Genomic DNA, 72,089 nt, shown 5'->3' with positions numbered 1-72,089 from the left:
CACTTTCCAACATACTCACGAGTCAATTTGTTTTCTAATTAATCCTACCACGCTGTTTCACATAAATAAACATGTTCCTTAATTAAGGCCCTTTTCACATGGTTAAAATAACCTTTTTTCAAAGTATAGTAATGCCGAAGAAAGGATTCATGTATAAACATACATGAATTAATTCATGTATAAACATACATGAATTAATTCTAGGCAAGCCGGCTCTCTGATTCTTTTCCTTTATAGTGCCGATGATCTAGAATTCGGCCTTCCAGCCTCTACATGCTAGGTAAAACCCTTCGGGACCATACTCCTCGTCGTCGGTCACTGTGGCGACCGAGGAATTAAGCGGCCTGTTGCCCTCTTAGGCTGGGTCACTCGATCCTCCTGCCTCTCAGAGGGATGTCCACGCACTAGGGTGGGCTAATTCACCGTACTAGCATGGGCCCTCAGAACTAGGCAGCATCACAATTACTCGCCTCAATTGGCCAACCTCATTCTCCCAATTGTATGATAGATACCATGGGTGGACTCTGGGCCTTACTATTCCGCCATCCGCCTACACAAGCACAAGAACAGGGCAGTGTCAAGGCAGGGAGAAGTTTTACATGTACCTTAATTTAACCAAGATAATCATCCATTACTCAACTAAACCATAGGACTAGAATCCATGTTACCTTCTTAAGAAAACAATCCTTTTCACAAAGATTTTAGCATTTCAACTTGAGATTGCGCGATAAGACATTCATTATTGAGGCATATGCTGTTGTTTAAAAGAATACAAACTTTAACTTAGTCAAACAATCAAATAGATCACTATGAACAGTTCATAGAGAAGCAAGGCCATACTTCTACACCTAAGAATGATATATAATTAAAAAACAAAATATATATATACCTTATAGAAATTTGTCGTTTATGGTTGTCTTTGCTCGTTAATAAGAGTTTCAGAACTTGATATATGAGAAAAGCGAGTCTTCTAATACCTTCTCTTACAATTGAAATCATCCGATCATCCCCAAGATTTATCTCCTCTTACGTGTACTCTGACTTTTCTCTCTTTCGAAGGTCTATGGCAAAATAGCCTTCTCTTGTTGCAAGGCTACGGCATACTATTCTTTCTTTAAAAGAAAAGCTATGGAGTTTTGGTCTCTTCCTCCGAAAGACCATAGCAATCTAACCTTCTCTTCTAAGAGATTAAAAAAGAATAAAGGGATATATACATCTCAAGCTCTACTTGATGCCTTCTGACAGTTTTTCCTGTGTAGAGACCTCTTGAATTAGGGGACCTCTTCTTAATTAACATGGAAGGATTCATGTCCTTCTCGACTCTTTCTATATATAAAAACTTTATTATAGTCTCTAGCTATAATTATGACTTCTGAAATAGAGGATGGTTTTGCATTCTTGACAAAGTTATTCAATGGTAGATTAAGCTTCCAAATGAATCGATGGAGAAGAGTTACCTCATCCATCTCTGGAGCTAATCGCAGAAGTTTAGCAAGATTTTGGTGGCATTCTTCCAAGGTCTTTCTTTTTTGGGTTAGCTCAAAAAATTATTGATTTTATCCTCTCGAAATCCTGGAGGACAAAACCTTTCACGAAGGTGTACTTTCATGGCATCCCATAACTGATTCTGATCTAAGTGGTTAGAATCTTATAATGTTGGGGCTGTACCGACGGGTGATGGCTTTAACTATATAAGAGAGGGTTCCGTAAGAGCAACGGGAAAGATTGCCCAAATACCAATCAGTGACTCCTTTTTGTGTCATGTCGTAAACGCTTTGGCTCAACCTATTGATGGTAAGGGTCAAATCCCAGCTTTTGAGTTCAGATGAATCGAATCTCTCGCTCCAAGGATTATTTCGAGCCGTTCCGTGTACGAACCTTTACAAAAACGGGTCTTATTGCTATCGACTCGATGATCCCCATAGGTCGTGGTCAACGAGAATTGATAATTGGGGATAGACAGACCGGTAAAACAGTACTAGCTACAGATACAATTTTGAATTAGGAAGGTCAAAATGTTATGTGTCTACGTAGCTATCGGTCAAAAAGCTTCCTCCGTGGCTCAGGTAGTAAATACTTTTCAGGATCATGGCGCTATGGAATACACCATTGTTGTATCGGAGACCGCAAATTCTCCAGCCACTCTGACATGGGTTCAAGATCTTGGATGATAGTGCTAGTATAACGCATCTAATGGATGGCATTCACATGTCAACTCAAACCTTAATGGAGTTATAATCTTAATAATTTATAATATACGAATTAATGAGATATATCCAAAAAAATTTCTCTAAACAAAGTTCGGGTCTATCCTTCTAGTCATTCAGTCTTTCACTAGTTTCTTAATTTGATCACCTTATGTTTTTCCTCAAAAGGTTTCCTCCTTGATTTTATTTCTCAAATTTATTGTACAAATATCTTGTGTGTGCATCCCCCCAAGATACAAGCACAATTTCATAGGATGAATGTCTCAACATGTGAGGATATTCAAATCACTTCTATGGCCACTAGATATGATTTATTAGTCCTCATATAATAAACAATCACTGGTTTTAATCCCTTGACAGTTAACCTTTGAAAAACAGATCCTAGGAACTAAGATTGGCTCTGATACCATCTGTAAGGTTCCCCCCTTTCGAAAATAGGGGAAACACTTAACATAGTCTACTAAGTTTTAGCTTGGAGAAAATTTCCTACTCGTCACACCTTGACCATGTAAAGATTCAAGGATACGATTTGTAGGTAAGACCTAGTTCTATCCCACAGCCAGGGGGGAGCGTGGTCTTCTAAAGGAAGCAATTGAAGAGTCAACATAACTTTTTTTACTACAGGAAGATTGACAATAGTGCTTCCAACTAATTTCGTATTTCTTATGATTTTTAGATGAGCATGGGTGAACTTGCTTCTTTCATGAAAAATTGAAAACTATCAAATACTTATCATAGCACCACATCTAAAGGCACTTAGGATTAATACATCTGAGATCTTCATTTTGTGAGAATTACACATTCGGTGCCTTGGGATTGACACATCCAAAGATTATCTCAATTAACACATCTGAGATGATTAGTTTTCTGAAAATTACACATCTAGTATCTTGGGATTAACACATCTAAGAGCATGATCCTCTGGGAATCACACATCCGAAGTTAGACCCATGTTTGTCTCAGATGGGTTCAAGATCTTGGATGATAGTGCTAGTATAACGCATCCAATGGATGCCATTCACACATCAACTCAAACCTTAATGGAGTTATAATCTTAATAATTTATAATATGCGAATTAATGAGATATATCCAAAAAATTTCTCTAAATAAAGTTTTGGTGTATCCTTCCAGTCATTCAGTCTCTCACTAGTTTCTTAATTTGATCACCTTATGTTTTTCCTCTCAAAAGGTTTCCTCCCCAATTTTATTTCTCAAATTTATTGTACAAATATCTTGCGTGTGCACCCCCCGAAGATACAAGCACAATTTCATAGGATGATTGTCTCAACATGTGAGGATATTCAAATCACTTCTATGGCCACTAGATATAATTGATTAGTCCTTATATGATAAACAATCACTTGTTTTAATCCTAAGAACTAAGATTGGCTCTGATACCATTTGTAAGGTTCCCCCCTTTCGAAAATAACGGAAACACTTAAGATAGTCTACTAAGTCTTAGCTTGGAGAAAATTTCCTACTCAGTCCACACCTTGACCATGTAAAGATTCAAGGATACGATTTGTAGGTAAGACCTAGTTCTATCCCACAAGGGGGGAGCGTAGTCTTCTAAAAGTCAAATTACCCATAGGGTAATTGATCATAGTTTGAGCAATTACTAATCTCTTGATTCCTAGAGACCGCTTTTTTCATTATCCATATGCAAGGCACAGCCCCGCTGGCCTAGTCTCCTCGAATAGGGTTGCTCGAGAACTTATTTATCTAGCGTAGGGCTTTTACTTAATCTATTAGAAAGCTACCCGACTAATTGGGTCCACTCGTCCATAGGATGGTGCCGTGTTGAGGCATTCCACCCTCCCACTTTCCAACATACTCACGAGTCAATTTGTTTTCTAATTAATCCTACCACACTGTTTCACATAAATAAACATGTTCCTTAATTAAGGCCCTTTTCACATGGTTAAAATAACCTTTTTTCAAAGTATAGTAATGCCGAAGAAAGGATTAATAAAAAAACATACATGAATTAATTCATGTATAAACATACATGAATTAATTCTAGGCAAGCCGGCTCTCTGATTCTTTTCCTTTATAGTGCCGATGATCTAGAATTCGGCCTTCCAGCCTCTACATGCTAGGTAAAACCCTTCGGGACCATACTCGTCGTCGTCGGTCACTGTGGCGACCGAGGAATTAAGCGGCATGTTGCCCTCTTAGGCTGGGTCACTCGATCCTCCTGCCTCTCAGAGGGATGTCCACGCACTAGGGTGGGCTAATTCACCGTACTAGCATGGGCCCTCAGAACTAGGCAGCATCACAATTACTCGCCTCAATTGGCCAACCTCATTCTCCCAATTGTATGATAGATACCATGGGTGGACTCTGGGCCTTACTATTCCGCCATCTGCCTACACAAGCACAAGAACAGGGCAGTGTCAAGGCAGGGAGAAGTTTTACATGTACCTTAATTTAACCAAGATAATCATCCATTACTCAACTAAACCATAGGACTAGAATCCATGTTACCTTCTTAAGAAAACAATCCTTTTCACAAAGATTTTAGCATTTCAACTTGAGATTGCGCGATAAGACATTCATTATTGAGGCATATGCTGTTGTTTAAAAGAATACAAACTTTAACTTAGTCAAACAATCAAATAGATCACTATGAACAGTTCATAGAGAAGCAAGGCCATACTTCTACACCTAAGAATGATATATAATTAAAAAACAAAATATATATATACCTTATAGAAATTTGTCGTTTATGGTTATCTTTGCTCGTTAATAAGAGTTTCAGAACTTGATATATGAGAAAAGCGAGTCTTCTAATACCTTCTCTTACAATTGAAATCATCCGATCATCCCCAAGATTTATCTCCTCTTACGTGTACTCTGACTTTTCTCTCTTTCGAAGGTCTATGGCAAAATAGCCTTCTCTTGTTGCAAGGCTACGGCATACTATTCTTTCTTTAAAAGAAAAGCTATGGAGTTTTGGTCTCTTCCTCCGAAAGACCATAGCAATCTAACCTTCTCTTCTAAGAGATTAAAAAAGAATAAAGGGATATATACATCTCAAGCTCTACTTGATGCCTTCTGACAGTTTTTCCTGTGTAGAGACCCTGATAGAATCAACAAATTATTTTGGCTATAAATCTCTGATAAAAACTCAGAATATGGTCATATAGTCAGTCAAAAGAACCGGAAGGCATCCGGTCTAGAACCTTGCGTAGGTAGAATAAGCAGAAACATCTGTTTATAGCCGAAAATGCACTATCTTTAGAAATGCATTACTTCTTCACATTTTTAGTATGCATGGACTCTAAATATATAAAAGTATTCTAAATGCGACCTCGTATCATCTAAATTCCAATTTCTATTTTTGAAGATACTTCTCTTAATAGAACTATTCTTGTGTTCTTATTTCTTTTAGGATTTTTGGAGCTAATTCTTTTATTCTAACACTTTCCTACTGTTTCTAACCTTATTGTCTCACTCTTCTCTAAGTACACTCTCTTTCCTTCTTGAAATCTATATTAAAAGAGACACATATATGGCTTGGAAGGAGGGACCTTACAATCTCCCCCACTTAAAAGATTCGAGATGTCCTCATCTCACGAGTTGGGGTAGTATCTAAGTAAATCCTCCTGTCTTGACCTAATTTCTTGACCTAATTTTGCTCTAGCACATGACTCCTTGTAGCCAAGGGTGGGCTTGACGTTCCTCTTTAATTAGGGGACCTCTTCTTGATTAACATGGAAGGATTCATGTCCTTCTCGACTCTTTCTATATATAAAAACTTTATCATAGTCTCTGGCCATAATTATGGCTTCTGAAATAGAGGATGGTTTTGCATTCGTGACGAAGTTATTCAATGGTAGATTAAGCTTCCAAATGAATTGATGGAGAAGAGTTACCTCATCCATCTCTAGAGCTAATCGCAGAAGTTTAGCAAGATTTTGGTGGCATTCTTCCAAGGTCTTTCTTTTTTGGGTTAGCTCAAAAAATTATTGATTTTATCCTCTCGAAATCCTGGAGGACAAAACCTTTCACAAAGGTGTACTTTCATGGCATCCCATAACTGATTCTGATCTAAGTGGTTAGAATCTGATAATGTTGGGGCTGTAACGATGGGTGATGGCTTTAACTATACAAGAGAGAGGTTCCGTAAGAGCAACGGGAAAGATTGCCCAAATACCAGTCAGTGACTCCTTTTTGGGTCATGTCGTAAACGCTTTGGCCCAACTTTCTGATGGTAAGGGTCAAATCCCAGCTTTTGAGTTTAGATGAATCGAATCTCTCGCTCCAGGGATTATTTCAAGACGTTCCGTGTATGAACCTTTACAAACGGGTCTTATTGCTATCGACTTGATGATCCCCATCGGTCGTGGTCAACGAGAATTGATAATTGGGGATAGACAGACCGGTAAAACAGCAGTAGCTACAGATACAATTTTGAATCAGAAAGGTCAAAATGTTATGTGTCTACGTAGCTATCGGTCAAAAAGCTTCCTCCGTGGCTCAGGTAGTAAATACTTTTCAGGATCATGGCGCTATGGAATGCACCATTGTTGTATCAGAGACCGCAAATTCTCCAGCCACTCTGAGATGGGTTTAAGATCTTGGATGATAGTGCTAGTATAATGCATCCAATGGATGGCATTCACACGTCAACTCAAACCTTAATGGAGTTATAATCTTAATAATTTATAATATACGAATTAATGAGATATATCCAAAAAATTTCTCTAAACAAAGTTTGGGTCTATCCTTCTAGTCATTCAGTCTCTCACTAGTTTCTTAATTTGATCACCTTATGTTTTTCCTCTCAAAAGGTTTCCTCTCCAATTTTATTTCTCAAAATTATTGTACAAATATCTTGCGTGTGCACACCCCGAAGATACAAGCACAATTTCATAGGATGATTGTCTCAACATGTGAGGATATTCAAATCACTTTTATGGCCACTAGATATAATTGATTAGTCCTTATATGATAAACAATCACTTGTTTTAATCCCTTGACAGTTAACATTTGAAAAACAGATCCTAGGAACTAAGATTGGCTCTAATACCATTTGTAAGGTTCCCCCCTTTCGAAAATAGGGGAAACACTTAACATAGTCTACTAAGTTTTAGCTTGGAGAAAATTTCCTACTCGTCACACCTTGACCATGTAAAGATTCAAGGATACGATTTGTAGGTAAGACCTAGTTCTATCCCACAAGGGGGAGCGTGGTCTTCTAAAGGAAGCAATTGAAGAGTCAACATAACTCTTTTTACTACAGGAAGATTGACAATAGTGCTTCCAACTAATTCCGTATTTCTTATGATTTTTAGATGAGCAAGGGTGAACTTGCTTCTTTCATGAAAAATTCAAAACTATCAAATACTTATCATAGCACCACATCTGAAGGCACTCAGGATTAATACATCTGAGATCTTTATTTTGTGAGAATTACACATTCGGTGCCTTGGGATTGACACATCCAAAGATTATCTCAATTAACACGTCTGAGATGATTAGTTTTCTGAAAATTACACATCTAGTATCTTGGGATTAACACATCTAAGAGCATGATCCGCTGGGAATCACACATCCAAAGTTAGACCCATGTTTGTCTCAGATGGGTTCAAGATCTTGGATGATAGTGCTAGTATAACGCATCCAATGGATGCCATTCACACATCAACTCAAACCTTAATGGAGTTATAATCTTAATAATTTATAATATGCGAATTAATGAGATATATCCAAAAAATTTCTCTAAACAAAGTTTTGGTCTATCCTTCCAATCATTCAGTCTCTCACTAGTTTCTTAATTTGATCACCTTATGTTTTTCCTCTCAAAAGGTTTCCTCCCCGATTTTATTTCTCAAATTTATCGTTCAAATATCTTGCGTGTGCACCCCCCGAAGATACAAGCACAATTTCATAGGATGATTGTCTCCACCTATGAGGATATTCAAATCACTTCTATGGCCACTAGATATAATTGATTAGTCCTTATATGATAAACAATCACTTGTTTTAATCCTAGGAACTAAGATTGGCTCTGATACCATTTGTAAGGTTTCCCCCTTTCGAAAATAAGGGAAACACTTAAGATAGTCTACTAAGTCTTAGCTTGGAGAAAATTTCCTACTCAGTCCACACCTTGACCATGTAAAGATTCAAGGATACGATTTGTAGGTAAGACCTAGTTTTATCCCACAAGGGGGGAGCGTAGTCTTCTAAAAGTCAAATTACCCATAGGGTAATTGATCATAGTTTGAGCAATTACTAATCTTGATTCCTAGAGACAACGCTTTTTTCATTATCCATATACAAGGCACAGCCGTGCTGGCCTAGTCTCCTCGAATAGGGTTGCTCGAGAACCTATTTATCTAGCGTAGGGCTTTTACTTAATCTATTGGAAAGCTACCCGACTAATTGGGTCCACCCGTCCATAGGATGGTGCTGTGTTGAGGCATTCCACCCTCCCACTTTCCACTCATGAGTCAATTTGTTTTCTAATTAATCCTACCACACTGTTTCACATAAATAAACATGTTCCTTAATTAAGGCCCTTTTCACAAGGTTAAAATAACCTTTTTTCAAAGTATAGTAATGCCAAAGATAGGATTCATAAAAAAAGTTTATATATGAATTAATTCCAGACAAGCCAAACCGGCTCTCTGATTCTTTTCCTTTATAGTGCCGATGATCTAGAATTCGGCCTTCCAGCCTCTACATGCTAGGCAAAACCCTACGGGACCATACTCCTCGTTGTCGGGCCGCTGTGGCGACCGAGGAATTAAGCGGCCTGTTGCCCTCTTAGGTTGGGTCACTCGATCCTCCTGCCTCTCAGAGGGATGTCCATGCACTAGGGTGGGCTAATTCACCGTACTAGCATGGGCTCTCAGAACTAGGCAGCATCACAATTACTCGCCTCAATTGGCCAACCTCATTCTCCCAATTGTATGATGGATACCATGGGTGGACTCTGGGCCTTACTATCGTCTCCACCATCCGGCTACACAAGCACAAGAAGAGGGCAGTGTCAAGGCAGGGAGAAGTTCTACATGTACCTTAATTTAACCAAGATAATCATCCATTACTCAACTAAACCATAGGACTAGAATCCATGTTACCTTCTTAAGAAAACAATCCTTTTCACAAAGATTTTAGCATTTCAACTTGAGATTGCGTGATAAGACATTCATTATTAAGGCATATTTTGTTGTTTAAAAGAATACAAACTTTAACTTACTCAAACAATCAAATAGATCACTATTAACAATTCATAGAGAAGCAAGGCCATACTTCTACACCTAAGAATGATATATAATTAAAATATATATATATATATATATATATATATACCTTATAGAAATTTGTCGTTTATGGTTGTCTTTGCTCATTAATAACAGTTTCAGAACTTGATATATGAGAAAAGCGAGTCTTCTAATACCTTCTCTTACGATTGAAATCATCCGATCATCCCCAAGATTTATCTCCTCTTATGCATACTCTGACTTTTCTCTCTTTCGAAGGTCTATGGCAAAATAGCCTTCTCTTGTTTGCAGGGCTACGGCATACTATTCTTTCTTTAAAAGAAAAGCTATGGAGTTTTGGTCTCTTCCTCCGAAAGACCATAGCAATCTAACCTTCTCTTCTAAGAGATTAGATCCCTGTGTAGAGACCGTGACAGAATCAGCAAATTGTTTCGGCTATAAATCTCTCATAAAAACTTAGAATATGGTCATATAGTCTCTCGTGGACACCTTGACCATGTAAAGATTCAAGGATATAATTTGTAGGAAAGACCTAGTTCTATCCCACAGGGGGGAGCGTGGTCTTCTAAAAGTCAAATTACCCATAGGGTAATTGATCATAGTTTGAGTAACTACTAATCTTGATTCCTAGAGACAACGCTTTTTTCCTCATCCATACGCAAGGCACAGCCCCGCTGGCCTATTCTCTTAGAATAGAGTTGCTCGAGAACCTATTTATCTAGCATAGGGCTTTCACTTAATCTGTTGGAAAGCTACCCGACTAATTGGGTCCACCCGTCTATAGGATGCTGCCGTGTCGGGGCATTCCACCCTCCCACTTTCCACCCTACTACTCTCAGGAGTCAATTTGTTTTCTAATCTTGCACCAATCCTCTTCTATTTACTCATAAAAATACTTGTTGTATTTCGATTATCTTTAACCCTGCTATCCCTATTTCTTGACCTAATCTTGCTCTAGCTCATGATTCCTTGTACCCAAGGGTGGGTTTGATTTTCCTCTTGAATTAGGGGACCTCTTCTTAATTAACATGGAAGGATTCATGTCCTTCTCGACTCTTTCTATATATAAAAACTTTATTATAGTCTCTAGCTATAATTATGACTTCTGAAATAGAGGATGGTTTTGCATTCTTGACAAAGTTATTCAATGGTAGATTAAGCTTCCAAATGAATCGATGGAGAAGAGTTACCTCATCCATCTCTGGAGCTAATCGCAGAAGTTTAGCAAGATTTTGGTGGCATTCTTCCAAGGTCTTTCTTTTTTGGGTTAGCTCAAAAAATTATTGATTTTATCCTCTCGAAATCCTGGAGGACAAAACCTTTCACGAAGGTGTACTTTCATGGCATCCCATAACTGATTCTGATCTAAGTGGTTAGAATCTTATAATGTTGGGGCTGTACCGACGGGTGATGGCTTTAACTATATAAGAGAGAGGTTCCGTAAGAGCAACGGGAAAGATTGCCCAAATACCAATCAGTGACTCCTTTTTGTGTCATGTCGTAAACGCTTTGGCTCAACCTATTGATGGTAAGGGTCAAATCCCAGCTTTTGAGTTCAGATGAATCGAATCTCTCGCTCCAAGGATTATTTCGAGCCGTTCCGTGTACGAACCTTTACAAAAACGGGTCTTATTGCTATCGACTCGATGATCCCCATAGGTCGTGGTCAACGAGAATTGATAATTGGGGATAGACAGACCGGTAAAACAGTACTAGCTACAGATACAATTTTGAATTAGGAAGGTCAAAATGTTATGTGTCTACGTAGCTATCGGTCAAAAAGCTTCCTCCGTGGCTCAGGTAGTAAATACTTTTCAGGATCATGGCGCTATGGAATACACCATTGTTGTATCGGAGACCGCAAATTCTCCAGCCACTCTGACATGGGTTCAAGATCTTGGATGATAGTGCTAGTATAACGCATCTAATGGATGGCATTCACACGTCAACTCAAACCTTAATGGAGTTATAATCTTAATAATTTATAATATACGAATTAATGAGATATATCCAAAAAAATTTCTCTAAACAAAGTTCGGGTCTATCCTTCTAGTCATTCAGTCTCTCACTAGTTTCTTAATTTGATCACCTTATGTTTTTCCTCAAAAGGTTTCCTCCTTGATTTTATTTCTCAAATTTATTGTACAAATATCTTGTGTGTGCATCCCCCCAAGATACAAGCACAATTTCATAGGATGAATGTCTCAACATGTGAGGATATTCAAATCACTTCTATGGCCACTAGATATGATTTATTAGTCCTCATATAATAAACAATCACTGGTTTTAATCCCTTGACAGTTAACCTTTGAAAAACAGATCCTAGGAACTAAGATTGGCTCTGATACCATTTGTAAGGTTCCCCCCTTTCGAAAATAGGGGAAACACTTAACATAGTCTACTAAGTTTTAGCTTGGAGAAAATTTCCTACTCGTCACACCTTGACCATGTAAAGATTCAAGGATACGATTTGTAGGTAAGACCTAGTTCTATCCCACAGCCAGGGGGGAGCGTGGTCTTCTAAAGGAAGCAATTGAAGAGTCAACATAACTTTTTTTACTACAGGAAGATTGACAATAGTGCTTCCAACTAATTCCGTATTTCTTATGATTTTTAGATGAGCATGGGTGAACTTGCTTCTTTCATGAAAAATTGAAAACTATCAAATACTTATCATAGCACCACATCTAAAGGCACTTAGGATTAATACATCTGAGATCTTCATTTTGTGAGAATTACACATTCGGTGCCTTGGGATTGACACATCCAAAGATTATCTCAATTAACACATCTGAGATGATTAGTTTTCTGAAAATTACACATCTAGTATCTTGGGATTAACACATCTAAGAGCATGATCCTCTGGGAATCACACATCCGAAGTTAGACCCATGTTTGTCTCAGATGGGTTCAAGATCTTGGATGATAGTGCTAGTATAACGCATCCAATGGATGCCATTCACACATCAACTCAAACCTTAATGGAGTTATAATCTTAATAATTTATAATATGCGAATTAATGAGATATATCCAAAAAATTTCTCTAAATAAAGTTTTGGTGTATCCTTCCAGTCATTCAGTCTCTCACTAGTTTCTTAATTTGATCACCTTATGTTTTTCCTCTCAAAAGGTTTCCTCCCCAATTTTATTTCTCAAATTTATTGTACAAATATCTTGCGTGTGCACCCCCCGAAGATACAAGCACAATTTCATAGGATGATTGTCTCAACATGTGAGGATATTCAAATCACTTCTATGGCCACTAGATATAATTGATTAGTCCTTATATGATAAACAATCACTTGTTTTAATCCTAAGAACTAAGATTGGCTCTGATACCATTTGTAAGGTTCCCCCCTTTCGAAAATAACGGAAACACTTAAGATAGTCTACTAAGTCTTAGCTTGGAGAAAATTTCCTACTCAGTCCACACCTTGACCATGTAAAGATTCAAGGATACGATTTGTAGGTAAGACCTAGTTCTATCCCACAAGGGGGGAGCGTAGTCTTCTAAAAGTCAAATTACCCATAGGGTAATTGATCATAGTTTGAGCAATTACTAATCTCTTGATTCCTAGAGACCGCTTTTTTCATTATCCATATGCAAGGCACAGCCCCGCTGGCCTAGTCTCCTCGAATAGGGTTGCTCGAGAACTTATTTATCTAGCGTAGGGCTTTTACTTAATCTATTAGAAAGCTACCCGACTAATTGGGTCCACTCGTCCATAGGATGGTGCCGTGTTGAGGCATTCCACCCTCCCACTTTCCAACATACTCACGAGTCAATTTGTTTTCTAATTAATCCTACCACACTGTTTCACATAAATAAACATGTTCCTTAATTAAGGCCCTTTTCACATGGTTAAAATAACCTTTTTTCAAAGTATAGTAATGCCGAAGAAAGGATTAATAAAAAAACATACATGAATTAATTCATGTATAAACATACATGAATTAATTCTAGGCAAGCCGGCTCTCTGATTCTTTTCCTTTATAGTGCCGATGATCTAGAATTCGGCCTTCCAGCCTCTACATGCTAGGTAAAACCCTTCGGGACCATACTCGTCGTCGTCGGTCACTGTGGCGACCGAGGAATTAAGCGGCATGTTGCCCTCTTAGGCTGGGTCACTCGATCCTCCTGCCTCTCAGAGGGATGTCCACGCACTAGGGTGGGCTAATTCACCGTACTAGCATGGGCCCTCAGAACTAGGCAGCATCACAATTACTCGCCTCAATTGGCCAACCTCATTCTCCCAATTGTATGATAGATACCATGGGTGGACTCTGGGCCTTACTATTCCGCCATCTGCCTACACAAGCACAAGAACAGGGCAGTGTCAAGGCAGGGAGAAGTTTTACATGTACCTTAATTTAACCAAGATAATCATCCATTACTCAACTAAACCATAGGACTAGAATCCATGTTACCTTCTTAAGAAAACAATCCTTTTCACAAAGATTTTAGCATTTCAACTTGAGATTGCGCGATAAGACATTCATTATTGAGGCATATGCTGTTGTTTAAAAGAATACAAACTTTAACTTAGTCAAACAATCAAATAGATCACTATGAACAGTTCATAGAGAAGCAAGGCCATACTTCTACACCTAAGAATGATATATAATTAAAAAACAAAATATATATATACCTTATAGAAATTTGTCGTTTATGGTTATCTTTGCTCGTTAATAAGAGTTTCAGAACTTGATATATGAGAAAAGCGAGTCTTCTAATACCTTCTCTTACAATTGAAATCATCCGATCATCCCCAAGATTTATCTCCTCTTACGTGTACTCTGACTTTTCTCTCTTTCGAAGGTCTATGGCAAAATAGCCTTCTCTTGTTGCAAGGCCGTATACGGCATACTATTCTTTCTTTAAAAGAAAAGCTATGGAGTTTTGGTCTCTTCCTCCGAAAGACCATAGCAATCTAACCTTCTCTTCTAAGAGATTAAAAAAGAATAAAGGGATATATACATCTCAAGCTCTACTTGATGCCTTCTGACAGTTTTTCCTGTGTAGAGACCCTGACAGAATCAACAAATTATTTTGGCTATAAATCTCTGATAAAAACTCAGAATATGGTCATATAGTCAGTCAAAAGAACCGGAAGGCATCCGGTCTAGAACCTTGCGTAGGTAGAATAAGCAGAAACATCTGTTTATAGCCGAAAATGCACTATCTTTAGAAATGCATTACTTCTTCACATTTTTAGTATGCATGGACTCTAAATATATAAAAGTATTCTAAATGCGACCTCGTATCATCTAAATTCCAATTTCTATTTTTGAAGATACTTCTCTTAATAGAACTATTCTTGTGTTCTTATTTCTTTTAGGATTTTTGGAGCTAATTCTTTTATTCTAACACTTTCCTACTGTTTCTAACCTTATTGTCTCACTCTTCTCTAAGTACACTCTCTTTCCTTCTTGAAATCTATATTAAAAGAGACACATATATGGCTTGGAAGGAGGGACCTTACAATCTCCCCCACTTAAAAGATTCGAGATGTCCTCATCTCACGAGTTGGGGTAGTATCTAAGTAAATCCTCCTGTCTTGACCTAATTTCTTGACCTAATTTTGCTCTAGCACATGACTCCTTGTAGCCAAGGGTGGGCTTGACGTTCCTCTTTAATTAGGGGACCTCTTCTTGATTAACATGGAAGGATTCATGTCCTTCTCGACTTTTTCTATATATAAAAACTTTATCATAGTCTCTGGCCATAATTATGGCTTCTGAAATAGAGGATGGTTTTGCATTCGTGACGAAGTTATTCAATGGTAGATTAAGCTTCCAAATGAATTGATGGAGAAGAGTTACCTCATCCATCTCTAGAGCTAATCGCAGAAGTTTAGCAAGATTTTGGTGGCATTCTTCCAAGGTCTTTCTTTTTTGGGTTAGCTCAAAAAATTATTGATTTTATCCTCTCGAAATCCTGGAGGACAAAACCTTTCACAAAGGTGTACTTTCATGGCATCCCATAACTGATTCTGATCTAAGTGGTTAGAATCTGATAATGTTGGGGCTGTAACGATGGGTGATGGCTTTAACTATACAAGAGAGAGGTTCCGTAAGAGCAACGGGAAAGATTGCCCAAATACCAGTCAGTGACTCCTTTTTGGGTCATGTCGTAAACGCTTTGGCCCAACTTTCTGATGGTAAGGGTCAAATCCCAGCTTTTGAGTTTAGATGAATCGAATCTCTCGCTCCAGGGATTATTTCAAGACGTTCCGTGTATGAACCTTTACAAACGGGTCTTATTGCTATCGACTTGATGATCCCCATCGGTCGTGGTCAACGAGAATTGATAATTGGGGATAGACAGACCGGTAAAACAGCAGTAGCTACAGATACAATTTTGAATCAGAAAGGTCAAAATGTTATGTGTCTACGTAGCTATCGGTCAAAAAGCTTCCTCCGTGGCTCAGGTAGTAAATACTTTTCAGGATCATGGCGCTATGGAATGCACCATTGTTGTATCAGAGACCGCAAATTCTCCAGCCACTCTGAGATGGGTTTAAGATCTTGGATGATAGTGCTAGTATAATGCATCCACCAATGGATGGCATTCACACGTCAACTCAAACCTTAATGGAGTTATAATCTTAATAATTTATAATATACGAATTAATGAGATATATCCAAAAAATTTCTCTAAACAAAGTTTGGGTCTATCCTTCTAGTCATTCAGTCTCTCACTAGTTTCTTAATTTGATCACCTTATGTTTTTCCTCTCAAAAGGTTTCCTCTCCAATTTTATTTCTCAAAATTATTGTACAAATATCTTGCGTGTGCACACCCCGAAGATACAAGCACAATTTCATAGGATGATTGTCTCAACATGTGAGGATATTCAAATCACTTTTATGGCCACTAGATATAATTGATTAGTCCTTATATGATAAACAATCACTTGTTTTAATCCCTTGACAGTTAACATTTGAAAAACAGATCCTAGGAACTAAGATTGGCTCTAATACCATTTGTAAGGTTCCCCCCTTTCGAAAATAGGGGAAACACTTAACATAGTCTACTAAGTTTTAGCTTGGAGAAAATTTCCTACTCGTCACACCTTGACCATGTAAAGATTCAAGGATACGATTTGTAGGTAAGACCTAGTTCTATCCCACAAGGGGGAGCGTGGTCTTCTAAAGGAAGCAATTGAAGAGTCAACATAACTCTTTTTACTACAGGAAGATTGACAATAGTGCTTCCAACTAATTCCGTATTTCTTATGATTTTTAGATGAGCAAGGGTGAACTTGCTTCTTTCATGAAAAATTCAAAACTATCAAATACTTATCATAGCACCACATCTGAAGGCACTCAGGATTAATACATCTGAGATCTTTATTTTGTGAGAATTACACATTCGGTGCCTTGGGATTGACACATCCAAAGATTATCTCAATTAACACGTCTGAGATGATTAGTTTTCTGAAAATTACACATCTAGTATCTTGGGATTAACACATCTAAGAGCATGATCCGCTGGGAATCACACATCCAAAGTTAGACCCATGTTTGTCTCAGATGGGTTCAAGATCTTGGATGATAGTGCTAGTATAACGCATCCAATGGATGCCATTCACACATCAACTCAAACCTTAATGGAGTTATAATCTTAATAATTTATAATATGCGAATTAATGAGATATATCCAAAAAATTTCTCTAAACAAAGTTTTGGTCTATCCTTCCAATCATTCAGTCTCTCACTAGTTTCTTAATTTGATCACCTTATGTTTTTCCTCTCAAAAGGTTTCCTCCCCGATTTTATTTCTCAAATTTATCGTTCAAATATCTTGCGTGTGCACCCCCCGAAGATACAAGCACAATTTCATAGGATGATTGTCTCCACCTATGAGGATATTCAAATCACTTCTATGGCCACTAGATATAATTGATTAGTCCTTATATGATAAACAATCACTTGTTTTAATCCTAGGAACTAAGATTGGCTCTGATACCATTTGTAAGGTTTCCCCCTTTCGAAAATAAGGGAAACACTTAAGATAGTCTACTAAGTCTTAGCTTGGAGAAAATTTCCTACTCAGTCCACACCTTGACCATGTAAAGATTCAAGGATACGATTTGTAGGTAAGACCTAGTTTTATCCCACAAGGGGGGAGCGTAGTCTTCTAAAAGTCAAATTACCCATAGGGTAATTGATCATAGTTTGAGCAATTACTAATCTTGATTCCTAGAGACAACGCTTTTTTCATTATCCATATACAAGGCACAGCCGTGCTGGCCTAGTCTCCTCGAATAGGGTTGCTCGAGAACCTATTTATCTAGCGTAGGGCTTTTACTTAATCTATTGGAAAGCTACCCGACTAATTGGGTCCACCCGTCCATAGGATGGTGCTGTGTTGAGGCATTCCACCCTCCCACTTTCCACTCATGAGTCAATTTGTTTTCTAATTAATCCTACCACACTGTTTCACATAAATAAACATGTTCCTTAATTAAGGCCCTTTTCACAAGGTTAAAATAACCTTTTTTCAAAGTATAGTAATGCCAAAGATAGGATTCATAAAAAAAGTTTATATATGAATTAATTCCAGACAAGCCAAACCGGCTCTCTGATTCTTTTCCTTTATAGTGCCGATGATCTAGAATTCGGCCTTCCAGCCTCTACATGCTAGGCAAAACCCTACGGGACCATACTCCTCGTTGTCGGGCCGCTGTGGCGACCGAGGAATTAAGCGGCCTGTTGCCCTCTTAGGTTGGGTCACTCGATCCTCCTGCCTCTCAGAGGGATGTCCATGCACTAGGGTGGGCTAATTCACCGTACTAGCATGGGCTCTCAGAACTAGGCAGCATCACAATTACTCGCCTCAATTGGCCAACCTCATTCTCCCAATTGTATGATGGATACCATGGGTGGACTCTGGGCCTTACTATCGTCTCCACCATCCGGCTACACAAGCACAAGAAGAGGGCAGTGTCAAGGCAGGGAGAAGTTCTACATGTACCTTAATTTAACCAAGATAATCATCCATTACTCAACTAAACCATAGGACTAGAATCCATGTTACCTTCTTAAGAAAACAATCCTTTTCACAAAGATTTTAGCATTTCAACTTGAGATTGCGTGATAAGACATTCATTATTAAGGCATATTTTGTTGTTTAAAAGAATACAAACTTTAACTTACTCAAACAATCAAATAGATCACTATTAACAATTCATAGAGAAGCAAGGCCATACTTCTACACCTAAGAATGATATATAATTAAAATATATATATATATATATATATATATATACCTTATAGAAATTTGTCGTTTATGGTTGTCTTTGCTCATTAATAACAGTTTCAGAACTTGATATATGAGAAAAGCGAGTCTTCTAATACCTTCTCTTACGATTGAAATCATCCGATCATCCCCAAGATTTATCTCCTCTTATGCATACTCTGACTTTTCTCTCTTTCGAAGGTCTATGGCAAAATAGCCTTCTCTTGTTTGCAGGGCTACGGCATACTATTCTTTCTTTAAAAGAAAAGCTATGGAGTTTTGGTCTCTTCCTCCGAAAGACCATAGCAATCTAACCTTCTCTTCTAAGAGATTAGATCCCTGTGTAGAGACCGTGACAGAATCAGCAAATTGTTTCGGCTATAAATCTCTCATAAAAACTTAGAATATGGTCATATAGTCTCTCGTGGACACCTTGACCATGTAAAGATTCAAGGATATAATTTGTAGGAAAGACCTAGTTCTATCCCACAGGGGGGAGCGTGGTCTTCTAAAAGTCAAATTACCCATAGGGTAATTGATCATAGTTTGAGTAACTACTAATCTTGATTCCTAGAGACAACGCTTTTTTCCTCATCCATACGCAAGGCACAGCCCCGCTGGCCTATTCTCTTAGAATAGAGTTGCTCGAGAACCTATTTATCTAGCATAGGGCTTTCACTTAATCTGTTGGAAAGCTACCCGACTAATTGGGTCCACCCGTCTATAGGATGCTGCCGTGTCGGGGCATTCCACCCTCCCACTTTCCACCCTACTACTCTCAGGAGTCAATTTGTTTTCTAATCTTGCACCAATCCTCTTCTATTTACTCATAAAAATACTTGTTGTATTTCGATTATCTTTAACCCTGCTATCCCTATTTCTTGACCTAATCTTGCTCTAGCTCATGATTCCTTGTACCCAAGGGTGGGTTTGATTTTCCTCTTGAATTAGGGGACCTCTTCTTAATTAACATGGAAGGATTCATGTCCTTCTCGACTCTTTCTATATATAAAAACTTTATTATAGTCTCTAGCTATAATTATGACTTCTGAAATAGAGGATGGTTTTGCATTCTTGACAAAGTTATTCAATGGTAGATTAAGCTTCCAAATGAATCGATGGAGAAGAGTTACCTCATCCATCTCTGGAGCTAATCGCAGAAGTTTAGCAAGATTTTGGTGGCATTCTTCCAAGGTCTTTCTTTTTTGGGTTAGCTCAAAAAATTATTGATTTTATCCTCTCGAAATCCTGGAGGACAAAACCTTTCACGAAGGTGTACTTTCATGGCATCCCATAACTGATTCTGATCTAAGTGGTTAGAATCTTATAATGTTGGGGCTGTACCGACGGGTGATGGCTTTAACTATATAAGAGAGAGGTTCCGTAAGAGCAACGGGAAAGATTGCCCAAATACCAATCAGTGACTCCTTTTTGTGTCATGTCGTAAACGCTTTGGCTCAACCTATTGATGGTAAGGGTCAAATCCCAGCTTTTGAGTTCAGATGAATCGAATCTCTCGCTCCAAGGATTATTTCGAGCCGTTCCGTGTACGAACCTTTACAAAAACGGGTCTTATTGCTATCGACTCGATGATCCCCATAGGTCGTGGTCAACGAGAATTGATAATTGGGGATAGACAGACCGGTAAAACAGTACTAGCTACAGATACAATTTTGAATTAGGAAGGTCAAAATGTTATGTGTCTACGTAGCTATCGGTCAAAAAGCTTCCTCCGTGGCTCAGGTAGTAAATACTTTTCAGGATCATGGCGCTATGGAATACACCATTGTTGTATCGGAGACCGCAAATTCTCCAGCCACTCTGACATGGGTTCAAGATCTTGGATGATAGTGCTAGTATAACGCATCTAATGGATGGCATTCACACGTCAACTCAAACCTTAATGGAGTTATAATCTTAATAATTTATAATATACGAATTAATGAGATATATCCAAAAAAATTTCTCTAAACAAAGTTCGGGTCTATCCTTCTAGTCATTCAGTCTCTCACTAGTTTCTTAATTTGATCACCTTATGTTTTTCCTCAAAAGGTTTCCTCCTTGATTTTATTTCTCAAATTTATTGTACAAATATCTTGTGTGTGCATCCCCCCAAGATACAAGCACAATTTCATAGGATGAATGTCTCAACATGTGAGGATATTCAAATCACTTCTATGGCCACTAGATATGATTTATTAGTCCTCATATAATAAACAATCACTGGTTTTAATCCCTTGACAGTTAACCTTTGAAAAACAGATCCTAGGAACTAAGATTGGCTCTGATACCATTTGTAAGGTTCCCCCCTTTCGAAAATAGGGGAAACACTTAACATAGTCTACTAAGTTTTAGCTTGGAGAAAATTTCCTACTCGTCACACCTTGACCATGTAAAGATTCAAGGATACGATTTGTAGGTAAGACCTAGTTCTATCCCACAGCCAGGGGGGAGCGTGGTCTTCTAAAGGAAGCAATTGAAGAGTCAACATAACTTTTTTTACTACAGGAAGATTGACAATAGTGCTTCCAACTAATTCCGTATTTCTTATGATTTTTAGATGAGCATGGGTGAACTTGCTTCTTTCATGAAAAATTGAAAACTATCAAATACTTATCATAGCACCACATCTAAAGGCACTTAGGATTAATACATCTGAGATCTTCATTTTGTGAGAATTACACATTCGGTGCCTTGGGATTGACACATCCAAAGATTATCTCAATTAACACATCTGAGATGATTAGTTTTCTGAAAATTACACATCTAGTATCTTGGGATTAACACATCTAAGAGCATGATCCTCTGGGAATCACACATCCGAAGTTAGACCCATGTTTGTCTCAGATGGGTTCAAGATCTTGGATGATAGTGCTAGTATAACGCATCCAATGGATGCCATTCACACATCAACTCAAACCTTAATGGAGTTATAATCTTAATAATTTATAATATGCGAATTAATGAGATATATCCAAAAAATTTCTCTAAATAAAGTTTTGGTGTATCCTTCCAGTCATTCAGTCTCTCACTAGTTTCTTAATTTGATCACCTTATGTTTTTCCTCTCAAAAGGTTTCCTCCCCAATTTTATTTCTCAAATTTATTGTACAAATATCTTGCGTGTGCACCCCCCGAAGATACAAGCACAATTTCATAGGATGATTGTCTCAACATGTGAGGATATTCAAATCACTTCTATGGCCACTAGATATAATTGATTAGTCCTTATATGATAAACAATCACTTGTTTTAATCCTAAGAACTAAGATTGGCTCTGATACCATTTGTAAGGTTCCCCCCTTTCGAAAATAACGGAAACACTTAAGATAGTCTACTAAGTCTTAGCTTGGAGAAAATTTCCTACTCAGTCCACACCTTGACCATGTAAAGATTCAAGGATACGATTTGTAGGTAAGACCTAGTTCTATCCCACAAGGGGGGAGCGTAGTCTTCTAAAAGTCAAATTACCCATAGGGTAATTGATCATAGTTTGAGCAATTACTAATCTTGATTCCTAGAGACACCGCTTTTTTCATTATCCATATGCAAGGCACAGCCCCGCTGGCCTAGTCTCCTCGAATAGGGTTGCTCGAGAACTTATTTATCTAGCGTAGGGCTTTTACTTAATCTATTAGAAAGCTACCCGACTAATTGGGTCCACTCGTCCATAGGATGGTGCCGTGTTGAGGCATTCCACCCTCCCACTTTCCAACATACTCACGAGTCAATTTGTTTTCTAATTAATCCTACCACACTGTTTCACATAAATAAACATGTTCCTTAATTAAGGCCCTTTTCACATGGTTAAAATAACCTTTTTTCAAAGTATAGTAATGCCGAAGAAAGGATTAATAAAAAAACATACATGAATTAATTCATGTATAAACATACATGAATTAATTCTAGGCAAGCCGGCTCTCTGATTCTTTTCCTTTATAGTGCCGATGATCTAGAATTCGGCCTTCCAGCCTCTACATGCTAGGTAAAACCCTTCGGGACCATACTCGTCGTCGTCGGTCACTGTGGCGACCGAGGAATTAAGCGGCATGTTGCCCTCTTAGGCTGGGTCACTCGATCCTCCTGCCTCTCAGAGGGATGTCCACGCACTAGGGTGGGCTAATTCACCGTACTAGCATGGGCCCTCAGAACTAGGCAGCATCACAATTACTCGCCTCAATTGGCCAACCTCATTCTCCCAATTGTATGATAGATACCATGGGTGGACTCTGGGCCTTACTATTCCGCCATCTGCCTACACAAGCACAAGAACAGGGCAGTGTCAAGGCAGGGAGAAGTTTTACATGTACCTTAATTTAACCAAGATAATCATCCATTACTCAACTAAACCATAGGACTAGAATCCATGTTACCTTCTTAAGAAAACAATCCTTTTCACAAAGATTTTAGCATTTCAACTTGAGATTGCGCGATAAGACATTCATTATTGAGGCATATGCTGTTGTTTAAAAGAATACAAACTTTAACTTAGTCAAACAATCAAATAGATCACTATGAACAGTTCATAGAGAAGCAAGGCCATACTTCTACACCTAAGAATGATATATAATTAAAAAACAAAATATATATATACCTTATAGAAATTTGTCGTTTATGGTTATCTTTGCTCGTTAATAAGAGTTTCAGAACTTGATATATGAGAAAAGCGAGTCTTCTAATACCTTCTCTTACAATTGAAATCATCCGATCATCCCCAAGATTTATCTCCTCTTACGTGTACTCTGACTTTTCTCTCTTTCGAAGGTCTATGGCAAAATAGCCTTCTCTTGTTGCAAGGCCGTATACGGCATACTATTCTTTCTTTAAAAGAAAAGCTATGGAGTTTTGGTCTCTTCCTCCGAAAGACCATAGCAATCTAACCTTCTCTTCTAAGAGATTAAAAAAGAATAAAGGGATATATACATCTCAAGCTCTACTTGATGCCTTCTGACAGTTTTTCCTGTGTAGAGACCCTGACAGAATCAACAAATTATTTTGGCTATAAATCTCTGATAAAAACTCAGAATATGGTCATATAGTCAGTCAAAAGAACCGGAAGGCATCCGGTCTAGAACCTTGCGTAGGTAGAATAAGCAGAAACATCTGTTTATAGCCGAAAATGCACTATCTTTAGAAATGCATTACTTCTTCACATTTTTAGTATGCATGGACTCTAAATATATAAAAGTATTCTAAATGCGACCTCGTATCATCTAAATTCCAATTTCTATTTTTGAAGATACTTCTCTTAATAGAACTATTCTTGTGTTCTTATTTCTTTTAGGATTTTTGGAGCTAATTCTTTTATTCTAACACTTTCCTACTGTTTCTAACCTTATTGTCTCACTCTTCTCTAAGTACACTCTCTTTCCTTCTTGAAATCTATATTAAAAGAGACACATATATGGCTTGGAAGGAGGGACCTTACAATCTCCCCCACTTAAAAGATTCGAGATGTCCTCATCTCACGAGTTGGGGTAGTATCTAAGTAAATCCTCCTGTCTTGACCTAATTTCTTGACCTAATTTTGCTCTAGCACATGACTCCTTGTAGCCAAGGGTGGGCTTGACGTTCCTCTTTAATTAGGGGACCTCTTCTTGATTAACATGGAAGGATTCATGTCCTTCTCGACTTTTTCTATATATAAAAACTTTATCATAGTCTCTGGCCATAATTATGGCTTCTGAAATAGAGGATGGTTTTGCATTCGTGACGAAGTTATTCAATGGTAGATTAAGCTTCCAAATGAATTGATGGAGAAGAGTTACCTCATCCATCTCTAGAGCTAATCGCAGAAGTTTAGCAAGATTTTGGTGGCATTCTTCCAAGGTCTTTCTTTTTTGGGTTAGCTCAAAAAATTATTGATTTTATCCTCTCGAAATCCTGGAGGACAAAACCTTTCACAAAGGTGTACTTTCATGGCATCCCATAACTGATTCTGATCTAAGTGGTTAGAATCTGATAATGTTGGGGCTGTAACGATGGGTGATGGCTTTAACTATACAAGAGAGAGGTTCCGTAAGAGCAACGGGAAAGATTGCCCAAATACCAGTCAGTGACTCCTTTTTGGGTCATGTCGTAAACGCTTTGGCCCAACTTTCTGATGGTAAGGGTCAAATCCCAGCTTTTGAGTTTAGATGAATCGAATCTCTCGCTCCAGGGATTATTTCAAGACGTTCCGTGTATGAACCTTTACAAACGGGTCTTATTGCTATCGACTTGATGATCCCCATCGGTCGTGGTCAACGAGAATTGATAATTGGGGATAGACAGACCGGTAAAACAGCAGTAGCTACAGATACAATTTTGAATCAGAAAGGTCAAAATGTTATGTGTCTACGTAGCTATCGGTCAAAAAGCTTCCTCCGTGGCTCAGGTAGTAAATACTTTTCAGGATCATGGCGCTATGGAATGCACCATTGTTGTATCAGAGACCGCAAATTCTCCAGCCACTCTGAGATGGGTTTAAGATCTTGGATGATAGTGCTAGTATAATGCATCCAATGGATGGCATTCACACGTCAACTCAAACCTTAATGGAGTTATAATCTTAATAATTTATAATATACGAATTAATGAGATATATCCAAAAAATTTCTCTAAACAAAGTTTGGGTCTATCCTTCTAGTCATTCAGTCTCTCACTAGTTTCTTAATTTGATCACCTTATGTTTTTCCTCTCAAAAGGTTTCCTCTCCAATTTTATTTCTCAAAATTATTGTACAAATATCTTGCGTGTGCACACCCCGAAGATACAAGCACAATTTCATAGGATGATTGTCTCAACATGTGAGGATATTCAAATCACTTTTATGGCCACTAGATATAATTGATTAGTCCTTATATGATAAACAATCACTTGTTTTAATCCCTTGACAGTTAACATTTGAAAAACAGATCCTAGGAACTAAGATTGGCTCTAATACCATTTGTAAGGTTCCCCCCTTTCGAAAATAGGGGAAACACTTAACATAGTCTACTAAGTTTTAGCTTGGAGAAAATTTCCTACTCGTCACACCTTGACCATGTAAAGATTCAAGGATACGATTTGTAGGTAAGACCTAGTTCTATCCCACAAGGGGGAGCGTGGTCTTCTAAAGGAAGCAATTGAAGAGTCAACATAACTCTTTTTACTACAGGAAGATTGACAATAGTGCTTCCAACTAATTCCGTATTTCTTATGATTTTTAGATGAGCAAGGGTGAACTTGCTTCTTTCATGAAAAATTGAAAACTATCAAATACTTATCATAGCACCACATCTGAAGGCACTCAGGATTAATACATCTGAGATCTTTATTTTGTGAGAATTACACATTCGGTGCCTTGGGATTGACACATCCAAAGATTATCTCAATTAACACGTCTGAGATGATTAGTTTTCTGAAAATTACACATCTAGTATCTTGGGATTAACACATCTAAGAGCATGATCCGCTGGGAATCACACATCCAAAGTTAGACCCATGTTTGTCTCAGATGGGTTCAAGATCTTGGATGATAGTGCTAGTATAACGCATCCAATGGATGCCATTCACACATCAACTCAAACCTTAATGGAGTTATAATCTTAATAATTTATAATATGCGAATTAATGAGATATATCCAAAAAATTTCTCTAAACAAAGTTTTGGTCTATCCTTCCAGTCATTCAGTCTCTCACTAGTTTCTTAATTTGATCACCTTATGTTTTTCCTCTCAAAAGGTTTCCTCCCCGATTTTATTTCTCAAATTTATCGTTCAAATATCTTGCGTGTGCACCCCCCGAAGATACAAGCACAATTTCATAGGATGATTGTCTCCACCTATGAGGATATTCAAATCACTTCTATGGCCACTAGATATAATTGATTAGTCCTTATATGATAAACAATCACTTGTTTTAATCCTAGGAACTAAGATTGGCTCTGATACCATTTGTAAGGTTTCCCCCTTTCGAAAATAAGGGAAACACTTAAGATAGTCTACTAAGTCTTAGCTTGGAGAAAATTTCCTACTCAGTCCACACCTTGACCATGTAAAGATTCAAGGATACGATTTGTAGGTAAGACCTAGTTTTATCCCACAAGGGGGGAGCGTAGTCTTCTAAAAGTCAAATTACCCATAGGGTAATTGATCATAGTTTGAGCAATTACTAATCTTGATTCCTAGAGACAACGCTTTTTTCATTATCCATATACAAGGCACAGCCGTGCTGGCCTAGTCTCCTCGAATAGGGTTGCTCGAGAACCTATTTATCTAGCGTAGGGCTTTTACTTAATCTATTGGAAAGCTACCCGACTAATTGGGTCCACCCGTCCATAGGATGGTGCTGTGTTGAGGCATTCCACCCTCCCACTTTCCACTCATGAGTCAATTTGTTTTCTAATTAATCCTACCACACTGTTTCACATAAATAAACATGTTCCTTAATTAAGGCCCTTTTCACAAGGTTAAAATAACCTTTTTTCAAAGTATAGTAATGCCAAAGAATAGGATTCATAAAAAAAGTTTATATATGAATTAATTCCAGACAAGCCAAACCGGCTCTCTGATTCTTTTCCTTTATAGTGCCGATGATCTAGAATTCGGCCTTCCAGCCTCTACATGCTAGGCAAAACCCTACGGGACCATACTCCTCGTTGTCGGGCCGCTGTGGCGACCGAGGAATTAAGCGGCCTGTTGCCCTCTTAGGTTGGGTCACTCGATCCTCCTGCCTCTCAGAGGGATGTCCATGCACTAGGGTGGGCTAATTCACCGTACTAGCATGGGCTCTCAGAACTAGGCAGCATCACAATTACTCGCCTCAATTGGCCAACCTCATTCTCCCAATTGTATGATGGATACCATGGGTGGACTCTGGGCCTTACTATCGTCTCCACCATCCGGCTACACAAGCACAAGAAGAGGGCAGTGTCAAGGCAGGGAGAAGTTCTACATGTACCTTAATTTAACCAAGATAATCATCCATTACTCAACTAAACCATAGGACTAGAATCCATGTTACCTTCTTAAGAAAACAATCCTTTTCACAAAGATTTTAGCATTTCAACTTGAGATTGCGTGATAAGACATTCATTATTAAGGCATATTTTGTTGTTTAAAAGAATACAAACTTTAACTTACTCAAACAATCAAATAGATCACTATTAACAATTCATAGAGAAGCAAGGCCATACTTCTACACCTAAGAATGATATATAATTAAAATATATATATATATATATATATATATATATATACCTTATAGAAATTTGTCGTTTATGGTTGTCTTTGCTCATTAATAACAGTTTCAGAACTTGATATATGAGAAAAGCGAGTCTTCTAATACCTTCTCTTACGATTGAAATCATCCGATCATCCCCAAGATTTATCTCCTCTTATGCATACTCTGACTTTTCTCTCTTTCGAAGGTCTATGGCAAAATAGCCTTCTCTTGTTTGCAGGGCTACGGCATACTATTCTTTCTTTAAAAGAAAAGCTATGGAGTTTTGGTCTCTTCCTCCGAAAGACCATAGCAATCTAACCTTCTCTTCTAAGAGATTAGATCCCTGCGTAGAGACCGTGACAGAATCAGCAAATTGTTTCGGCTATAAATCTCTCATAAAAACTTAGAATATGGTCATATAGTCTCTCGTGGACACCTTGACCATGTAAAGATTCAAGGATATAATTTGTAGGAAAGACCTAGTTCTATCCCACAGGGGGGAGCGTGGTCTTCTAAAAGTCAAATTACCCATAGGGTAATTGATCATAGTTTGAGTAACTACTAATCTTGATTCCTAGAGACAACGCTTTTTTCCTCATCCATACGCAAGGCACAGCCCCGCTGGCCTATTCTCTTAGAATAGAGTTGCTCGAGAACCTATTTATCTAGCATAGGGCTTTCACTTAATCTGTTGGAAAGCTACCCGACTAATTGGGTCCACCCGTCTATAGGATGCTGCCGTGTCGGGGCATTCCACCCTCCCACTTTCCACCCTACTACTCTCAGGAGTCAATTTGTTTTCTAATCTTGCACCAATCCTCTTCTATTTACTCATAAAAATACTTGTTGTATTTCGATTATCTTTAACCCTGCTATCCCTATTTCTTGACCTAATCTTGCTCTAGCTCATGATTCCTTGTACCCAAGGGTGGGTTTGATTTTCCTCTTGAATTAGGGGACCTCTTCTTAATTAACATGGAAGGATTCATGTCCTTCTCGACTCTTTCTATATATAAAAACTTTATTATAGTCTCTAGCTATAATTATGACTTCTGAAATAGAGGATGGTTTTGCATTCTTGACAAAGTTATTCAATGGTAGATTAAGCTTCCAAATGAATCGATGGAGAAGAGTTACCTCATCCATCTCTGGAGCTAATCGCAGAAGTTTAGCAAGATTTTGGTGGCATTCTTCCAAGGTCTTTCTTTTTTGGGTTAGCTCAAAAAATTATTGATTTTATCCTCTCGAAATCCTGGAGGACAAAACCTTTCACGAAGGTGTACTTTCATGGCATCCCATAACTGATTCTGATCTAAGTGGTTAGAATCTTATAATGTTGGGGCTGTACCGACGGGTGATGGCTTTAACTATATAAGAGAGAGGTTCCGTAAGAGCAACGGGAAAGATTGCCCAAATACCAATCAGTGACTCCTTTTTGTGTCATGTCGTAAACGCTTTGGCTCAACCTATTGATGGTAAGGGTCAAATCCCAGCTTTTGAGTTCAGATGAATCGAATCTCTCGCTCCAAGGATTATTTCGAGCCGTTCCGTGTACGAACCTTTACAAAAACGGGTCTTATTGCTATCGACTCGATGATCCCCATAGGTCGTGGTCAACGAGAATTGATAATTGGGGATAGACAGACCGGTAAAACAGTACTAGCTACAGATACAATTTTGAATTAGGAAGGTCAAAATGTTATGTGTCTACGTAGCTATCGGTCAAAAAGCTTCCTCCGTGGCTCAGGTAGTAAATACTTTTCAGGATCATGGCGCTATGGAATACACCATTGTTGTATCGGAGACCGCAAATTCTCCAGCCACTCTGACATGGGTTCAAGATCTTGGATGATAGTGCTAGTATAACGCATCTAATGGATGGCATTCACACGTCAACTCAAACCTTAATGGAGTTATAATCTTAATAATTTATAATATACGAATTAATGAGATATATCCAAAAAAATTTCTCTAAACAAAGTTCGGGTCTATCCTTCTAGTCATTCAGTCTCTCACTAGTTTCTTAATTTGATCACCTTATGTTTTTCCTCAAAAGGTTTCCTCCTTGATTTTATTTCTCAAATTTATTGTACAAATATCTTGTGTGTGCATCCCCCCAAGATACAAGCACAATTTCATAGGATGAATGTCTCAACATGTGAGGATATTCAAATCACTTCTATGGCCACTAGATATGATTTATTAGTCCTCATATAATAAACAATCACTGGTTTTAATCCCTTGACAGTTAACCTTTGAAAAACAGATCCTAGGAACTAAGATTGGCTCTGATACCATTTGTAAGGTTCCCCCCTTTCGAAAATAGGGGAAACACTTAACATAGTCTACTAAGTTTTAGCTTGGAGAAAATTTCCTACTCGTCACACCTTGACCATGTAAAGATTCAAGGATACGATTTGTAGGTAAGACCTAGTTCTATCCCACAGCCAGGGGGGAGCGTGGTCTTCTAAAGGAAGCAATTGAAGAGTCAACATAACTTTTTTTACTACAGGAAGATTGACAATAGTGCTTCCAACTAATTCCGTATTTCTTATGATTTTTAGATGAGCATGGGTGAACTTGCTTCTTTCATGAAAAATTGAAAACTATCAAATACTTATCATAGCACCACATCTAAAGGCACTTAGGATTAATACATCTGAGATCTTCATTTTGTGAGAATTACACATTCGGTGCCTTGGGATTGACACATCCAAAGATTATCTCAATTAACACATCTGAGATGATTAGTTTTCTGAAAATTACACATCTAGTATCTTGGGATTAACACATCTAAGAGCATGATCCTCTGGGAATCACACATCCGAAGTTAGACCCATGTTTGTCTCAGATGGGTTCAAGATCTTGGATGATAGTGCTAGTATAACGCATCCAATGGATGCCATTCACACATCAACTCAAACCTTAATGGAGTTATAATCTTAATAATTTATAATATGCGAATTAATGAGATATATCCAAAAAATTTCTCTAAATAAAGTTTTGGTGTATCCTTCCAGTCATTCAGTCTCTCACTAGTTTCTTAATTTGATCACCTTATGTTTTTCCTCTCAAAAGGTTTCCTCCCCAATTTTATTTCTCAAATTTATTGTACAAATATCTTGCGTGTGCACCCCCCGAAGATACAAGCACAATTTCATAGGATGATTGTCTCAACATGTGAGGATATTCAAATCACTTCTATGGCCACTAGATATAATTGATTAGTCCTTATATGATAAACAATCACTTGTTTTAATCCTAAGAACTAAGATTGGCTCTGATACCATTTGTAAGGTTCCCCCCTTTCGAAAATAACGGAAACACTTAAGATAGTCTACTAAGTCTTAGCTTGGAGAAAATTTCCTACTCAGTCCACACCTTGACCATGTAAAGATTCAAGGATACGATTTGTAGGTAAGACCTAGTTCTATCCCACAAGGGGGGAGCGTAGTCTTCTAAAAGTCAAATTACCCATAGGGTAATTGATCATAGTTTGAGCAATTACTAATCTTGATTCCTAGAGACACCGCTTTTTTCATTATCCATATGCAAGGCACAGCCCCGCTGGCCTAGTCTCCTCGAATAGGGTTGCTCGAGAACTTATTTATCTAGCGTAGGGCTTTTACTTAATCTATTAGAAAGCTACCCGACTAATTGGGTCCACTCGTCCATAGGATGGTGCCGTGTTGAGGCATTCCACCCTCCCACTTTCCAACATACTCACGAGTCAATTTGTTTTCTAATTAATCCTACCACACTGTTTCACATAAATAAACATGTTCCTTAATTAAGGCCCTTTTCACATGGTTAAAATAACCTTTTTTCAAAGTATAGTAATGCCGAAGAAAGGATTAATAAAAAAACATACATGAATTAATTCATGTATAAACATACATGAATTAATTCTAGGCAAGCCGGCTCTCTGATTCTTTTCCTTTATAGTGCCGATGATCTAGAATTCGGCCTTCCAGCCTCTACATGCTAGGTAAAACCCTTCGGGACCATACTCGTCGTCGTCGGTCACTGTGGCGACCGAGGAATTAAGCGGCATGTTGCCCTCTTAGGCTGGGTCACTCGATCCTCCTGCCTCTCAGAGGGATGTCCACGCACTAGGGTGGGCTAATTCACCGTACTAGCATGGGCCCTCAGAACTAGGCAGCATCACAATTACTCGCCTCAATTGGCCAACCTCATTCTCCCAATTGTATGATAGATACCATGGGTGGACTCTGGGCCTTACTATTCCGCCATCTGCCTACACAAGCACAAGAACAGGGCAGTGTCAAGGCAGGGAGAAGTTTTACATGTACCTTAATTTAACCAAGATAATCATCCATTACTCAACTAAACCATAGGACTAGAATCCATGTTACCTTCTTAAGAAAACAATCCTTTTCACAAAGATTTTAGCATTTCAACTTGAGATTGCGCGATAAGACATTCATTATTGAGGCATATGCTGTTGTTTAAAAGAATACAAACTTTAACTTAGTCAAACAATCAAATAGATCACTATGAACAGTTCATAGAGAAGCAAGGCCATACTTCTACACCTAAGAATGATATATAATTAAAAAACAAAATATATATATACCTTATAGAAATTTGTCGTTTATGGTTATCTTTGCTCGTTAATAAGAGTTTCAGAACTTGATATATGAGAAAAGCGAGTCTTCTAATACCTTCTCTTACAATTGAAATCATCCGATCATCCCCAAGATTTATCTCCTCTTACGTGTACTCTGACTTTTCTCTCTTTCGAAGGTCTATGGCAAAATAGCCTTCTCTTGTTGCAAGGCCGTATACGGCATACTATTCTTTCTTTAAAAGAAAAGCTATGGAGTTTTGGTCTCTTCCTCCGAAAGACCATAGCAATCTAACCTTCTCTTCTAAGAGATTAAAAAAGAATAAAGGGATATATACATCTCAAGCTCTACTTGATGCCTTCTGACAGTTTTTCCTGTGTAGAGACCCTGACAGAATCAACAAATTATTTTGGCTATAAATCTCTGATAAAAACTCAGAATATGGTCATATAGTCAGTCAAAAGAACCGGAAGGCATCCGGTCTAGAACCTTGCGTAGGTAGAATAAGCAGAAACATCTGTTTATAGCCGAAAATGCACTATCTTTAGAAATGCATTACTTCTTCACATTTTTAGTATGCATGGACTCTAAATATATAAAAGTATTCTAAATGCGACCTCGTATCATCTAAATTCCAATTTCTATTTTTGAAGATACTTCTCTTAATAGAACTATTCTTGTGTTCTTATTTCTTTTAGGATTTTTGGAGCTAATTCTTTTATTCTAACACTTTCCTACTGTTTCTAACCTTATTGTCTCACTCTTCTCTAAGTACACTCTCTTTCCTTCTTGAAATCTATATTAAAAGAGACACATATATGGCTTGGAAGGAGGGACCTTACAATCTCCCCCACTTAAAAGATTCGAGATGTCCTCATCTCACGAGTTGGGGTAGTATCTAAGTAAATCCTCCTGTCTTGACCTAATTTCTTGACCTAATTTTGCTCTAGCACATGACTCCTTGTAGCCAAGGGTGGGCTTGACGTTCCTCTTTAATTAGGGGACCTCTTCTTGATTAACATGGAAGGATTCATGTCCTTCTCGACTTTTTCTATATATAAAAACTTTATCATAGTCTCTGGCCATAATTATGGCTTCTGAAATAGAGGATGGTTTTGCATTCGTGACGAAGTTATTCAATGGTAGATTAAGCTTCCAAATGAATTGATGGAGAAGAGTTACCTCATCCATCTCTAGAGCTAATCGCAGAAGTTTAGCAAGATTTTGGTGGCATTCTTCCAAGGTCTTTCTTTTTTGGGTTAGCTCAAAAAATTATTGATTTTATCCTCTCGAAATCCTGGAGGACAAAACCTTTCACAAAGGTGTACTTTCATGGCATCCCATAACTGATTCTGATCTAAGTGGTTAGAATCTGATAATGTTGGGGCTGTAACGATGGGTGATGGCTTTAACTATACAAGAGAGAGGTTCCGTAAGAGCAACGGGAAAGATTGCCCAAATACCAGTCAGTGACTCCTTTTTGGGTCATGTCGTAAACGCTTTGGCCCAACTTTCTGATGGTAAGGGTCAAATCCCAGCTTTTGAGTTTAGATGAATCGAATCTCTCGCTCCAGGGATTATTTCAAGACGTTCCGTGTATGAACCTTTACAAACGGGTCTTATTGCTATCGACTTGATGATCCCCATCGGTCGTGGTCAAACGAGAATTGATAATTGGGGATAGACAGACCGGTAAAACAGCAGTAGCTACAGATACAATTTTGAATCAGAAAGGTCAAAATGTTATGTGTCTACGTAGCTATCGGTCAAAAAGCTTCCTCCGTGGCTCAGGTAGTAAATACTTTTCAGGATCATGGCGCTATGGAATGCACCATTGTTGTATCAGAGACCGCAAATTCTCCAGCCACTCTGAGATGGGTTTAAGATCTTGGATGATAGTGCTAGTATAATGCATCCACCAATGGATGGCATTCACACGTCAACTCAAACCTTAATGGAGTTATAATCTTAATAATTTATAATATACGAATTAATGAGATATATCCAAAAAATTTCTCTAAACAAAGTTTGGGTCTATCCTTCTAGTCATTCAGTCTCTCACTAGTTTCTTAATTTGATCACCTTATGTTTTTCCTCTCAAAAGGTTTCCTCTCCAATTTTATTTCTCAAAATTATTGTACAAATATCTTGCGTGTGCACACCCCGAAGATACAAGCACAATTTCATAGGATGATTGTCTCAACATGTGAGGATATTCAAATCACTTTTATGGCCACTAGATATAATTGATTAGTCCTTATATGATAAACAATCACTTGTTTTAATCCCTTGACAGTTAACATTTGAAAAACAGATCCTAGGAACTAAGATTGGCTCTAATACCATTTGTAAGGTTCCCCCCTTTCGAAAATAGGGGAAACACTTAACATAGTCTACTAAGTTTTAGCTTGGAGAAAATTTCCTACTCGTCACACCTTGACCATGTAAAGATTCAAGGATACGATTTGTAGGTAAGACCTAGTTCTATCCCACAAGGGGGAGCGTGGTCTTCTAAAGGAAGCAATTGAAGAGTCAACATAACTCTTTTTACTACAGGAAGATTGACAATAGTGCTTCCAACTAATTCCGTATTTCTTATGATTTTTAGATGAGCAAGGGTGAACTTGCTTCTTTCATGAAAAATTCAAAACTATCAAATACTTATCATAGCACCACATCTGAAGGCACTCAGGATTAATACATCTGAGATCTTTATTTTGTGAGAATTACACATTCGGTGCCTTGGGATTGACACATCCAAAGATTATCTCAATTAACACGTCTGAGATGATTAGTTTTCTGAAAATTACACATCTAGTATCTTGGGATTAACACATCTAAGAGCATGATCCGCTGGGAATCACACATCCAAAGTTAGACCCATGTTTGTCTCAGATGGGTTCAAGATCTTGGATGATAGTGCTAGTATAACGCATCCAATGGATGCCATTCACACATCAACTCAAACCTTAATGGAGTTATAATCTTAATAATTTATAATATGCGAATTAATGAGATATATCCAAAAAATTTCTCTAAACAAAGTTTTGGTCTATCCTTCCAATCATTCAGTCTCTCACTAGTTTCTTAATTTGATCACCTTATGTTTTTCCTCTCAAAAGGTTTCCTCCCCGATTTTATTTCTCAAATTTATCGTTCAAATATCTTGCGTGTGCACCCCCCGAAGATACAAGCACAATTTCATAGGATGATTGTCTCCACCTATGAGGATATTCAAATCACTTCTATGGCCACTAGATATAATTGATTAGTCCTTATATGATAAACAATCACTTGTTTTAATCCTAGGAACTAAGATTGGCTCTGATACCATTTGTAAGGTTTCCCCCTTTCGAAAATAAGGGAAACACTTAAGATAGTCTACTAAGTCTTAGCTTGGAGAAAATTTCCTACTCAGTCCACACCTTGACCATGTAAAGATTCAAGGATACGATTTGTAGGTAAGACCTAGTTTTATCCCACAAGGGGGGAGCGTAGTCTTCTAAAAGTCAAATTACCCATAGGGTAATTGATCATAGTTTGAGCAATTACTAATCTTGATTCCTAGAGACAACGCTTTTTTCATTATCCATATACAAGGCACAGCCGTGCTGGCCTAGTCTCCTCGAATAGGGTTGCTCGAGAACCTATTTATCTAGCGTAGGGCTTTTACTTAATCTATTGGAAAGCTACCCGACTAATTGGGTCCACCCGTCCATAGGATGGTGCTGTGTTGAGGCATTCCACCCTCCCACTTTCCACTCATGAGTCAATTTGTTTTCTAATTAATCCTACCACACTGTTTCACATAAATAAACATGTTCCTTAATTAAGGCCCTTTTCACAAGGTTAAAATAACCTTTTTTCAAAGTATAGTAATGCCAAAGATAGGATTCATAAAAAAAGTTTATATATGAATTAATTCCAGACAAGCCAAACCGGCTCTCTGATTCTTTTCCTTTATAGTGCCGATGATCTAGAATTCGGCCTTCCAGCCTCTACATGCTAGGCAAAACCCTACGGGACCATACTCCTCGTTGTCGGGCCGCTGTGGCGACCGAGGAATTAAGCGGCCTGTTGCCCTCTTAGGTTGGGTCACTCGATCCTCCTGCCTCTCAGAGGGATGTCCATGCACTAGGGTGGGCTAATTCACCGTACTAGCATGGGCTCTCAGAACTAGGCAGCATCACAATTACTCGCCTCAATTGGCCAACCTCATTCTCCCAATTGTATGATGGATACCATGGGTGGACTCTGGGCCTTACTATCGTCTCCACCATCCGGCTACACAAGCACAAGAAGAGGGCAGTGTCAAGGCAGGGAGAAGTTCTACATGTACCTTAATTTAACCAAGATAATCATCCATTACTCAACTAAACCATAGGACTAGAATCCATGTTACCTTCTTAAGAAAACAATCCTTTTCACAAAGATTTTAGCATTTCAACTTGAGATTGCGTGATAAGACATTCATTATTAAGGCATATTTTGTTGTTTAAAAGAATACAAACTTTAACTTACTCAAACAATCAAATAGATCACTATTAACAATTCATAGAGAAGCAAGGCCATACTTCTACACCTAAGAATGATATATAATTAAAATATATATATATATATATATATATATATATATATATATATATACCTTATAGAAATTTGTCGTTTATGGTTGTCTTTGCTCATTAATAACAGTTTCAGAACTTGATATATGAGAAAAGCGAGTCTTCTAATACCTTCTCTTACGATTGAAATCATCCGATCATCCCCAAGATTTATCTCCTCTTATGCATACTCTGACTTTTCTCTCTTTCGAAGGTCTATGGCAAAATAGCCTTCTCTTGTTTGCAGGGCTACGGCATACTATTCTTTCTTTAAAAGAAAAGCTATGGAGTTTTGGTCTCTTCCTCCGAAAGACCATAGCAATCTAACCTTCTCTTCTAAGAGATTAGATCCCTGTGTAGAGACCGTGACAGAATCAGCAAATTGTTTCGGCTATAAATCTCTCATAAAAACTTAGAATATGGTCATATAGTCTCTCGTGGACACCTTGACCATGTAAAGATTCAAGGATATAATTTGTAGGAAAGACCTAGTTCTATCCCACAGGGGGGAGCGTGGTCTTCTAAAAGTCAAATTACCCATAGGGTAATTGATCATAGTTTGAGTAACTACTAATCTTGATTCCTAGAGACAACGCTTTTTTCCTCATCCATACGCAAGGCACAGCCCCGCTGGCCTATTCTCTTAGAATAGAGTTGCTCGAGAACCTATTTATCTAGCATAGGGCTTTCACTTAATCTGTTGGAAAGCTACCCGACTAATTGGGTCCACCCGTCTATAGGATGCTGCCGTGTCGGGGCATTCCACCCTCCCACTTTCCACCCTACTACTCTCAGGAGTCAATTTGTTTTCTAATCTTGCACCAATCCTCTTCTATTTACTCATAAAAATACTTGTTGTATTTCGATTATCTTTAACCCTGCTATCCCTATTTCTTGACCTAATCTTGCTCTAGCTCATGATTCCTTGTACCCAAGGGTGGGTTTGATTTTCCTCTTGAATTAGGGGACCTCTTCTTAATTAACATGGAAGGATTCATGTCCTTCTCGACTCTTTCTATATATAAAAACTTTATTATAGTCTCTAGCTATAATTATGACTTCTGAAATAGAGGATGGTTTTGCATTCTTGACAAAGTTATTCAATGGTAGATTAAGCTTCCAAATGAATCGATGGAGAAGAGTTACCTCATCCATCTCTGGAGCTAATCGCAGAAGTTTAGCAAGATTTTGGTGGCATTCTTCCAAGGTCTTTCTTTTTTGGGTTAGCTCAAAAAATTATTGATTTTATCCTCTCGAAATCCTGGAGGACAAAACCTTTCACGAAGGTGTACTTTCATGGCATCCCATAACTGATTCTGATCTAAGTGGTTAGAATCTTATAATGTTGGGGCTGTACCGACGGGTGATGGCTTTAACTATATAAGAGAGAGGTTCCGTAAGAGCAACGGGAAAGATTGCCCAAATACCAATCAGTGACTCCTTTTTGTGTCATGTCGTAAACGCTTTGGCTCAACCTATTGATGGTAAGGGTCAAATCCCAGCTTTTGAGTTCAGATGAATCGAATCTCTCGCTCCAAGGATTATTTCGAGCCGTTCCGTGTACGAACCTTTACAAAAACGGGTCTTATTGCTATCGACTCGATGATCCCCATAGGTCGTGGTCAACGAGAATTGATAATTGGGGATAGACAGACCGGTAAAACAGTACTAGCTACAGATACAATTTTGAATTAGGAAGGTCAAAATGTTATGTGTCTACGCAGCTATCGGTCAAAAAGCTTCCTCCGTGGCTCAGGTAGTAAATACTTTTCAGGATCATGGCGCTATGGAATACACCATTGTTGTATCGGAGACCGCAAATTCTCCAGCCACTCTGACATGGGTTCAAGATCTTGGATGATAGTGCTAGTATAACGCATCTAATGGATGGCATTCACACGTCAACTCAAACCTTAATGGAGTTATAATCTTAATAATTTATAATATACGAATTAATGAGATATATCCAAAAAAATTTCTCTAAACAAAGTTTGGGTCTATCCTTCTAGTCATTCAGTCTCTCACTAGTTTCTTAATTTGATCACCTTATGTTTTTCCTCAAAAGGTTTCCTCCTTGATTTTATTTCTCAAATTTATTGTACAAATATCTTGTGTGTGCATCCCCCTAAGATACAAGCACAATTTCATAGGATGAATGTCTCAACATGTGAGGATATTCAAATCACTTCTATGGCCACTAGATATGATTTATTAGTCCTCATATAATAAACAATCACTGGTTTTAATCCCTTGACAGTTAACCTTTGAAAAACAGATCCTAGGAACTAAGATTGGCTCTGATACCATTTGTAAGGTTCCCCCCTTTCGAAAATAGGGGAAACACTTAACATAGTCTACTAAGTTTTAGCTTGGAGAAAATTTCCTACTCGTCACACCTTGACCATGTAAAGATTCAAGGATACGATTTGTAGGTAAGACCTAGTTCTATCCCACAGCCAGGGGGGAGCGTGGTCTTCTAAAGGAAGCAATTGAAGAGTCAACATAACTTTTTTTACTACAGAAAGATTGACAATAGTGCTTCCAACTAATTCCGTATTTCTTATGATTTTTAGATGAGCATGGGTGAACTTGCTTCTTTCATGAAAAATTGAAAACTATCAAATACTTATCATAGCACCACATCTAAAGGCACTTAGGATTAATACATCTGAGATCTTCATTTTGTGAGAATTACACATTCGGTGCCTTGGGATTGACACATCCAAAGATTATCTCAATTAACACATCTGAGATGATTAGTTTTCTGAAAATTACACATCTAGTATCTTGGGATTAACACATCTAAGAGCATGATCCTCTGGGAATCACACATCCGAAGTTAGACCCATGTTTGTCTCAGATGGGTTCAAGATCTTGGATGATAGTGCTAGTATAACGCATCCAATGGATGCCATTCACACATCAACTCAAACCTTAATGGAGTTATAATCTTAATAATTTATAATATGCGAATTAATGAGATATATCCAAAAAATTTCTCTAAATAAAGTTTTGGTGTATCCTTCCAGTCATTCAGTCTCTCACTAGTTTCTTAATTTGATCACCTTATGTTTTTCCTCTCAAAAGGTTTCCTCCCCAATTTTATTTCTCAAATTTATTGTACAAATATCTTGCGTGTGCACCCCCCGAAGATACAAGCACAATTTCATAGGATGATTGTCTCAACATGTGAGGATATTCAAATCACTTCTATGGCCACTAGATATAATTGATTAGTCCTTATATGATAAACAATCACTTGTTTTAATCCTAAGAACTAAGATTGGCTCTGATACCATTTGTAAGGTTCCCCCCTTTCGAAAATAACGGAAACACTTAAGATAGTCTACTAAGTCTTAGCTTGGAGAAAATTTCCTACTCAGTCCACACCTTGACCATGTAAAGATTCAAGGATACGATTTGTAGGTAAGACCTAGTTCTATCCCACAAGGGGGGAGCGTAGTCTTCTAAAAGTCAAATTACCCATAGGGTAATTGATCATAGTTTGAGCAATTACTAATCTTGATTCCTAGAGACAACGCTTTTTTCATTATCCATATGCAAGGCACAGCCCCGCTGGCCTAGTCTCCTCGAATAGGGTTGCTCGAGAACTTATTTATCTAGCGTAGGGCTTTTACTTAATCTATTAGAAAGCTACCCGACTAATTGGGTCCACTCGTCCATAGGATGGTGCCGTGTTGAGGCATTCCACCCTCCCACTTTCCAACATACTCACGAGTCAATTTGTTTTCTAATTAATCCTACCACACTGTTTCACATAAATAAACATGTTCCTTAATTAAGGCCCTTTTCACATGGTTAAAATAACCTTTTTTCAAAGTATAGTAATGCCGAAGAAAGGATTAATAAAAAAACATACATGAATTAATTCATGTATAAACATACATGAATTAATTCTAGGCAAGCCGGCTCTCTGATTCTTTTCCTTTATAGTGCCGATGATCTAGAATTCGGCCTTCCAGCCTCTACATGCTAGGTAAAACCCTTCGGGACCATACTCGTCGTCGTCGGTCACTGTGGCGACCGAGGAATTAAGCGGCATGTTGCCCTCTTAGGCTGGGTCACTCGATCCTCCTGCCTCTCAGAGGGATGTCCACGCACTAGGGTGGGCTAATTCACCGTACTAGCATGGGCCCTCAGAACTAGGCAGCATCACAATTACTCGCCTCAATTGGCCAACCTCATTCTCCCAATTGTATGATAGATACCATGGGTGGACTCTGGGCCTTACTATTCCGCCATCTGCCTACACAAGCACAAGAACAGGGCAGTGTCAAGGCAGGGAGAAGTTTTACATGTACCTTAATTTAACCAAGATAATCATCCATTACTCAACTAAACCATAGGACTAGAATCCATGTTACCTTCTTAAGAAAACAATCCTTTTCACAAAGATTTTAGCATTTCAACTTGAGATTGCGCGATAAGACATTCATTATTGAGGCATATGCTGTTGTTTAAAAGAATACAAACTTTAACTTAGTCAAACAATCAAATAGATCACTATGAACAGTTCATAGAGAAGCAAGGCCATACTTCTACACCTAAGAATGATATATAATTAAAAAACAAAATATATATATACCTTATAGAAATTTGTCGTTTATGGTTATCTTTGCTCGTTAATAAGAGTTTCAGAACTTGATATATGAGAAAAGCGAGTCTTCTAATACCTTCTCTTACAATTGAAATCATCCGATCATCCCCAAGATTTATCTCCTCTTACGTGTACTCTGACTTTTCTCTCTTTCGAAGGTCTATGGCAAAATAGCCTTCTCTTGTTGCAAGGCCGTATACGGCATACTATTCTTTCTTTAAAAGAAAAGCTATGGAGTTTTGGTCTCTTCCTCCGAAAGACCATAGCAATCTAACCTTCTCTTCTAAGAGATTAAAAAAGAATAAAGGGATATATACATCTCAAGCTCTACTTGATGCCTTCTGACAGTTTTTCCTGTGTAGAGACCCTGACAGAATCAACAAATTATTTTGGCTATAAATCTCTGATAAAAACTCAGAATATGGTCATATAGTCAGTCAAAAGAACCGGAAGGCATCCGGTCTAGAACCTTGCGTAGGTAGAATAAGCAGAAACATCTGTTTATAGCCGAAAATGCACTATCTTTAGAAATGCATTACTTCTTCACATTTTTAGTATGCATGGACTCTAAATATATAAAAGTATTCTAAATGCGACCTCGTATCATCTAAATTCCAATTTCTATTTTTGAAGATACTTCTCTTAATAGAACTATTCTTGTGTTCTTATTTCTTTTAGGATTTTTGGAGCTAATTCTTTTATTCTAACACTTTCCTACTGTTTCTAACCTTATTGTCTCACTCTTCTCTAAGTACACTCTCTTTCCTTCTTGAAATCTATATTAAAAGAGACACATATATGGCTTGGAAGGAGGGACCTTACAATCTCCCCCACTTAAAAGATTCGAGATGTCCTCATCTCACGAGTTGGGGTAGTATCTAAGTAAATCCTCCTGTCTTGACCTAATTTCTTGACCTAATTTTGCTCTAGCACATGACTCCTTGTAGCCAAGGGTGGGCTTGACGTTCCTCTTTAATTAGGGGACCTCTTCTTGATTAACATGGAAGGATTCATGTCCTTCTCGACTTTTTCTATATATAAAAACTTTATCATAGTCTCTGGCCATAATTATGGCTTCTGAAATAGAGGATGGTTTTGCATTCGTGACGAAGTTATTCAATGGTAGATTAAGCTTCCAAATGAATTGATGGAGAAGAGTTACCTCATCCATCTCTAGAGCTAATCGCAGAAGTTTAGCAAGATTTTGGTGGCATTCTTCCAAGGTCTTTCTTTTTTGGGTTAGCTCAAAAAATTATTGATTTTATCCTCTCGAAATCCTGGAGGACAAAACCTTTCACAAAGGTGTACTTTCATGGCATCCCATAACTGATTCTGATCTAAGTGGTTAGAATCTGATAATGTTGGGGCTGTAACGATGGGTGATGGCTTTAACTATACAAGAGAGAGGTTCCGTAAGAGCAACGGGAAAGATTGCCCAAATACCAGTCAGTGACTCCTTTTTGGGTCATGTCGTAAACGCTTTGGCCCAACTTTCTGATGGTAAGGGTCAAATCCCAGCTTTTGAGTTTAGATGAATCGAATCTCTCGCTCCAGGGATTATTTCAAGACGTTCCGTGTATGAACCTTTACAAACGGGTCTTATTGCTATCGACTTGATGATCCCCATCGGTCGTGGTCAAACGAGAATTGATAATTGGGGATAGACAGACCGGTAAAACAGCAGTAGCTACAGATACAATTTTGAATCAGAAAGGTCAAAATGTTATGTGTCTACGTAGCTATCGGTCAAAAAGCTTCCTCCGTGGCTCAGGTAGTAAATACTTTTCAGGATCATGGCGCTATGGAATGCACCATTGTTGTATCAGAGACCGCAAATTCTCCAGCCACTCTGAGATGGGTTTAAGATCTTGGATGATAGTGCTAGTATAATGCATCCACCAATGGATGGCATTCACACGTCAACTCAAACCTTAATGGAGTTATAATCTTAATAATTTATAATATACGAATTAATGAGATATATCCAAAAAATTTCTCTAAACAAAGTTTGGGTCTATCCTTCTAGTCATTCAGTCTCTCACTAGTTTCTTAATTTGATCACCTTATGTTTTTCCTCTCAAAAGGTTTCCTCTCCAATTTTATTTCTCAAAATTATTGTACAAATATCTTGCGTGTGCACACCCCGAAGATACAAGCACAATTTCATAGGATGATTGTCTCAACATGTGAGGATATTCAAATCACTTTTATGGCCACTAGATATAATTGATTAGTCCTTATATGATAAACAATCACTTGTTTTAATCCCTTGACAGTTAACATTTGAAAAACAGATCCTAGGAACTAAGATTGGCTCTAATACCATTTGTAAGGTTCCCCCCTTTCGAAAATAGGGGAAACACTTAACATAGTCTACTAAGTTTTAGCTTGGAGAAAATTTCCTACTCGTCACACCTTGACCATGTAAAGATTCAAGGATACGATTTGTAGGTAAGACCTAGTTCTATCCCACAAGGGGGAGCGTGGTCTTCTAAAGGAAGCAATTGAAGAGTCAACATAACTCTTTTTACTACAGGAAGATTGACAATAGTGCTTCCAACTAATTCCGTATTTCTTATGATTTTTAGATGAGCAAGGGTGAACTTGCTTCTTTCATGAAAAATTCAAAACTATCAAATACTTATCATAGCACCACATCTGAAGGCACTCAGGATTAATACATCTGAGATCTTTATTTTGTGAGAATTACACATTCGGTGCCTTGGGATTGACACATCCAAAGATTATCTCAATTAACACGTCTGAGATGATTAGTTTTCTGAAAATTACACATCTAGTATCTTGGGATTAACACATCTAAGAGCATGATCCGCTGGGAATCACACATCCAAAGTTAGACCCATGTTTGTCTCAGATGGGTTCAAGATCTTGGATGATAGTGCTAGTATAACGCATCCAATGGATGCCATTCACACATCAACTCAAACCTTAATGGAGTTATAATCTTAATAATTTATAATATGCGAATTAATGAGATATATCCAAAAAATTTCTCTAAACAAAGTTTTGGTCTATCCTTCCAATCATTCAGTCTCTCACTAGTTTCTTAATTTGATCACCTTATGTTTTTCCTCTCAAAAGGTTTCCTCCCCGATTTTATTTCTCAAATTTATCGTTCAAATATCTTGCGTGTGCACCCCCCGAAGATACAAGCACAATTTCATAGGATGATTGTCTCCACCTATGAGGATATTCAAATCACTTCTATGGCCACTAGATATAATTGATTAGTCCTTATATGATAAACAATCACTTGTTTTAATCCTAGGAACTAAGATTGGCTCTGATACCATTTGTAAGGTTTCCCCCTTTCGAAAATAAGGGAAACACTTAAGATAGTCTACTAAGTCTTAGCTTGGAGAAAATTTCCTACTCAGTCCACACCTTGACCATGTAAAGATTCAAGGATACGATTTGTAGGTAAGACCTAGTTTTATCCCACAAGGGGGGAGCGTAGTCTTCTAAAAGTCAAATTACCCATAGGGTAATTGATCATAGTTTGAGCAATTACTAATCTTGATTCCTAGAGACAACGCTTTTTTCATTATCCATATACAAGGCACAGCCGTGCTGGCCTAGTCTCCTCGAATAGGGTTGCTCGAGAACCTATTTATCTAGCGTAGGGCTTTTACTTAATCTATTGGAAAGCTACCCGACTAATTGGGTCCACCCGTCCATAGGATGGTGCTGTGTTGAGGCATTCCACCCTCCCACTTTCCACTCATGAGTCAATTTGTTTTCTAATTAATCCTACCACACTGTTTCACATAAATAAACATGTTCCTTAATTAAGGCCCTTTTCACAAGGTTAAAATAACCTTTTTTCAAAGTATAGTAATGCCAAAGATAGGATTCATAAAAAAAGTTTATATATGAATTAATTCCAGACAAGCCAAACCGGCTCTCTGATTCTTTTCCTTTATAGTGCCGATGATCTAGAATTCGGCCTTCCAGCCTCTACATGCTAGGCAAAACCCTACGGGACCATACTCCTCGTTGTCGGGCCGCTGTGGCGACCGAGGAATTAAGCGGCCTGTTGCCCTCTTAGGTTGGGTCACTCGATCCTCCTGCCTCTCAGAGGGATGTCCATGCACTAGGGTGGGCTAATTCACCGTACTAGCATGGGCTCTCAGAACTAGGCAGCATCACAATTACTCGCCTCAATTGGCCAACCTCATTCTCCCAATTGTATGATGGATACCATGGGTGGACTCTGGGCCTTACTATCGTCTCCACCATCCGGCTACACAAGCACAAGAAGAGGGCAGTGTCAAGGCAGGGAGAAGTTCTACATGTACCTTAATTTAACCAAGATAATCATCCATTACTCAACTAAACCATAGGACTAGAATCCATGTTACCTTCTTAAGAAAACAATCCTTTTCACAAAGATTTTAGCATTTCAACTTGAGATTGCGTGATAAGACATTCATTATTAAGGCATATTTTGTTGTTTAAAAGAATACAAACTTTAACTTACTCAAACAATCAAATAGATCACTATTAACAATTCATAGAGAAGCAAGGCCATACTTCTACACCTAAGAATGATATATAATTAAAATATATATATATATATATATATATATATATATATATATATATATATATACCTTATAGAAATTTGTCGTTTATGGTTGTCTTTGCTCATTAATAACAGTTTCAGAACTTGATATATGAGAAAAGCGAGTCTTCTAATACCTTCTCTTACGATTGAAATCATCCGATCATCCCCAAGATTTATCTCCTCTTATGCATACTCTGACTTTTCTCTCTTTCGAAGGTCTATGGCAAAATAGCCTTCTCTTGTTTGCAGGGCTACGGCATACTATTCTTTCTTTAAAAGAAAAGCTATGGAGTTTTGGTCTCTTCCTCCGAAAGACCATAGCAATCTAACCTTCTCTTCTAAGAGATTAGATCCCTGTGTAGAGACCGTGACAGAATCAGCAAATTGTTTCGGCTATAAATCTCTCATAAAAACTTAGAATATGGTCATATAGTCTCTCGTGGACACCTTGACCATGTAAAGATTCAAGGATATAATTTGTAGGAAAGACCTAGTTCTATCCCACAGGGGGGAGCGTGGTCTTCTAAAAGTCAAATTACCCATAGGGTAATTGATCATAGTTTGAGTAACTACTAATCTTGATTCCTAGAGACAACGCTTTTTTCCTCATCCATACGCAAGGCACAGCCCCGCTGGCCTATTCTCTTAGAATAGAGTTGCTCGAGAACCTATTTATCTAGCATAGGGCTTTCACTTAATCTGTTGGAAAGCTACCCGACTAATTGGGTCCACCCGTCTATAGGATGCTGCCGTGTCGGGGCATTCCACCCTCCCACTTTCCACCCTACTACTCTCAGGAGTCAATTTGTTTTCTAATCTTGCACCAATCCTCTTCTATTTACTCATAAAAATACTTGTTGTATTTCGATTATCTTTAACCCTGCTATCCCTATTTCTTGACCTAATCTTGCTCTAGCTCATGATTCCTTGTACCCAAGGGTGGGTTTGATTTTCCTCTTGAATTAGGGGACCTCTTCTTAATTAACATGGAAGGATTCATGTCCTTCTCGACTCTTTCTATATATAAAAACTTTATTATAGTCTCTAGCTATAATTATGACTTCTGAAATAGAGGATGGTTTTGCATTCTTGACAAAGTTATTCAATGGTAGATTAAGCTTCCAAATGAATCGATGGAGAAGAGTTACCTCATCCATCTCTGGAGCTAATCGCAGAAGTTTAGCAAGATTTTGGTGGCATTCTTCCAAGGTCTTTCTTTTTTGGGTTAGCTCAAAAAATTATTGATTTTATCCTCTCGAAATCCTGGAGGACAAAACCTTTCACGAAGGTGTACTTTCATGGCATCCCATAACTGATTCTGATCTAAGTGGTTAGAATCTTATAATGTTGGGGCTGTACCGACGGGTGATGGCTTTAACTATATAAGAGAGAGGTTCCGTAAGAGCAACGGGAAAGATTGCCCAAATACCAATCAGTGACTCCTTTTTGTGTCATGTCGTAAACGCTTTGGCTCAACCTATTGATGGTAAGGGTCAAATCCCAGCTTTTGAGTTCAGATGAATCGAATCTCTCGCTCCAAGGATTATTTCGAGCCGTTCCGTGTACGAACCTTTACAAAAACGGGTCTTATTGCTATCGACTCGATGATCCCCATAGGTCGTGGTCAACGAGAATTGATAATTGGGGATAGACAGACCGGTAAAACAGTACTAGCTACAGATACAATTTTGAATTAGGAAGGTCAAAATGTTATGTGTCTACGTAGCTATCGGTCAAAAAGCTTCCTCCGTGGCTCAGGTAGTAAATACTTTTCAGGATCATGGCGCTATGGAATACACCATTGTTGTATCGGAGACCGCAAATTCTCCAGCCACTCTGACATGGGTTCAAGATCTTGGATGATAGTGCTAGTATAACGCATCTAATGGATGGCATTCACACGTCAACTCAAACCTTAATGGAGTTATAATCTTAATAATTTATAATATACGAATTAATGAGATATATCCAAAAAAATTTCTCTAAACAAAGTTTGGGTCTATCCTTCTAGTCATTCAGTCTCTCACTAGTTTCTTAATTTGATCACCTTATGTTTTTCCTCAAAAGGTTTCCTCCTTGATTTTATTTCTCAAATTTATTGTACAAATATCTTGTGTGTGCATCCCCCTAAGATACAAGCACAATTTCATAGGATGAATGTCTCAACATGTGAGGATATTCAAATCACTTCTATGGCCACTAGATATGATTTATTAGTCCTCATATAATAAACAATCACTGGTTTTAATCCCTTGACAGTTAACCTTTGAAAAACAGATCCTAGGAACTAAGATTGGCTCTGATACCATTTGTAAGGTTCCCCCCTTTCGAAAATAGGGGAAACACTTAACATAGTCTACTAAGTTTTAGCTTGGAGAAAATTTCCTACTCGTCACACCTTGACCATGTAAAGATTCAAGGATACGATTTGTAGGTAAGACCTAGTTCTATCCCACAGCCAGGGGGGAGCGTGGTCTTCTAAAGGAAGCAATTGAAGAGTCAACATAACTTTTTTTACTACAGGAAGATTGACAATAGTGCTTCCAACTAATTCCGTATTTCTTATGATTTTTAGATGAGCATGGGTGAACTTGCTTCTTTCATGAAAAATTGAAAACTATCAAATACTTATCATAGCACCACATCTAAAGGCACTTAGGATTAATACATCTGAGATCTTCATTTTGTGAGAATTACACATTCGGTGCCTTGGGATTGACACATCCAAAGATTATCTCAATTAACACATCTGAGATGATTAGTTTTCTGAAAATTACACATCTAGTATCTTGGGATTAACACATCTAAGAGCATGATCCTCTGGGAATCACACATCCGAAGTTAGACCCATGTTTGTCTCAGATGGGTTCAAGATCTTGGATGATAGTGCTAGTATAACGCATCCAATGGATGCCATTCACACATCAACTCAAACCTTAATGGAGTTATAATCTTAATAATTTATAATATGCGAATTAATGAGATATATCCAAAAAATTTCTCTAAATAAAGTTTTGGTGTATCCTTCCAGTCATTCAGTCTCTCACTAGTTTCTTAATTTGATCACCTTATGTTTTTCCTCTCAAAAGGTTTCCTCCCCAATTTTATTTCTCAAATTTATTGTACAAATATCTTGCGTGTGCACCCCCCGAAGATACAAGCACAATTTCATAGGATGATTGTCTCAACATGTGAGGATATTCAAATCACTTCTATGGCCACTAGATATAATTGATTAGTCCTTATATGATAAACAATCACTTGTTTTAATCCTAAGAACTAAGATTGGCTCTGATACCATTTGTAAGGTTCCCCCCTTTCGAAAATAACGGAAACACTTAAGATAGTCTACTAAGTCTTAGCTTGGAGAAAATTTCCTACTCAGTCCACACCTTGACCATGTAAAGATTCAAGGATACGATTTGTAGGTAAGACCTAGTTCTATCCCACAAGGGGGGAGCGTAGTCTTCTAAAAGTCAAATTACCCATAGGGTAATTGATCATAGTTTGAGCAATTACTAATCTTGATTCCTAGAGACAACGCTTTTTTCATTATCCATATGCAAGGCACAGCCCCGCTGGCCTAGTCTCCTCGAATAGGGTTGCTCGAGAACTTATTTATCTAGCGTAGGGCTTTTACTTAATCTATTAGAAAGCTACCCGACTAATTGGGTCCACTCGTCCATAGGATGGTGCCGTGTTGAGGCATTCCACCCTCCCACTTTCCAACATACTCACGAGTCAATTTGTTTTCTAATTAATCCTACCACACTGTTTCACATAAATAAACATGTTCCTTAATTAAGGCCCTTTTCACATGGTTAAAATAACCTTTTTTCAAAGTATAGTAATGCCGAAGAAAGGATTAATAAAAAAACATACATGAATTAATTCATGTATAAACATACATGAATTAATTCTAGGCAAGCCGGCTCTCTGATTCTTTTCCTTTATAGTGCCGATGATCTAGAATTCGGCCTTCCAGCCTCTACATGCTAGGTAAAACCCTTCGGGACCATACTCGTCGTCGTCGGTCACTGTGGCGACCGAGGAATTAAGCGGCATGTTGCCCTCTTAGGCTGGGTCACTCGATCCTCCTGCCTCTCAGAGGGATGTCCACGCACTAGGGTGGGCTAATTCACCGTACTAGCATGGGCCCTCAGAACTAGGCAGCATCACAATTACTCGCCTCAATTGGCCAACCTCATTCTCCCAATTGTATGATAGATACCATGGGTGGACTCTGGGCCTTACTATTCCGCCATCTGCCTACACAAGCACAAGAACAGGGCAGTGTCAAGGCAGGGAGAAGTTTTACATGTACCTTAATTTAACCAAGATAATCATCCATTACTCAACTAAACCATAGGACTAGAATCCATGTTACCTTCTTAAGAAAACAATCCTTTTCACAAAGATTTTAGCATTTCAACTTGAGATTGCGCGATAAGACATTCATTATTGAGGCATATGCTGTTGTTTAAAAGAATACAAACTTTAACTTAGTCAAACAATCAAATAGATCACTATGAACAGTTCATAGAGAAGCAAGGCCATACTTCTACACCTAAGAATGATATATAATTAAAAAACAAAATATATATATACCTTATAGAAATTTGTCGTTTATGGTTATCTTTGCTCGTTAATAAGAGTTTCAGAACTTGATATATGAGAAAAGCGAGTCTTCTAATACCTTCTCTTACAATTGAAATCATCCGATCATCCCCAAGATTTATCTCCTCTTACGTGTACTCTGACTTTTCTCTCTTTCGAAGGTCTATGGCAAAATAGCCTTCTCTTGTTGCAAGGCCGTATACGGCATACTATTCTTTCTTTAAAAGAAAAGCTATGGAGTTTTGGTCTCTTCCTCCGAAAGACCATAGCAATCTAACCTTCTCTTCTAAGAGATTAAAAAAGAATAAAGGGATATATACATCTCAAGCTCTACTTGATGCCTTCTGACAGTTTTTCCTGTGTAGAGACCCTGACAGAATCAACAAATTATTTTGGCTATAAATCTCTGATAAAAACTCAGAATATGGTCATATAGTCAGTCAAAAGAACCGGAAGGCATCCGGTCTAGAACCTTGCGTAGGTAGAATAAGCAGAAACATCTGTTTATAGCCGAAAATGCACTATCTTTAGAAATGCATTACTTCTTCACATTTTTAGTATGCATGGACTCTAAATATATAAAAGTATTCTAAATGCGACCTCGTATCATCTAAATTCCAATTTCTATTTTTGAAGATACTTCTCTTAATAGAACTATTCTTGTGTTCTTATTTCTTTTAGGATTTTTGGAGCTAATTCTTTTATTCTAACACTTTCCTACTGTTTCTAACCTTATTGTCTCACTCTTCTCTAAGTACACTCTCTTTCCTTCTTGAAATCTATATTAAAAGAGACACATATATGGCTTGGAAGGAGGGACCTTACAATCTCCCCCACTTAAAAGATTCGAGATGTCCTCATCTCACGAGTTGGGGTAGTATCTAAGTAAATCCTCCTGTCTTGACCTAATTTCTTGACCTAATTTTGCTCTAGCACATGACTCCTTGTAGCCAAGGGTGGGCTTGACGTTCCTCTTTAATTAGGGGACCTCTTCTTGATTAACATGGAAGGATTCATGTCCTTCTCGACTTTTTCTATATATAAAAACTTTATCATAGTCTCTGGCCATAATTATGGCTTCTGAAATAGAGGATGGTTTTGCATTCGTGACGAAGTTATTCAATGGTAGATTAAGCTTCCAAATGAATTGATGGAGAAGAGTTACCTCATCCATCTCTAGAGCTAATCGCAGAAGTTTAGCAAGATTTTGGTGGCATTCTTCCAAGGTCTTTCTTTTTTGGGTTAGCTCAAAAAATTATTGATTTTATCCTCTCGAAATCCTGGAGGACAAAACCTTTCACAAAGGTGTACTTTCATGGCATCCCATAACTGATTCTGATCTAAGTGGTTAGAATCTGATAATGTTGGGGCTGTAACGATGGGTGATGGCTTTAACTATACAAGAGAGAGGTTCCGTAAGAGCAACGGGAAAGATTGCCCAAATACCAGTCAGTGACTCCTTTTTGGGTCATGTCGTAAACGCTTTGGCCCAACTTTCTGATGGTAAGGGTCAAATCCCAGCTTTTGAGTTTAGATGAATCGAATCTCTCGCTCCAGGGATTATTTCAAGACGTTCCGTGTATGAACCTTTACAAACGGGTCTTATTGCTATCGACTTGATGATCCCCATCGGTCGTGGTCAAACGAGAATTGATAATTGGGGATAGACAGACCGGTAAAACAGCAGTAGCTACAGATACAATTTTGAATCAGAAAGGTCAAAATGTTATGTGTCTACGTAGCTATCGGTCAAAAAGCTTCCTCCGTGGCTCAGGTAGTAAATACTTTTCAGGATCATGGCGCTATGGAATGCACCATTGTTGTATCAGAGACCGCAAATTCTCCAGCCACTCTGAGATGGGTTTAAGATCTTGGATGATAGTGCTAGTATAATGCATCCACCAATGGATGGCATTCACACGTCAACTCAAACCTTAATGGAGTTATAATCTTAATAATTTATAATATACGAATTAATGAGATATATCCAAAAAATTTCTCTAAACAAAGTTTGGGTCTATCCTTCTAGTCATTCAGTCTCTCACTAGTTTCTTAATTTGATCACCTTATGTTTTTCCTCTCAAAAGGTTTCCTCTCCAATTTTATTTCTCAAAATTATTGTACAAATATCTTGCGTGTGCACACCCCGAAGATACAAGCACAATTTCATAGGATGATTGTCTCAACATGTGAGGATATTCAAATCACTTTTATGGCCACTAGATATAATTGATTAGTCCTTATATGATAAACAATCACTTGTTTTAATCCCTTGACAGTTAACATTTGAAAAACAGATCCTAGGAACTAAGATTGGCTCTAATACCATTTGTAAGGTTCCCCCCTTTCGAAAATAGGGGAAACACTTAACATAGTCTACTAAGTTTTAGCTTGGAGAAAATTTCCTACTCGTCACACCTTGACCATGTAAAGATTCAAGGATACGATTTGTAGGTAAGACCTAGTTCTATCCCACAAGGGGGAGCGTGGTCTTCTAAAGGAAGCAATTGAAGAGTCAACATAACTCTTTTTACTACAGGAAGATTGACAATAGTGCTTCCAACTAATTCCGTATTTCTTATGATTTTTAGATGAGCAAGGGTGAACTTGCTTCTTTCATGAAAAATTCAAAACTATCAAATACTTATCATAGCACCACATCTGAAGGCACTCAGGATTAATACATCTGAGATCTTTATTTTGTGAGAATTACACATTCGGTGCCTTGGGATTGACACATCCAAAGATTATCTCAATTAACACGTCTGAGATGATTAGTTTTCTGAAAATTACACATCTAGTATCTTGGGATTAACACATCTAAGAGCATGATCCGCTGGGAATCACACATCCAAAGTTAGACCCATGTTTGTCTCAGATGGGTTCAAGATCTTGGATGATAGTGCTAGTATAACGCATCCAATGGATGCCATTCACACATCAACTCAAACCTTAATGGAGTTATAATCTTAATAATTTATAATATGCGAATTAATGAGATATATCCAAAAAATTTCTCTAAACAAAGTTTTGGTCTATCCTTCCAATCATTCAGTCTCTCACTAGTTTCTTAATTTGATCACCTTATGTTTTTCCTCTCAAAAGGTTTCCTCCCCGATTTTATTTCTCAAATTTATCGTTCAAATATCTTGCGTGTGCACCCCCCGAAGATACAAGCACAATTTCATAGGATGATTGTCTCCACCTATGAGGATATTCAAATCACTTCTATGGCCACTAGATATAATTGATTAGTCCTTATATGATAAACAATCACTTGTTTTAATCCTAGGAACTAAGATTGGCTCTGATACCATTTGTAAGGTTTCCCCCTTTCGAAAATAAGGGAAACACTTAAGATAGTCTACTAAGTCTTAGCTTGGAGAAAATTTCCTACTCAGTCCACACCTTGACCATGTAAAGATTCAAGGATACGATTTGTAGGTAAGACCTAGTTTTATCCCACAAGGGGGGAGCGTAGTCTTCTAAAAGTCAAATTACCCATAGGGTAATTGATCATAGTTTGAGCAATTACTAATCTTGATTCCTAGAGACAACGCTTTTTTCATTATCCATATACAAGGCACAGCCGTGCTGGCCTAGTCTCCTCGAATAGGGTTGCTCGAGAACCTATTTATCTAGCGTAGGGCTTTTACTTAATCTATTGGAAAGCTACCCGACTAATTGGGTCCACCCGTCCATAGGATGGTGCTGTGTTGAGGCATTCCACCCTCCCACTTTCCACTCATGAGTCAATTTGTTTTCTAATTAATCCTACCACACTGTTTCACATAAATAAACATGTTCCTTAATTAAGGCCCTTTTCACAAGGTTAAAATAACCTTTTTTCAAAGTATAGTAATGCCAAAGATAGGATTCATAAAAAAAGTTTATATATGAATTAATTCCAGACAAGCCAAACCGGCTCTCTGATTCTTTTCCTTTATAGTGCCGATGATCTAGAATTCGGCCTTCCAGCCTCTACATGCTAGGCAAAACCCTACGGGACCATACTCCTCGTTGTCGGGCCGCTGTGGCGACCGAGGAATTAAGCGGCCTGTTGCCCTCTTAGGTTGGGTCACTCGATCCTCCTGCCTCTCAGAGGGATGTCCATGCACTAGGGTGGGCTAATTCACCGTACTAGCATGGGCTCTCAGAACTAGGCAGCATCACAATTACTCGCCTCAATTGGCCAACCTCATTCTCCCAATTGTATGATGGATACCATGGGTGGACTCTGGGCCTTACTATCGTCTCCACCATCCGGCTACACAAGCACAAGAAGAGGGCAGTGTCAAGGCAGGGAGAAGTTCTACATGTACCTTAATTTAACCAAGATAATCATCCATTACTCAACTAAACCATAGGACTAGAATCCATGTTACCTTCTTAAGAAAACAATCCTTTTCACAAAGATTTTAGCATTTCAACTTGAGATTGCGTGATAAGACATTCATTATTAAGGCATATTTTGTTGTTTAAAAGAATACAAACTTTAACTTACTCAAACAATCAAATAGATCACTATTAACAATTCATAGAGAAGCAAGGCCATACTTCTACACCTAAGAATGATATATAATTAAAATATATATATATATATATATATATATATATATATATACCTTATAGAAATTTGTCGTTTATGGTTGTCTTTGCTCATTAATAACAGTTTCAGAACTTGATATATGAGAAAAGCGAGTCTTCTAATACCTTCTCTTACGATTGAAATCATCCGATCATCCCCAAGATTTATCTCCTCTTATGCATACTCTGACTTTTCTCTCTTTCGAAGGTCTATGGCAAAATAGCCTTCTCTTGTTTGCAGGGCTACGGCATACTATTCTTTCTTTAAAAGAAAAGCTATGGAGTTTTGGTCTCTTCCTCCGAAAGACCATAGCAATCTAACCTTCTCTTCTAAGAGATTAGATCCCTGTGTAGAGACCGTGACAGAATCAGCAAATTGTTTCGGCTATAAATCTCTCATAAAAACTTAGAATATGGTCATATAGTCTCTCGTGGACACCTTGACCATGTAAAGATTCAAGGATATAATTTGTAGGAAAGACCTAGTTCTATCCCACAGGGGGGAGCGTGGTCTTCTAAAAGTCAAATTACCCATAGGGTAATTGATCATAGTTTGAGTAACTACTAATCTTGATTCCTAGAGACAACGCTTTTTTCCTCATCCATACGCAAGGCACAGCCCCGCTGGCCTATTCTCTTAGAATAGAGTTGCTCGAGAACCTATTTATCTAGCATAGGGCTTTCACTTAATCTGTTGGAAAGCTACCCGACTAATTGGGTCCACCCGTCTATAGGATGCTGCCGTGTCGGGGCATTCCACCCTCCCACTTTCCACCCTACTACTCTCAGGAGTCAATTTGTTTTCTAATCTTGCACCAATCCTCTTCTATTTACTCATAAAAATACTTGTTGTATTTCGATTATCTTTAACCCTGCTATCCCTATTTCTTGACCTAATCTTGCTCTAGCTCATGATTCCTTGTACCCAAGGGTGGGTTTGATTTTCCTCTTGAATTAGGGGACCTCTTCTTAATTAACATGGAAGGATTCATGTCCTTCTCGACTCTTTCTATATATAAAAACTTTATTATAGTCTCTAGCTATAATTATGACTTCTGAAATAGAGGATGGTTTTGCATTCTTGACAAAGTTATTCAATGGTAGATTAAGCTTCCAAATGAATCGATGGAGAAGAGTTACCTCATCCATCTCTGGAGCTAATCGCAGAAGTTTAGCAAGATTTTGGTGGCATTCTTCCAAGGTCTTTCTTTTTTGGGTTAGCTCAAAAAATTATTGATTTTATCCTCTCGAAATCCTGGAGGACAAAACCTTTCACGAAGGTGTACTTTCATGGCATCCCATAACTGATTCTGATCTAAGTGGTTAGAATCTTATAATGTTGGGGCTGTACCGACGGGTGATGGCTTTAACTATATAAGAGAGAGGTTCCGTAAGAGCAACGGGAAAGATTGCCCAAATACCAATCAGTGACTCCTTTTTGTGTCATGTCGTAAACGCTTTGGCTCAACCTATTGATGGTAAGGGTCAAATCCCAGCTTTTGAGTTCAGATGAATCGAATCTCTCGCTCCAAGGATTATTTCGAGCCGTTCCGTGTACGAACCTTTACAAAAACGGGTCTTATTGCTATCGACTCGATGATCCCCATAGGTCGTGGTCAACGAGAATTGATAATTGGGGATAGACAGACCGGTAAAACAGTACTAGCTACAGATACAATTTTGAATTAGGAAGGTCAAAATGTTATGTGTCTACGCAGCTATCGGTCAAAAAGCTTCCTCCGTGGCTCAGGTAGTAAATACTTTTCAGGATCATGGCGCTATGGAATACACCATTGTTGTATCGGAGACCGCAAATTCTCCAGCCACTCTGACATGGGTTCAAGATCTTGGATGATAGTGCTAGTATAACGCATCTAATGGATGGCATTCACACGTCAACTCAAACCTTAATGGAGTTATAATCTTAATAATTTATAATATACGAATTAATGAGATATATCCAAAAAAATTTCTCTAAACAAAGTTTGGGTCTATCCTTCTAGTCATTCAGTCTCTCACTAGTTTCTTAATTTGATCACCTTATGTTTTTCCTCAAAAGGTTTCCTCCTTGATTTTATTTCTCAAATTTATTGTACAAATATCTTGTGTGTGCATCCCCCTAAGATACAAGCACAATTTCATAGGATGAATGTCTCAACATGTGAGGATATTCAAATCACTTCTATGGCCACTAGATATGATTTATTAGTCCTCATATAATAAACAATCACTGGTTTTAATCCCTTGACAGTTAACCTTTGAAAAACAGATCCTAGGAACTAAGATTGGCTCTGATACCATTTGTAAGGTTCCCCCCTTTCGAAAATAGGGGAAACACTTAACATAGTCTACTAAGTTTTAGCTTGGAGAAAATTTCCTACTCGTCACACCTTGACCATGTAAAGATTCAAGGATACGATTTGTAGGTAAGACCTAGTTCTATCCCACAGCCAGGGGGGAGCGTGGTCTTCTAAAGGAAGCAATTGAAGAGTCAACATAACTTTTTTTACTACAGGAAGATTGACAATAGTGCTTCCAACTAATTCCGTATTTCTTATGATTTTTAGATGAGCATGGGTGAACTTGCTTCTTTCATGAAAAATTGAAAACTATCAAATACTTATCATAGCACCACATCTAAAGGCACTTAGGATTAATACATCTGAGATCTTCATTTTGTGAGAATTACACATTCGGTGCCTTGGGATTGACACATCCAAAGATTATCTCAATTAACACATCTGAGATGATTAGTTTTCTGAAAATTACACATCTAGTATCTTGGGATTAACACATCTAAGAGCATGATCCTCTGGGAATCACACATCCGAAGTTAGACCCATGTTTGTCTCAGATGGGTTCAAGATCTTGGATGATAGTGCTAGTATAACGCATCCAATGGATGCCATTCACACATCAACTCAAACCTTAATGGAGTTATAATCTTAATAATTTATAATATGCGAATTAATGAGATATATCCAAAAAATTTCTCTAAATAAAGTTTTGGTGTATCCTTCCAGTCATTCAGTCTCTCACTAGTTTCTTAATTTGATCACCTTATGTTTTTCCTCTCAAAAGGTTTCCTCCCCAATTTTATTTCTCAAATTTATTGTACAAATATCTTGCGTGTGCACCCCCCGAAGATACAAGCACAATTTCATAGGATGATTGTCTCAACATGTGAGGATATTCAAATCACTTCTATGGCCACTAGATATAATTGATTAGTCCTTATATGATAAACAATCACTTGTTTTAATCCTAAGAACTAAGATTGGCTCTGATACCATTTGTAAGGTTCCCCCCTTTCGAAAATAACGGAAACACTTAAGATAGTCTACTAAGTCTTAGCTTGGAGAAAATTTCCTACTCAGTCCACACCTTGACCATGTAAAGATTCAAGGATACGATTTGTAGGTAAGACCTAGTTCTATCCCACAAGGGGGGAGCGTAGTCTTCTAAAAGTCAAATTACCCATAGGGTAATTGATCATAGTTTGAGCAATTACTAATCTTGATTCCTAGAGACAACGCTTTTTTCATTATCCATATGCAAGGCACAGCCCCGCTGGCCTAGTCTCCTCGAATAGGGTTGCTCGAGAACTTATTTATCTAGCGTAGGGCTTTTACTTAATCTATTAGAAAGCTACCCGACTAATTGGGTCCACTCGTCCATAGGATGGTGCCGTGTTGAGGCATTCCACCCTCCCACTTTCCAACATACTCACGAGTCAATTTGTTTTCTAATTAATCCTACCACACTGTTTCACATAAATAAACATGTTCCTTAATTAAGGCCCTTTTCACATGGTTAAAATAACCTTTTTTCAAAGTATAGTAATGCCGAAGAAAGGATTAATAAAAAAACATACATGAATTAATTCATGTATAAACATACATGAATTAATTCTAGGCAAGCCGGCTCTCTGATTCTTTTCCTTTATAGTGCCGATGATCTAGAATTCGGCCTTCCAGCCTCTACATGCTAGGTAAAACCCTTCGGGACCATACTCGTCGTCGTCGGTCACTGTGGCGACCGAGGAATTAAGCGGCATGTTGCCCTCTTAGGCTGGGTCACTCGATCCTCCTGCCTCTCAGAGGGATGTCCACGCACTAGGGTGGGCTAATTCACCGTACTAGCATGGGCCCTCAGAACTAGGCAGCATCACAATTACTCGCCTCAATTGGCCAACCTCATTCTCCCAATTGTATGATAGATACCATGGGTGGACTCTGGGCCTTACTATTCCGCCATCTGCCTACACAAGCACAAGAACAGGGCAGTGTCAAGGCAGGGAGAAGTTTTACATGTACCTTAATTTAACCAAGATAATCATCCATTACTCAACTAAACCATAGGACTAGAATCCATGTTACCTTCTTAAGAAAACAATCCTTTTCACAAAGATTTTAGCATTTCAACTTGAGATTGCGCGATAAGACATTCATTATTGAGGCATATGCTGTTGTTTAAAAGAATACAAACTTTAACTTAGTCAAACAATCAAATAGATCACTATGAACAGTTCATAGAGAAGCAAGGCCATACTTCTACACCTAAGAATGATATATAATTAAAAAACAAAATATATATATACCTTATAGAAATTTGTCGTTTATGGTTATCTTTGCTCGTTAATAAGAGTTTCAGAACTTGATATATGAGAAAAGCGAGTCTTCTAATACCTTCTCTTACAATTGAAATCATCCGATCATCCCCAAGATTTATCTCCTCTTACGTGTACTCTGACTTTTCTCTCTTTCGAAGGTCTATGGCAAAATAGCCTTCTCTTGTTGCAAGGCCGTATACGGCATACTATTCTTTCTTTAAAAGAAAAGCTATGGAGTTTTGGTCTCTTCCTCCGAAAGACCATAGCAATCTAACCTTCTCTTCTAAGAGATTAAAAAAGAATAAAGGGATATATACATCTCAAGCTCTACTTGATGCCTTCTGACAGTTTTTCCTGTGTAGAGACCCTGACAGAATCAACAAATTATTTTGGCTATAAATCTCTGATAAAAACTCAGAATATGGTCATATAGTCAGTCAAAAGAACCGGAAGGCATCCGGTCTAGAACCTTGCGTAGGTAGAATAAGCAGAAACATCTGTTTATAGCCGAAAATGCACTATCTTTAGAAATGCATTACTTCTTCACATTTTTAGTATGCATGGACTCTAAATATATAAAAGTATTCTAAATGCGACCTCGTATCATCTAAATTCCAATTTCTATTTTTGAAGATACTTCTCTTAATAGAACTATTCTTGTGTTCTTATTTCTTTTAGGATTTTTGGAGCTAATTCTTTTATTCTAACACTTTCCTACTGTTTCTAACCTTATTGTCTCACTCTTCTCTAAGTACACTCTCTTTCCTTCTTGAAATCTATATTAAAAGAGACACATATATGGCTTGGAAGGAGGGACCTTACAATCTCCCCCACTTAAAAGATTCGAGATGTCCTCATCTCACGAGTTGGGGTAGTATCTAAGTAAATCCTCCTGTCTTGACCTAATTTCTTGACCTAATTTTGCTCTAGCACATGACTCCTTGTAGCCAAGGGTGGGCTTGACGTTCCTCTTTAATTAGGGGACCTCTTCTTGATTAACATGGAAGGATTCATGTCCTTCTCGACTTTTTCTATATATAAAAACTTTATCATAGTCTCTGGCCATAATTATGGCTTCTGAAATAGAGGATGGTTTTGCATTCATGACGAAGTTATTCAATGGTAGATTAAGCTTCCAAATGAATTGATGGAGAAGAGTTACCTCATCCATCTCTAGAGCTAATCGCAGAAGTTTAGCAAGATTTTGGTGGCATTCTTCCAAGGTCTTTCTTTTTTGGGTTAGCTCAAAAAATTATTGATTTTATCCTCTCGAAATCCTGGAGGACAAAACCTTTCACAAAGGTGTACTTTCATGGCATCCCATAACTGATTCTGATCTAAGTGGTTAGAATCTGATAATGTTGGGGCTGTAACGATGGGTGATGGCTTTAACTATACAAGAGAGAGGTTCCGTAAGAGCAACGGGAAAGATTGCCCAAATACCAGTCAGTGACTCCTTTTTGGGTCATGTCGTAAACGCTTTGGCCCAACTTTCTGATGGTAAGGGTCAAATCCCAGCTTTTGAGTTTAGATGAATCGAATCTCTCGCTCCAGGGATTATTTCAAGACGTTCCGTGTATGAACCTTTACAAACGGGTCTTATTGCTATCGACTTGATGATCCCCATCGGTCGTGGTCAACGAGAATTGATAATTGGGGATAGACAGACCGGTAAAACAGCAGTAGCTACAGATACAATTTTGAATCAGAAAGGTCAAAATGTTATGTGTCTACGTAGCTATCGGTCAAAAAGCTTCCTCCGTGGCTCAGGTAGTAAATACTTTTCAGGATCATGGCGCTATGGAATGCACCATTGTTGTATCAGAGACCGCAAATTCTCCAGCCACTCTGAGATGGGTTTAAGATCTTGGATGATAGTGCTAGTATAATGCATCCAATGGATGGCATTCACACGTCAACTCAAACCTTAATGGAGTTATAATCTTAATAATTTATAATATACGAATTAATGAGATATATCCAAAAAATTTCTCTAAACAAAGTTTGGGTCTATCCTTCTAGTCATTCAGTCTCTCACTAGTTTCTTAATTTGATCACCTTATGTTTTTCCTCTCAAAAGGTTTCCTCTCCAATTTTATTTCTCAAAATTATTGTACAAATATCTTGCGTGTGCACACCCCGAAGATACAAGCACAATTTCATAGGATGATTGTCTCAACATGTGAGGATATTCAAATCACTTTTATGGCCACTAGATATAATTGATTAGTCCTTATATGATAAACAATCACTTGTTTTAATCCCTTGACAGTTAACATTTGAAAAACAGATCCTAGGAACTAAGATTGGCTCTAATACCATTTGTAAGGTTCCCCCCTTTCGAAAATAGGGGAAACACTTAACATAGTCTACTAAGTTTTAGCTTGGAGAAAATTTCCTACTCGTCACACCTTGACCATGTAAAGATTCAAGGATACGATTTGTAGGTAAGACCTAGTTCTATCCCACAAGGGGGAGCGTGGTCTTCTAAAGGAAGCAATTGAAGAGTCAACATAACTCTTTTTACTACAGGAAGATTGACAATAGTGCTTCCAACTAATTCCGTATTTCTTATGATTTTTAGATGAGCAAGGGTGAACTTGCTTCTTTCATGAAAAATTCAAAACTATCAAATACTTATCATAGCACCACATCTGAAGGCACTCAGGATTAATACATCTGAGATCTTTATTTTGTGAGAATTACACATTCGATGCCTTGGGATTGACACATCCAAAGATTATCTCAATTAACACGTCTGAGATGATTAGTTTTCTGAAAATTACATATCTAGTATCTTGGGATTAACACATCTAAGAGCATGATCCGCTGGGAATCACACATCCAAAGTTAGACCCATGTTTGTCTCAGATGGGTTCAAGATCTTGGATGATAGTGCTAGTATAACGCATCCAATGGATGCCATTCACACATCAACTCAAACCTTAATGGAGTTATAATCTTAATAATTTATAATATGCGAATTAATGAGATATATCCAAAAAATTTCTCTAAACAAAGTTTTGGTCTATCCTTCCAATCATTCAGTCTCTCACTAGTTTCTTAATTTGATCACCTTATGTTTTTCCTCTCAAAAGGTTTCCTCCCCGATTTTATTTCTCAAATTTATCGTTCAAATATCTTGCGTGTGCACCCCCCGAAGATACAAGCACAATTTCATAGGATGATTGTCTCCACCTATGAGGATATTCAAATCACTTCTATGGCCACTAGATATAATTGATTAGTCCTTATATGATAAACAATCACTTGTTTTAATCCTAGGAACTAAGATTGGCTCTGATACCATTTGTAAGGTTTCCCCCTTTCGAAAATAAGGGAAACACTTAAGATAGTCTACTAAGTCTTAGCTTGGAGAAAATTTCCTACTCAGTCCACACCTTGACCATGTAAAGATTCAAGGATACGATTTGTAGGTAAGACCTAGTTTTATCCCACAAGGGGGGAGCGTAGTCTTCTAAAAGTCAAATTACCCATAGGGTAATTGATCATAGTTTGAGCAATTACTAATCTTGATTCCTAGAGACAACGCTTTTTTCATTATCCATATACAAGGCATAGCCGTGCTGGCCTAGTCTCCTCGAATAGGGTTGCTCGAGAACCTATTTATCTAGCGTAGGGCTTTTACTTAATCTATTGGAAAGCTACCCGACTAATTGGGTCCACCCGTCCATAGGATGGTGCTGTGTTGAGGCATTCCACCCTCCCACTTTCCACTCATGAGTCAATTTGTTTTCTAATTAATCCTACCACACTGTTTCACATAAATAAACATGTTCCTTAATTAAGGCCCTTTTCACAAGGTTAAAATAACCTTTTTTCAAAGTATAGTAATGCCAAAGAATAGGATTCATAAAAAAAGTTTATATATGAATTAATTCCAGACAAGCCAAACCGGCTCTCTGATTCTTTTCCTTTATAGTGCCGATGATCTAGAATTCGGCCTTCCAGCCTCTACATGCTAGGCAAAACCCTACGGGACCATACTCCTCGTTGTCGGGCCGCTGTGGCGACCGAGGAATTAAGCGGCCTGTTGCCCTCTTAGGTTGGGTCACTCGATCCTCCTGCCTCTCAGAGGGATGTCCATGCACTAGGGTGGGCTAATTCACCGTACTAGCATGGGCTCTCAGAACTAGGCAGCATCACAATTACTCGCCTCAATTGGCCAACCTCATTCTCCCAATTGTATGATGGATACCATGGGTGGACTCTGGGCCTTACTATCGTCTCCACCATCCGGCTACACAAGCACAAGAAGAGGGCAGTGTCAAGGCAGGGAGAAGTTCTACATGTACCTTAATTTAACCAAGATAATCATCCATTACTCAACTAAACCATAGGACTAGAATCCATGTTACCTTCTTAAGAAAACAATCCTTTTCACAAAGATTTTAGCATTTCAACTTGAGATTGCGTGATAAGACATTCATTATTAAGGCATATTTTGTTGTTTAAAAGAATACAAACTTTAACTTACTCAAACAATCAAATAGATCACTATTAACAATTCATAGAGAAGCAAGGCCATACTTCTACACCTAAGAATGATATATAATTAAAATATATATATATATATATATATATATATATATATATATATATACCTTATAGAAATTTGTCGTTTATGGTTGTCTTTGCTCATTAATAACAGTTTCAGAACTTGATATATGAGAAAAGCGAGTCTTCTAATACCTTCTCTTACGATTGAAATCATCCGATCATCCCCAAGATTTATCTCCTCTTATGCATACTCTGACTTTTCTCTCTTTCGAAGGTCTATGGCAAAATAGCCTTCTCTTGTTTGCAGGGCTACGGCATACTATTCTTTCTTTAAAAGAAAAGCTATGGAGTTTTGGTCTCTTCCTCCGAAAGACCATAGCAATCTAACCTTCTCTTCTAAGAGATTAGATCCCTGTGTAGAGACCGTGACAGAATCAGCAAATTGTTTCGGCTATAAATCTCTCATAAAAACTTAGAATATGGTCATATAGTCTCTCGTGGACACCTTGACCATGTAAAGATTCAAGGATATAATTTGTAGGAAAGACCTAGTTCTATCCCACAGGGGGGAGCGTGGTCTTCTAAAAGTCAAATTACCCATAGGGTAATTGATCATAGTTTGAGTAACTACTAATCTTGATTCCTAGAGACAACGCTTTTTTCCTCATCCATACGCAAGGCACAGCCCCGCTGGCCTATTCTCTTAGAATAGAGTTGCTCGAGAACCTATTTATCTAGCATAGGGCTTTCACTTAATCTGTTGGAAAGCTACCCGACTAATTGGGTCCACCCGTCTATAGGATGCTGCCGTGTCGGGGCATTCCACCCTCCCACTTTCCACCCTACTACTCTCAGGAGTCAATTTGTTTTCTAATCTTGCACCAATCCTCTTCTATTTACTCATAAAAATACTTGTTGTATTTCGATTATCTTTAACCCTGCTATCCCTATTTCTTGACCTAATCTTGCTCTAGCTCATGATTCCTTGTACCCAAGGGTGGGTTTGATTTTCCTCTTGAATTAGGGGACCTCTTCTTAATTAACATGGAAGGATTCATGTCCTTCTCGACTCTTTCTATATATAAAAACTTTATTATAGTCTCTAGCTATAATTATGACTTCTGAAATAGAGGATGGTTTTGCATTCTTGACAAAGTTATTCAATGGTAGATTAAGCTTCCAAATGAATCGATGGAGAAGAGTTACCTCATCCATCTCTGGAGCTAATCGCAGAAGTTTAGCAAGATTTTGGTGGTATTCTTCCAAGGTCTTTCTTTTTTGGGTTAGCTCAAAAAATTATTGATTTTATCCTCTCGAAATCCTGGAGGACAAAACCTTTCACGAAGGTGTACTTTCATGGCATCCCATAACTGATTCTGATCTAAGTGGTTAGAATCTTATAATGTTGGGGCTGTACCGACGGGTGATGGCTTTAACTATATAAGAGAGAGGTTCCGTAAGAGCAACGGGAAAGATTGCCCAAATACCAATCAGTGACTCCTTTTTGTGTCATGTCGTAAACGCTTTGGCTCAACCTATTGATGGTAAGGGTCAAATCCCAGCTTTTGAGTTCAGATGAATCGAATCTCTCGCTCCAAGGATTATTTCGAGCCGTTCCGTGTACGAACCTTTACAAAAACGGGTCTTATTGCTATCGACTCGATGATCCCCATAGGTCGTGGTCAACGAGAATTGATAATTGGGGATAGACAGACCGGTAAAACAATACTAGCTACAGATACAATTTTGAATTAGGAAGGTCAAAATGTTATGTGTCTACGTAGCTATCGGTCAAAAAGCTTCCTCCGTGGCTCAGGTAGTAAATACTTTTCAGGATCATGGCGCTATGGAATACACCATTGTTGTATCGGAGACCGCAAATTCTCCAGCCACTCTGACATGGGTTCAAGATCTTGGATGATAGTGCTAGTATAACGCATCTAATGGTGGCATTCACACGTCAACTCAAACCTTAATGGAGTTATAATCTTAATAATTTATAATATACGAATTAATGAGATATATCCAAAAAAATTTCTCTAAACAAAGTTTGGGTCTATCCTTCTAGTCATTCAGTCTCTCACTAGTTTCTTAATTTGATCACCTTATGTTTTTCCTCAAAAGGTTTCCTCCTTGATTTTATTTCTCAAATTTATTGTACAAATATCTTGTGTGTGCATCCCCCCAAGATACAAGCACAATTTCATAGGATGAATGTCTCAACATGTGAGGATATTCAAATCACTTCTATGGCCACTAGATATGATTTATTAGTCCTCATATAATAAACAATCACTGGTTTTAATCCCTTGACAGTTAACCTTTGAAAAACAGATCCTAGGAACTAAGATTGGCTCTGATACCATTTGTAAGGTTCCCCCCTTTCGAAAATAGGGGAAACACTTAACATAGTCTACTAAGTTTTAGCTTGGAGAAAATTTCCTACTCGTCACACCTTGACCATGTAAAGATTCAAGGATACGATTTGTAGGTAAGACCTAGTTCTATCCCACAGCCAGGGGGGAGCGTGGTCTTCTAAAGGAAGCAATTGAAGAGTCAACATAACTTTTTTTACTACAGAAAGATTGACAATAGTGCTTCCAACTAATTCCGTATTTCTTATGATTTTTAGATGAGCATGGGTGAACTTGCTTCTTTCATGAAAAATTGAAAACTATCAAATACTTATCATAGCACCACATCTAAAGGCACTTAGGATTAATACATCTGAGATCTTCATTTTGTGAGAATTACACATTCGGTGCCTTGGGATTGACACATCCAAAGATTATCTCAATTAACACATCTGAGATGATTAGTTTTCTGAAAATTACACATCTAGTATCTTGGGATTAACACATCTAAGAGCATGATCCTCTGGGAATCACACATCCGAAGTTAGACCCATGTTTGTCTCAGATGGGTTCAAGATCTTGGATGATAGTGCTAGTATAACGCATCCAATGGATGCCATTCACACATCAACTCAAACCTTAATGGAGTTATAATCTTAATAATTTATAATATGCGAATTAATGAGATATATCCAAAAAATTTCTCTAAATAAAGTTTTGGTGTATCCTTCCAGTCATTCAGTCTCTCACTAGTTTCTTAATTTGATCACCTTATGTTTTTCCTCTCAAAAGGTTTCCTCCCCAATTTTATTTCTCAAATTTATTGTACAAATATCTTGCGTGTGCACCCCCTGAAGATACAAGCACAATTTCATAGGATGATTGTCTCAACATGTGAGGATATTCAAATCACTTCTATGGCCACTAGATATAATTGATTAGTCCTTATATGATAAACAATCACTTGTTTTAATCCTAAGAACTAAGATTGGCTCTGATACCATTTGTAAGGTTCCCCCCTTTCGAAAATAACGGAAACACTTAAGATAGTCTACTAAGTCTTAGCTTGGAGAAAATTTCCTACTCAGTCCACACCTTGACCATGTAAAGATTCAAGGATACGATTTGTAGGTAAGACCTAGTTCTATCCCACAAGGGGGGAGCGTAGTCTTCTAAAAGTCAAATTACCCATAGGGTAATTGATCATAGTTTGAGCAATTACTAATCTTGATTCCTAGAGACAACGCTTTTTTCATTATCCATATGCAAGGCACAGCCCCGCTGGCCTAGTCTCCTCGAATAGGGTTGCTCGAGAACTTATTTATCTAGCGTAGGGCTTTTACTTAATCTATTAGAAAGCTACCCGACTAATTGGGTCCACTCGTCCATAGGATGGTGCCGTGTTGAGGCATTCCACCCTCCCACTTTCCAACATACTCACGAGTCAATTTGTTTTCTAATTAATCCTACCACACTGTTTCACATAAATAAACATGTTCCTTAATTAAGGCCCTTTTCACATGGTTAAAATAACCTTTTTTCAAAGTATAGTAATGCCGAAGAAAGGATTAATAAAAAAACATACATGAATTAATTCATGTATAAACATACATGAATTAATTCTAGGCAAGCCGGCTCTCTGATTCTTTTCCTTTATAGTGCCGATGATCTAGAATTCGGCCTTCCAGCCTCTACATGCTAGGTAAAACCCTTCGGGACCATACTCGTCGTCGTCGGTCACTGTGGCGACCGAGGAATTAAGCGGCATGTTGCCCTCTTAGGCTGGGTCACTCGATCCTCCTGCCTCTCAGAGGGATGTCCACGCACTAGGGTGGGCTAATTCACCGTACTAGCATGGGCCCTCAGAACTAGGCAGCATCACAATTACTCGCCTCAATTGGCCAACCTCATTCTCCCAATTGTATGATAGATACCATGGGTGGACTCTGGGCCTTACTATTCCGCCATCTGCCTACACAAGCACAAGAACAGGGCAGTGTCAAGGCAGGGAGAAGTTTTACATGTACCTTAATTTAACCAAGATAATCATCCATTACTCAACTAAACCATAGGACTAGAATCCATGTTACCTTCTTAAGAAAACAATCCTTTTCACAAAGATTTTAGCATTTCAACTTGAGATTGCGCGATAAGACATTCATTATTGAGGCATATGCTGTTGTTTAAAAGAATACAAACTGTAACTTAGTCAAACAATCAAATAGATCACTATGAACAGTTCATAGAGAAGCAAGGCCATACTTCTACACCTAAGAATGATATATAATTAAAAAACAAAATATATATATACCTTATAGAAATTTGTCGTTTATGGTTATCTTTGCTCGTTAATAAGAGTTTCAGAACTTGATATATGAGAAAAGCGAGTCTTCTAATACCTTCTCTTACAATTGAAATCATCCGATCATCCCCAAGATTTATCTCCTCTTACGTGTACTCTGACTTTTCTCTCTTTCGAAGGTCTATGGCAAAATAGCCTTCTCTTGTTGCAAGGCCGTATACGGCATACTATTCTTTCTTTAAAAGAAAAGCTATGGAGTTTTGGTCTCTTCCTCCGAAAGACCATAGCAATCTAACCTTCTCTTCTAAGAGATTAAAAAAGAATAAAGGGATATATACATCTCAAGCTCTACTTGATGCCTTCTGACAGTTTTTCCTGTGTAGAGACCCTGACAGAATCAACAAATTATTTTGGCTATAAATCTCTGATAAAAACTCAGAATATGGTCATATAGTCAGTCAAAAGAACCGGAAGGCATCTGGTCTAGAACCTTGCGTAGGTAGAATAAGCAGAAACATCTGTTTATAGCCGAAAATGCACTATCTTTGGAAATGCATTACTTCTTCACATTTTTAGTATGCATGGACTCTAAATATATAAAAGTATTCTAAATGCGACCTCGTATCATCTAAATTCCAATTTCTATTTTTGAAGATACTTCTCTTAATAGAACTATTCTTGTGTTCTTATTTCTTTTAGGATTTTTGGAGCTAATTCTTTTATTCTAACACTTTCCTACTGTTTCTAACCTTATTGTCTCACTCTTCTCTAAGTACACTCTCTTTCCTTCTTGAAATCTATATTAAAAGAGACACATATATGGCTTGGAAGGAGGGACCTTACAATCTCCCCCACTTAAAAGATTCGAGATGTCCTCATCTCACGAGTTGGGGTAGTATCTAAGTAAATCCTCCTGTCTTGACCTAATTTCTTGACCTAATTTTGCTCTAGCACATGACTCCTTGTAGCCAAGGGTGGGCTTGACGTTCCTCTTTAATTAGGGGACCTCTTCTTGATTAACATGGAAGGATTCATGTCCTTCTCGACTTTTTCTATATATAAAAACTTTATCATAGTCTCTGGCCATAATTATGGCTTCTGAAATAGAGGATGGTTTTGCATTCGTGACGAAGTTATTCAATGGTAGATTAAGCTTCCAAATGAATTGATGGAGAAGAGTTACCTCATCCATCTCTAGAGCTAATCGCAGAAGTTTAGCAAGATTTTGGTGGCATTCTTCCAAGGTCTTTCTTTTTTGGGTTAGCTCAAAAAATTATTGATTTTATCCTCTCGAAATCCTGGAGGACAAAACCTTTCACAAAGGTGTACTTTCATGGCATCCCATAACTGATTCTGATCTAAGTGGTTAGAATCTGATAATGTTGGGGCTGTAACGATGGGTGATGGCTTTAACTATACAAGAGAGAGGTTCCGTAAGAGCAACGGGAAAGATTGCCCAAATACCAGTCAGTGACTCCTTTTTGGGTCATGTCGTAAACGCTTTGGCCCAACTTTCTGATGGTAAGGGTCAAATCCCAGCTTTTGAGTTTAGATGAATCGAATCTCTCGCTCCAGGGATTATTTCAAGACGTTCCGTGTATGAACCTTTACAAACGGGTCTTATTGCTATCGACTTGATGATCCCCATCGGTCGTGGTCAACGAGAATTGATAATTGGGGATAGACAGACCGGTAAAACAGCAGTAGCTACAGATACAATTTTGAATCAGAAAGGTCAAAATGTTATGTGTCTACGTAGCTATCGGTCAAAAAGCTTCCTCCGTGGCTCAGGTAGTAAATACTTTTCAGGATCATGGCGCTATGGAATGCACCATTGTTGTATCAGAGACCGCAAATTCTCCAGCCACTCTGAGATGGGTTTAAGATCTTGGATGATAGTGCTAGTATAATGCATCCAATGGATGGCATTCACACGTCAACTCAAACCTTAATGGAGTTATAATCTTAATAATTTATAATATACGAATTAATGAGATATATCCAAAAAATTTCTCTAAACAAAGTTTGGGTCTATCCTTCTAGTCATTCAGTCTCTCACTAGTTTCTTAATTTGATCACCTTATGTTTTTCCTCTCAAAAGGTTTCCTCTCCAATTTTATTTCTCAAAATTATTGTACAAATATCTTGCGTGTGCACACCCCGAAGATACAAGCACAATTTCATAGGATGATTGTCTCAACATGTGAGGATATTCAAATCACTTTTATGGCCACTAGATATAATTGATTAGTCCTTATATGATAAACAATCACTTGTTTTAATCCCTTGACAGTTAACATTTGAAAAACAGATCCTAGGAACTAAGATTGGCTCTAATACCATTTGTAAGGTTCCCCCCTTTCGAAAATAGGGGAAACACTTAACATAGTCTACTAAGTTTTAGCTTGGAGAAAATTTCCTACTCGTCACACCTTGACCATGTAAAGATTCAAGGATACGATTTGTAGGTAAGACCTAGTTCTATCCCACAAGGGGGAGCGTGGTCTTCTAAAGGAAGCAATTGAAGAGTCAACATAACTCTTTTTACTACAGGAAGATTGACAATAGTGCTTCCAACTAATTCCGTATTTCTTATGATTTTTAGATGAGCAAGGGTGAACTTGCTTCTTTCATGAAAAATTGAAAACTATCAAATACTTATCATAGCACCACATCTGAAGGCACTCAGGATTAATACATCTGAGATCTTTATTTTGTGAGAATTACACATTCGGTGCCTTGGGATTGACACATCCAAAGATTATCTCAATTAACACGTCTGAGATGATTAGTTTTCTGAAAATTACACATCTAGTATCTTG

The sequence above is a fragment of the Cibotium barometz genome, chromosome 11 (assembly GCF_041138505.1).
Source record: "Cibotium barometz isolate CiBa-2024 chromosome 11, ASM4113850v1, whole genome shotgun sequence".
In the NCBI taxonomy this organism is placed as follows: domain Eukaryota; kingdom Viridiplantae; phylum Streptophyta; class Polypodiopsida; order Cyatheales; family Cibotiaceae; genus Cibotium; species Cibotium barometz.
This window is presented reverse-complemented; position numbering follows the sequence as displayed.